The sequence below is a fragment of the Rhamphochromis sp. 'chilingali' genome (assembly GCF_963969265.1).
Source record: "Rhamphochromis sp. 'chilingali' genome assembly, chromosome: 8".
NCBI classification, from domain to species: Eukaryota; Metazoa; Chordata; class Actinopteri; order Cichliformes; family Cichlidae; genus Rhamphochromis; species Rhamphochromis sp. 'chilingali'.
Genome location: NC_137935.1, coordinates 19,963,029 through 20,032,015, shown reverse-complemented (window position 1 = coordinate 20,032,015; position 68,987 = coordinate 19,963,029). Strand labels below are relative to the sequence as shown.

Sequence of the window (68,987 nt, the reverse complement as noted above, 5' to 3'; positions counted from 1 at the left end):
TTTTGAACATAACAATGAAGCTGAAAAAATGTAGTTGTTCACCAGCATCGCAATTCCATTACTTTTTATCATGGCTTACCTTGGTGTGGTTTGCAAAGTGCTTCAGAAAGATGAGGAAATCTGTTTCTTGCACCCATCCTGACTTATTTCCACTACCAATACTTCCTACTGGTCCATCTCTGACACAGTGGTCTGCATAATGTATGTGTGGGAACACAAACAGTGGAGGAATTGTGTTGCCAATGGCATTAACCACATATACAAAAGCGACCAGTGAACCTCTCTCTGCTGATGTCGTTCACAAACTTGTTTAATATAAGTTAAAGTAATAGTGTGGTAAGTTGTAACATCTGCATTATTGTTACAACTAACCCAGACTGTTGCTGTTACAACTGACCCAGACTCCTATAGCCATGAACTAGCTAACATTACAGCCAACAGCTAAAACATTAGCACTAAAGACCTACACAGAATATATCCCCATAGACATACAAATAACATAATTTAGGTTTGATGAGTTTAACTGCAAAGCAGATAATGCTATTAGAAATTGAAATAAAGCAGAAAAACTTACTTTTTGGCATACAAATTACTTTTTTTCATGTTAAATTGTCTGTGTTTGACAAAATGTGCTGATTTTTCACATGTGATAGCAGAACTGAATTGGGCATGCACAGGATGAGTCACATCATTTGAAACTTAGCCCTGAATGGAGAAATTGGAAGTGTTACAACTGACCCACGTTACAACTATCCCCAGTCTCCCCTATTGTCATTAATCCTTATTCTGACATAATAGCAGTCAATGATGAAAGTGAAACTGAGCTGTGGCCTTACATTAAGCCAAAATGTGCTGCTTCGCTATGGTTTTATTGTTTAACAACTACAGATATGGCTTCAGTAATAACACTGATTAGTGCAGGGATGACAAGCTCTTTTTATAGCCATATCTTTAGTGGGACGGACCAGTGAAACTGCCCTTCAGTGTCAACTAGTTTAATCCTTGAGATATCCTAATTTAAAAAACCAAGTGAAGTTTCAACAGTATTTCTCAGTTTTTCCCGCATGATGAAGAAACCTTGCAACAAGAGTCTTTGGGCTTAAATTTTATGTGTAAACAAATGTGTAAAATTCTGGTAACATCACAAAAATGTCCAGTGAACCCACTATAAAAAACAACAAAACAACATATATTTCTATAGTGAAAAAAGCGGGAGGTTTTCTGCCACTTGATTATTTATCTACTACTTAATTACTTTAGTGTAGTATGAATCACCATGGGGAAGCTGTGAAACATGTAAATGCAGTAAAAAGTCCAAAATGTATGCCCTCCTTCATGACCAGTGGGCCAAACTTGAGTTGTTGGCAGTCTGATTGTGACCCCTGAGCCTTATGTTTCACAGGGGTTAAAGAGTGGAAGTAATCTTTAGATGTAGGAACCAATCATAGTATAGAAACACTTACACATGAACAGAAATGTAAAAGTAAAATGAAGACATTATACAGACAGACAGGATTATATTATTTATGTACACAGAGGTGTTATGATGCAACTGTTGGAACTAGCACTTGCAGTTATTAGATGCAGGGCTCAGTCTACCCCGTGACTGCTTGGTTTTTTGCTTGGTTTTTACTTTTAAAGTGCCCGTACGCCTGATGCACGCTCGTAAACTCCCAGCATGTGACCCTGACGTGCCAAACAAAGCACGCCGACTGTTCTCCGCGCTGATTGGCTGGTGGACACAGCGCCAATAAGATGTAAATTTACCGCAGTCAAGCAAACTGTCGACCTTTCGTTCACACAGAACAACTACGCGGTGACAACTTGTAGTCATCGGTTAGTCAAACATCAAGCCGCGAGAGGGCGGCACGTGAGACACTTAACAGAACAAGCCGCCGTTATAAGCGGCAACATTTTTGATACATTTTCTGCGTGTGGCGGACGTGACTCGTGAAGAGAGCTCCACGAGACCGAAATCACCCGAACCCCGCTCCGTGTTTTCCCGTCGCTTCCCTCGTATGCACGCGGTGAGGGAGGGCGTTTGTCTGTGGGCGGTTACAAACGCTGCGTGATTCACAAACCTTATTTGTTCGTACTACTTTGAGCGCCATCTTGTTTGTAACTCTTCTACGTAAGTGGTAGAGTTTCTACTGAGGGGGGTATCGGATTACCCTCTTTTTTTTCTCCTTCCTCCCCCCTACCCCACCCTCAGCTTCAGACCGGGAACCTCTCCCTGTGGCAGGCTATACGCACAGGCGCGTCTGCTTTACAGCCTTTTCTCCGAAAAAAAGTATTTTCAAGCGGACAGAAATGAGCATCGAAACGCTTCTGGAAGCGGCCAAGTTTTTGGAATTTCAAGCCCAGCAACAACAGAAAGCACGTGGTAAGTTTGTCTTTTATTGGGGGAAAAAAGATAAAATAAATAAAAGCTCGCTCGTTTTTCACACTCTGACAGTCAGGAGTGGGAACCAGTCCACCCATTCAGTGAAAGGTTTAGTCTCCGAGGTAAGAGGAAACCCTGCCTGTGGCTCATTTACCAGCACAGTGTCTGAACTGATTCCGTTTGTCACGTATGCATTTAAAGACCGTTTCAGTCTTCCTAGTTTTACTTTCATTCCGGTTTTAGAGTGGCTGCTGTGGATCTGCTCTCTTCATGTCAAGATTGAGGTCAGGTCTCAGACAGGCAGACAGAGACGGGCTTCTGCTGCAGTGTCAGGGGTTACTGCATCGAAACCTGCTGCATAGACACTTAACGTGCTGCTCGGCCGCGTCACCGCGCGCCTTCCTGTATTTCTGAGTATCTGCACGCGCTGCTGCGGAACATTAAAAATAAAAACAAAACACGGTCCGATGAAGGGCGGTGGCGCGCGGAGTGCCAGGCTCGTTTTACATAATGACCTGACATCGTCCGCTGGGGATCAAGTGACTCTGGCATTCAGGTTCCCCCTCCTCTTCCCTCCCACCCCAGCAGTCTGCGCCCCCTCAGTCCCTCCGCGCGCCTTCCGGATATCAGGTGTTGTAGTGACTCTGCGTACCTGTGTGTTTCGGTGTTACTGTCGATTCTTAATACATAAAAAAGCAAAATCACAAACTCCCCTGGCTCTCCAGACTCTCGTGGAGGGCTTTGAGTGTCAGTCGATGACGTGAACAACAAACCACGCCCCTGTAGTTTAAAAAGCATAGATGGTTACGCCCCTTCCACCACGTGCGTGCCGGGCAACCCCTCCCAAAGATCGTTAATAAAGCAGATGGCTCACTCCGGTATTCCATCCGTGTAAACTACATCCGGAGAGAATTAACAAGCGTTACGTTTTTATATTTACAACTTCATTCAGCTCTGGAGTCAACAAACTCTTCATGTGAGATTACTATTCAGGTTTCTTGTGATGTCATGCTGCACATCGCTTAATGACTGGATTATGCGTCAGTGAGAAATCTACTGCATAACTTACTACGTAACCAGAAACTCCTCTAAACCCTACGCCGTAACCTGACGTGCACTTCCTGAGAAATGTGACGACATATAGGGTCAACGCAGCCTGCAAAAAGTCGAGTGGCGTGGGAGGTTGGGATGTAGGGTCGAACAATGTTACGTTGTTACGACGTAAATTTCCTGCAGTAGTCTAAATCACGTGTAACTGTCCATCGTATTGGATGTGATATAACCACTGGTTGCTAAGGCAAGCCATATATTCCCTGACAGGTTGGCAGTGGCTAAAGGAGGCTCAGTTCCAAAGGTGGTGAAAACCTAGTAGAAATTGCTTCAGGTGCACGAAATCACTTGGAATCACTGACCAGTTCATGACCCTTTGTGACTGGGGCTCTTTTAAAAAATAATTTTCCTCTGGACCAGTGGTTGACAGATGGTCACACTGGTCTCTAGCCTTATGTGTCTGTGGCCTTATTTACTTGACTGTCACCATGATTGTCACACATCCAAATGGCAGACGAGTTAATGTCACATGTCTGCAACTCTTTACATGCAGTTACACTCCAATAAATCAATGTATCTTGCATGGATCGCTATAGCTGTCAACATATTGTGTTTGCACTGCATATTAAAAGGAAACAAACCTATCAGAGTTGTTTACGTTTGCATAGCTGTGAGGTGTAGTTACAGTTTGGGGAAGGTGCAGGTTGAGCTACCTCAGACAGCCCTAACGTTAACATCAGACCTGCTGAAAAAGTGCATTACACTTCCTGCGCCGTTTAAGCTTGGCCGCCAACAGATCAGCCCTTTGGTTGAATGCTGATTTTTACATATTCTGTAGCTCTTTACATATTCGTGAATGAAAAGTAGCCTTTTGGCTAATTCTGGCATATTTACATTGATATGTTCATGAATAGTTAAATTCATCATTACGGAGAGAGTCCACGCAGGCTCGGAGTGAGAGATCCTGTTTTTTTTCCTGTCTCAGCTGCTCCTGCCTGGTGCATTCTAAGCAGGCGCCTTCTCCTCCTCCTCCTCCCTCTCTGCTACTGTAGAGCAGGTCACTGTGTGCAGGAAACTAGGCCAGTGTTCCTCTATGTACTGCTGCAGTTATATAATGCATATAGAAAACCTGCTTGTTTTTTGTAAGTGTTTCATGGGTTTCCTTTCAGAAAAGACCCCTCTATGTGTTTATGTCAACAAAACAACATTAAATTGTCAGAACTCATAACTGTGCATGCAACAGCTTATGAAAGCTGTCCACTGCAACTGGAACATCTTGTTCTTTCGTATGTTTTTACCGCTGAAGAAAATACTTTTCAGTGTAACAGGACATGTTCATACACTGGAAAAAATACACTGAAATGCTTAAAGTAACACTGTTAAAATTTCTCTAGAGCTTTTTAGAGCTGGATAGAATATCTCCTTCCTCCATCACATTATTTTATTTTATTTTTTTACAGTCACAGTCATTGATAAAGTGACATTAGTGTTTTAAAATGTAAAATCATAACAGTATGTGCTGCTTTTTCTTAGATCTAAATAGACTACCAGATCTGTGAAAGATCTGTTTTAAAGCAGGGCTATAATGTTCTGAACTTTGAACCCTCAAAATGTGAGCATGTATATTTTAAACTGATTATACATGCATAACAAGTAGTATCTGTCACATTATTTATTTATTTATTTTAAACAAACAAAATTTGAAGTTAATTTAAAGACTGACCGATAAAAGGTTGTGATTTTGAGAAATATTAGAGAAACCTGCTCTTAATCCTAACTGATTAAACAAGCTGACCTCATACGTCATGCTCTGGTGCCAGGCGGTTAGATCCATTAATTCCTGCTTTTATCAATGTTGGTGTTTTAGAGATGTGTTCATTCAGCTTCAAATAGTCTTTGATGTTAACAGGTGAGAATATTCCTAGTATTTTGTACACTCTATTTGAAGGCGAGCTTACATTATGATGCAACAAACTACATTATCTAAACCCGGATTTTTTTTTTTGTCGCTTCATACAATCTTATTGTGCGTAGCTATGTAGAATTTTACATACAATGTAGCTATTGTATGTAAATGTATAATAAAAACAGACTGTAAACTTGTAAATCATTGAAACCCCCCTTTTGTGTATTTAAAAGGTACAAAGACAACATTTCACATTTTGAAACTTAAGAACTTACTGGGGTTGTTTTTTTTTTTGTCTTTAGTGGGAAGGTTTCAGTGACTTTTTTGGATGTTGTGTATCTAATAAACATTTGTTATTTTATTTTTTAGAGTGACTTAGCACCTAATTTCTGGGAGACAGCTGTGTTGTTGTCGCTCACTGTCGTCATCATTTATGTGAACTTGTTTTCAGTGGTTTGGGGTGAAGTCTGTGGTGCCGCTGTAGCTTCAGCTCTGCAGTGAACGGATGAGTGTGTACTGCTGCAGCGTCCTGATCGCATTTATAACGATGTTGATGACAGCTACTTGTATCTGACATTTTCTAACTGTGAACATGAGCTGCCATAGCAACTAGAGTCCCTTTCCACAGCATCTATACAGTGTGGAGGGGGTGTGCTTTAGATGACTGGACAGCCCCGTAAGACGCATTTAGACTGACTCGTGTTTTACAAAAATACTGAAGCTGATCACTTTTCAGTTAGATTTATCTGTACGAATCTTTCACATGGCTGTAATCACAGTTTATTTAATAGTAATCAAAACGTGCAATCATTTTAAAGCTGGCTCAATGAGATCTGCAGTGTATTAACTGTTATAAACATGCCTTTACAGATAAACCTAACCTGGACATGCGTCTTGGTAATAAAGAGACCCTCGGGCTTTGTTAGTAGAGATCTAGAGTGTACTTGCACTCACTTCCCCAGCACAACTCAGTCAGTGGACTGTGACCAGGATTACATTACAGCGAAATGTACCTCCATTAAAGCAAAAAACTTCTTTTGTGAAGACATGCTCAAAGCTAGGCAACATTTTTATGGATGTGAAAATGCATGTACAGATAAAACACAAAGTAGGAACAGCAAGAGAGAAGAGCCTGAAACCTGAAAGCTCAGACTTTCATTTCTGCTTGTTGTAATTACATAACAACAAAGATTCTTCTGTAGAGCCACTTTGACTTACAACTGGATGTTTCAATAATATTAATAATATTAACAATAATACTTCATCACTTTACGTGTAACAGGCGTCACCGTTATGGAATATGTTTGTGCTCTTTCTGTTGTGGCACAGATGAAATGAAACTTGCTACTGTCATGGTTTTACACAAGTTTTAGGTTTAGTTAAAAAAAACATCTGTTGGTGTCATGTACAAATATACCTGCAGCTTTGAGTGTCAAACACTTCTTGTTTCGCTGATTTACTATAATTAAGATGAGCAGGACTAATGTCACTGAGCTGGTACAGCATAACATGCCAAACAAGGCCTTCTACCAGACCTTTCTAGAAATGACCCTGGCTTATTTCCTTTCACATACTCCCAAAATCTATCAGTACTGTTAGTGCTAACAGATTTAGAAAGCTCAAAGGGTTGTTGCTGCATTTTTGTGTATGTGTGTATAGATGGGATTGGTTGTATTAACGGCTGTGTTTTTCCCACAGAGGATGAAAAGGAGAAGCTGCGTCTGCAGCACCTGAAAGAGCAGAGCCACCCTAATGTGAACTCCACAATCCACATCAACAATGTTTCTAAAGCAGAGGAGCTCCACATGGAGTCCCGTCCCTCACCCATACCATCAGCTCTGTCCCCTCCCTCTGTCCCCATTACAGTCATCCCGATACCTGTGGTCACCCCCAACCTTACAGGCTCACCTACTCTACCTGTTACCACGCTCTCCCCTCCTGCTGCTCCTCCACTGGCCTCCCCAAAAACAGACTCTCATCCCCCTCTGGAGCAAAGTGCAGCAGCTCTACTCTGGTCTCCACAGCCCAAACCTGACACCCAAACCATGGTGACTGCCAACCACAAGCAGCCGATACAAAACCACCACCTTCAGCCGCAGCTCGTCACCCAAACCAACAACACTAAACTACACCAGCAGCTGGTTCAGCGCTATCCGGGTACCATCGTCTCGCCCATACAGCAGCAAGCCTTACTGCCCCATTCAGGCCCCTTGCTTCAGCAGGCCCCTCTGCACAATGGCCCCGTCAGCCGGGGAAGTCCTCCTGATGACAGTCGCCACCTAGACAGCAAGAAGAGGCCTGGAGGGTAAGTCTGACCTTTTAACTCAGTATTGTTTTACTGAGGATCAATTTAAATCAGTCCTTAAAATGCAGAAAAAATAATAACTAGGAGTCCAGATTACAGACGTACTGAAACGGTGTCATCAGTAATCTTCTGTGGTCCACTCAGATAATTATAAGATTAGATTAGATTCCACTTTGCACGGTTGCTATTACGATAATTTGGATGAGATGATAAATTCACTCACTTACTGTCATTGATCTGCCTGCTCCCAAAACTAAGAAACAGGTTCTTTGATTCATTTTTTGGGGGGTTAATTTTTTTATTATTTCAATTTTGTTGCCCTTTTAAACATCACAATTTTACTGTGCTCTTGCAGGGCTGGTACAAGAGAGGTGCATAACAAACTTGAGAAAAACAGGTAGGGTCACCCCTTTCCCCAAAAGCATTTGCCAATAGATTCTTTTTTTTTTCCTGAAAACTTTACTTATTGGTAGAGCTTCAATTTTGAAATGTGCTTCATATTTTAATCAGAGGACTCCCAAATAGAGATGTTGTTTTATTAAAGTGAGCTTTACCATTAGCGCTGTCTAAAGTACCTTCTATTTGTCTTGGGTCTGTCAGACGAGCACACCTGAAGGAGTGCTTCGAGACGCTGAAAAAGAACATCCCGAACATTGATGAGAAGAAAACCTCCAACCTGAGTGTCTTAAGAAGTGCACTGAGATACATTCAGGTGAGCTTGTGATGTCTCCAAAGTTCAAAGTTTTATTACCTTCAAATTCCACGTTGGCGTATCTGGTATTGGTAATCATTAGTATCAGATTGGTGTTGGTAGATTTTAAAATCTTCTTGAATTTCATTAGTTAGATTTTTATTGGCTGTTTTGTTACTCAATGTTAATATTTATTTTACCCTTTTCTGTACAGTGGGTTGTGACCACCTGTCTGTGAAAAGCACTTATTAAATAAACTCTCTTATTATATTGTTTTAACAGCTAGATAAATACAACCACAAACCAAAAAAATTAAATCACAATTACAGAAATTACAGATTTAAAAAGCAACAATCGAAGCGCCACCAGTAACAAGTGGCCTGAACCTCCTATCACCTGTTTTTGTTTAGCAATGTTTCACTGGAATGCACAAAACATCCACAAAGGCGATGCCTTGTACTTTATTCCCCATGAATGCAACTCGTATAGGGAGGCTGTAACACGTCACTGATGATTGCTCGCTCTTTCCTCACTGCTAACAAAGCTGTTACACTGTGGTGTTATTGACCCCCAGTCTTACTGGATACATTTATAATCTTACTGCGTTTAAGATCCTTAGTTGCAGAGAAAAACATCAGACAGCAGCAAGTTTAAACACAGTGATGTATTTAGATCCTTCCTGAGTCTCTAAGACTTCCTCATTTATACCTTTTTTTCTTAAGTGTGCGAGTGTTTCAACGAGTGACTCGCCATTTCTATGAGTCAAGCTCTCCCGGTTAGAGTATGCTGGTTGTAAACAGCTGGCGCAAAGGTCTGCCACTGGTCTAGTGTAACTTTCAGACTGACTGTGCTGCTGAGTGTGTCCGTTTTTATTGTAGGTCATTTTTCCAATACACTAATCCAGGAGGCGATAAAACAATATCTCTGTTGCGTTGCTTTTATAGATTTGCGTTTTACAATTACAGTTGCATGATCTGTGTGTTTGAGTGTGCCCAAATGTGGTTAGCGGTTTGCTGTTTAATTTGCATAATAATAAAACACTTACACGGTTTTAGACATTTGGTTGTCATGCGTTGTTGTTTATGAGCCTGCAGTTGCTCATTAACCGACCGTGGTGCAGGTTTACTGATGTGTACACCGAGGAGGACGGCATGCTGCTGCTTGACTGTGAGATGCAGCAGGCTGGTTATTCCTCTGTGCGCGTGGATGCTGAGGGAAACTAGGACAGCGTGGGTGCACAGCTCGTCACCCAGTCTCCCTCCCTGTGCCCCTCTCTGTGATTAAGCAACATGCTGTGCGTGTTGTGTTCGACAGGCTTGTGCGTCTTTTCCTCCAATCAGCAGCTGAGCTAGACATGCTTGACACAAACAGAGCAAGGGAAACTTACATAATTGATGATGCTTATATGTGGAAGTGAAGAGTATAATAAAGAGTAGTACGAAGCAGTTAACCCAGTACTGGAATAGTGTTGTCACGAGGGTCTTTTTCATTGGCCAGGCTGGTGGTGTTTTGTTTTGGAGGGGTGGAGTAAAAGATGTGAGTGCTGGGTGATAGGATGCCTAAAAAAAAAAAAAAAAAAAAAAAAAGGCAGAACACGTGCGAGCACTGGCATCTTGACATGGGAGGTACAGACGCATGTCCTGCCTGCATGCACCTCATTCCCGAAACTCTGCACACTCCTCCCTCCCCGTCCCTGTCCTTGTCCTCCTCTGGGCTGGCAGCAATGAAGCAGCCTGCACAGAAAAACACTGAGCTTAGAGGTCTGAATAAGAGGCTTTCAGCTCAGCACTCTGCCGCTTTTATTTTTACATCTTATTGTAAGTTTGTAAATGAGCAAAGTTTCTATGAAAATAAGTGGTAACTGGAACAGTTTTAGTGGTTTTCCAGTGAAAGGCGCAAACTTGGCTAACAGCTACATAGGTCAACTTCCACTTCCTTATTACATTTCAAATGAAGATGACTCAACATCTGTGACCAGAAAATCTTACATGTGAACCAATTGTTTTCCTTTTTAATTATAGCAGTCGCGCTAATAGAGCTGTAAGAGGGTTTTTTGCTTTACTTTAGAGACAACATGTAGCAGGCTTTCCTCTGAGCCCGTAGTGGTGTCGCGAAAGCCGAGGCTGTAAAATAAGCCCTGATGCATTAGCGCTCCTCCTCTCCACTCCCCCTCCTTCCCTCCAGCCTGCCTCTCTGAGCTTTTAAGGCCACATGAGCAGCAAGCACATGGCTAGCCTGAGCCGCGTGACGTCACCCCCCCTGTGCTGGGCCCCCACCCAGCACTGCAACATGCAGGACTTGCTGTACCACCAGGCTTAGCCGCCCGCAGCAGGGAGGGAGCATGGAGCAGTAAACATAAGGCTCAGCTTACTCCACACGCGCTTCACTTCCTCATGAAAGCTGACTGAACTTGTTCCTCCACTGCTTGTCCGCAAATGCCAGCATGAAAAGTGCTGTACTCTCTGCTAGATGAAGATAAGCTAAAAATTTATTTATCTTTTGATATTTTTAGCATAGTCACTGTGGACTTCATGGCATATTTCCTTTGAAAGGTTGCCTGACAAGATAACTGTACTAGTTCTTTTGACATTTTCATTTTTGTTCATCCTTAACATTAAAAAAAAGCTGGCCCCCTTCAGCTTTCTGACGACTCGGCTCTTAACCGCAATGAGGTAAATAGGCCAGCTATGACCAACACAAGCTTACACACAAAGGATTGGTGTGCAAAAGTAGGCATTTTATTTCCACAGACAGACTTTTTATTGTTAAAGTCGGGCACCACGTGAAACCCTCTGCTCCAGCTTGAAGGCAGACTAAGACAAGGGTTTATGGTTACCACAGTGTCATAAGACCTGTGTGCAGGAACCCGATCAGTGGAGCAGCATGTCTGCAACGTGGCCTCCTGTGCTCCTGGCCCTTTAAGACAACCCAGCCTTGTGCTGTCTGTTCATGGCTGCTGCAAAAGTGAGTCAGTGAGTACAGCTTGTATTGCTCTCTTTCAATCCCCTGTTATCTGTGGCCCTCCCTCTCCCTTTTTCTGCGGGGCCATGTGCTCAGCCCTCGCATTTCTTGTGACAATAATGCTTCAGCAGTGTTTACCTCCCATGCGCACGCACACACAGTTCTGTGGTAAGAACTCTTCCCTGGAAAAAGGAGGAGGTCTGAATGCAGTCATGTGCAAAGAATCCAAGCATACCTGGCACATTGTGTCCTACCAATCTGGTGACATGTTTAACATGGTGATGAAGTCACGTGGGGCCCATCTGCTGCTGGCTTGTTTATCAGGTGTATGCGGTTAATCTCAGGCTAGCTGTGTCTAAAAAGGCGAATGTGGCGTTGGCTCTCAGCAGTTCAGTGGGTCTCTGTGTCTGTGGAGCATTTCTCCACTCTCTCATTCTCTCTTTATGAGTCATCACTTAAAGCTGTAAGCTTGTAGCGCTACTCGCGTAAGGCTGTCAGCTACATGAGGGTAAAAAAGAAGGCGGCCAGACCTTTTTGGACATCACGTTAAATTTTCCTCACCAGAGTAGGTTTTGACAGAAATGTTTACACACTAAGAGGCTGTTAGAAACCTAAATCGCACCTCTCGCACATGAAGGTGTGTGCCATCTTTTAGGATTTCAGACAAAATGTTGACATTTTTTCAGGAGTTTCCCTGACAACCAGAGATGGGGGGCATTTTAGCACATCTTGTGTAGAGACGAAGGATGTTTTTAATCCGTACAGTGAGGCGGTGCTCTTTATGGCTGGTTACAAGTTGCACATCTGTGTCCAGATGTTTAACAGTGCATGCTAAGGAGCACCTTACTCAGTGAACAGTAGTGTACATGTCTGTCCTGCTATTTAAAATCTGCATGTCCAAACTATATCTCCATTAATCAATAATATTAAAATACAAAGTTGGGATCCCTGTCCTTGTGAATGAGATGGTGCAATACCTGAATTCTTGGAGTTTTCATTAAAATAAGAGGTGTAGTTGTGATTCACATTAAGAGTTGTTCCATGTAACAATTATTTTAAAACAGAACTAGGCTACTAACCCTGATCCTAGATAACTTTAGGTCTATTTGGGAGCAAGGACACAGATTTTCCAACTGTAAAAAAACCTGCTCTGGTCACAATAAAAGCAGTTTAACTTAAAGATAAGAAACAGCTTGTTTATGTGGATTTGAGCTAAACTGAAATATGAACGGGACTTCTTCTGAGCTTCTATTTGTGTTTAAGTTACTGAGAAGCAGCCAAAGCACAGACCACTTGGCCCATGCATGTCTAATCCTGGATCAGGATTTGAGACAGGTGCTGAATCACACAAGGCCCGCCTTTTGTCCCCTTTTGCTATTTATGTACATGTGCATTGTGCTGTAGGCGCACACGCTCATAATGCACATGCAGGAATGCACTTAAACCGAAGTAGGCCAGAAGCCACCTACACACGACTTAAATCATACACATGATTACTTGCACATTTACTGTATCGCCACACTGTACACGGTAGGATGAACACTAACAGGAAGTCCACCCTTTATGATAGCAAGTCATCAGGTTGCTGGTAAAGGGTTTCAGACTGTGTCATTTCCCTGAGCCTCTCCCACAGAGAGCGTGCTGAATACTTTGACCAGGCTGCATGTGACATGCAATAAATTATATATAATTAAAGACTTCTGAAGTACTTTAAAACGGGAATACTTAAAAACAAGTCTGCTGATCATGTACCGGTTGCCATAATTTCACTTTTCCTCCTGATGTTGCACGCTAAACATAAAAAACATAAAACCAGTCACTGTCAATAGTAAAATTCATGTATTCACATTTTATAAATGTGTATTTATAAACGCAGACACAAATGCTAAATACCAAAAGTATAAGAACATAATGCAGGACGGCCCCTTTCTGAGTAATATGCTTCATTGCTAGTTGGAACCTTTGATGAATTGCTTTAAACTATGTTTTAAATGTTGTTGCTGGAAATGTGGCTTTCATTGTAACAAATTTATATTTTTTTCTGATAGAAGTAATCAGTTATAATGTATAACAGTTTTCTTTCATTAATCTCTTCTTCTTATTATTTTGAATTTGGAAAATTGGCTATTAAATAAACCATTTCTCCACTTTATTAGAGAAGTACGAGTTCAAATAGACCCAGTAGAGTCAAAGTTCATTCCACTGGTGCACTTTGACGTTTTCCTCAAATAAGTAGTGCTGCAGATTTTCTCTCCTCCACCCTCTGTGCACACGAGTGATATCTAATTTCATATCAACATCTTTGACAAAATCAGAAACGGGTCATTTTAACTCCTCGCTAATTTTAGAGGTTGAAGTGGTGAAATCTGTTAAATACTATTAAGACTAATATAAAATCAATGTGAATCTTTACAGTATTGCTTCAAGCATGACCTTGGACTTGAGTAAAAACCTCTCTGACAGCTTCACAAAGAAAATTCCTGTGGTTCTCTTCTATTGGATGAATTTATTACACAGTAAATATGACCTTAACGTTTACCCTGCGGACTTTTTCCTGTGTAATTCATAAACCAGTTCTGAGTTTTACCATTGTTTTCTTTTCCTCCTTGCAGACATTAAAGCGCAAAGAGAAGGAGTATGAGCACGACATGGAGCGTCTGGCCAGAGAAAAGATCGCTACCCAACAGCGACTAGCAGAGCTGAAGAATGATCTTAGCCAGTGGATGGATGTGATCGAGATCGACCGCATCCTCCGACAGACAGTGCAGCCGGAGGAGGACCAAGCTTCAACCTCCACAGCCTCGGGTAGGCAGACTGGAGGGATTGGTGGGATTATGTTCACTCTCAACTGCATGTCTGTAAATCTCCCTAATACACAACCAAACACTGTTTCAGATTAAGTCATGTAATTATATATGTAATTAATGAATTCCATAATTTGTTGGTGTTGCAGAAGGTGAAGACATCATGGATGACGATCTGGACGAAGAGCCTGCGCCAAGAGCACCCACTGCCTTACCCACCGTGCCTCAAATCATGAAACCTGAGCTGCGCACAACTGCAACACCTACTCAAGTCCTAACTGTGATGCCCACCACCACTACCTCCTTCACCCCACACAACCAGCGCAAAGCCCCTCAGCACCAGCCTCAGTCGCTACTAGTGACCCCTCCACAGCCACTGTCTAAACCTGCAGCTCCACCAACGCTCACTGCCACTACATCCAGCACACCTTGTCAGCTGTCAAATCCCACCCAGACACAGATGGTGACCACACCCAGTCTGCACCCCACAGTTATTGCTCATGCACCAGTGTCCCACCCTTCGGTCATCCAAGTGATCCCAAGTCAGAGCTCCAAAAACATCGCCCAGCTGGGTCCCTCCACCACCACCAGCTCTGTGCAGTTAGCCCCCGGCCACCAGCCCATCAGTCACATAACCGTGCACCCAGTGGCTCACCTGAGCCAGCATTTACCCACTCTCTACTCTCAGCCGGTGGCTGTCACACAGCCGGCCGTGGTCGGTCACATCACTCAAACAATAAACCATGCTCATGTGAACGGCAGTGCGCCTGCACAGCCAGCTGCCACCATTGTTGGTAAGCAGACAGCAGTGAGCACCCAAATGATGGCTCACCACCCGCAGCTAGTGGGTCAGACGGTGCTCAACCCTGTGACCATGGTAACCATGCCCTCCTTTCCCATCAGCACTCTGAAGCTGGCCTGAACACTGCCAACAGGACCACTGAGCTCCAGACTGTGATCCCCATAACAGGGGTAACGTGATGGAGGGATGTTATTCCCCCATGTTAACAAAGTGACCAAAAACAAGTCCCTGTTCTTAACCTTCCACCTTCTTGTGTGTTGGTTAGTGTTGTGGGAGCACTCAATGGGCCACCTCCCTGCTGTGAACCACGGGCTTCATACCAGGCCATTGACAAGCCAACCGTGTGTGCAGGAGAGCTGCTGGAGACCCTTCTGCTCTGTTTAATTCTCACTTAAAAGCATTAAAGTGGACACAAAGCTGGGAACAATCCTAAAACTCCTTCTAGACCAGACTACCACATCTTCTAAGATATAAAAGGCTGCATGTGACTGACGGTCATAATGTCGTGTTTGTGTTGTACACAGTGGGCTGATGTGCAGTTTTTGACCTTCACCTGCCTTCCTTTGTTGTTTTAAAGTGAGGCAGTGCGTATTTTCACAGAAGCTAGAAAGAAACGGCCTCACATGGGAAAATGTCGATCTGCTATTATAGAGTCCAGACAGTGTAGGAGCAGAGTGCTGGCCCGCCAAACCCAGCGCAGGGAGAATGTGGTTCACAGGAGCCCCTCCTCCTCAGCAGCAGCACATGCTGTAAGGTTGGAGCCAAATCATGGACTGCACTTAGCCGCCTGAGCAGGAGCTGCAGTCCTCGGTGATGGTGCACACAGCAACAGCTCCCCCTGGTGGCTGTTTGTGTTCATAGTCAAACTACCACCTCTGCAACAATGACACAATTCTTCCAGTGAAGAAAAATGATATCACCACATCAGAGTGGCTGAAAAAAAAAATATACAGCTTTGTCAGTTCTAGGCCTAGCCAGGGTGTCTTAGGAGCTTGTCTCTGCCTTTAGCGAGTAATGTTCTGTTGACAGATTGCAGCCAAGATGACAATCAGCACCTTGAATTTTAAGGCTCAAGTGCTCAATCAGAAAAGGGTGGATTTCTCATTTCTGCCTCAAGTGAATGAGTTTAAGTATCTCAGGGTCTTGTTCACAAGTGACAGACTGACTGGTCCAGGCACCGCACCAATCAGTGGTCTGCTGTGGCAAAGAGACAGCTGAGCGCTAAGGCAAAGCTATTCATTTACTGGTTGATCCACTGTTCTACCCACAAACTGTGGTTAGCAACTGAAAGAAATATGAGATCACTGATACAGGTGGCGTAAATGGGCTTCTTTCTAGGCTGTCTTGCTTAGCCTAGACAAGATGAGGAACTCATCATTCAAGAGGAGCTGAGTCAGATGAGGTGGTTTGGGCATCTGAGTAGGATGCCTCTAAGGTGAACAGTTTCAGGCATGCACAACCAAGAAGACACCCGATGGCAAATCCAGGACATGATATCTCTCAGCTTGCATGGGAAAGCCTTGTTGTCTCCCACACTAGAGGAGTGAGGTCTGGATAGCTCTGCTTAAAGTGCTACCTGTGTCCAGATAAGCAGAAGATTGGGTGGATGGCTGGATTTAGTTTTTAGTGTTTAAAGGACAATCAAATTGTTACTTATTTCTAGTATCTGTCCTTCAAACATACTGGTGATTGTACACTGAGCACAAATACAAGTTAGTGTTTTAGGATAAAACAGTTTGTGTCACAGCTGCTAATGTATTTTAAATATTTTTCATTTTGCAGAGTAGGATTTGTATCTACATCTATATGACCCCCAACCCCAGCAGAGGCGAGTTTATATGCGCTGTGAGACTTAAATACCATGAGGTAAAGGATGTGAATCTGAATACAGAAAGGTCCATAAAATATAGTGAAGTGTGTCTATGCTGTCTTGTAGTGCATATGGTAGTAGGGTGTGTGTTTGCATGCCATTAATGCATGCCATGACTGTACTAATGTAGTGATCACTATGAAAGCAAGGACCTATAGCAGTGCTCTCCGATGAGCTTATGAACTTCATTACGTTACTATAGGCGTGTGAAGGATTTCTGACACATTTAAGATTCTGTCATCCATAAAACTGGGGACAAGTATCTGTACAAAGCAACAACAACAGATGACTTTAATGTGTTTATTCGAGGCACTCTCTTTCCAAAGCTGGCACTGTGAACATTTAAAAAGTAGTCTCAATGAACAGCCAACCTGCAGTTTAACGCACTGTGCTCTCTGAATTTAATCTGAATGTACTGATCTGTGAAAACATTTGGAGTGTCGAAACAGGAGTCGAGCCCTTTTTAGAAATGCAGTTACTTTATTAAAGTCTATGTAAAGTGTAACATTACAAACCTGATTTTGTATTTTAAGATTTACTGTCGCTTGTGTCATCACCCCTCGTTTGTTAATTTTATCAAATAGCTTATTTTCTGGGACCATGTACAGTGCTGTATGTGAAGGGGCGATCACTACATTCAATCACATTTGGCCACTTGTTTAAATTATTCACCCCTTCCATATTTTTGTATTTTGCTCTGATGCAATACGTTGTTTCCTTGCCATCTCTTAGATTTCACACAAACATCTGGGATAAATGGCATTTTGAAATAGTTTTGCAGAGAAACAAAATGCATAAACGTTTCCAGATACAGATGCTTGAAGAAGCAAAAATATACCTGTGTTTTCCCTATGGAGAAAGTTTACATTGTATATAGCCTGTAAATGTTGGGCTTCATTTAGATCTATCTGTATTAAGGTAAAAGCTTGGGAAAATATGTAAAAGTTGAAATTTATAAAAAAGATACTTAATAAATTGTATTATGTTTACAAAGGTCTGAAGTGGCTTCTTTAAACAAAGTGTAGAGAAACAAAGATGGTTTTATATTCAGAGCGCAGTCAAACATTAAACACTGCCTTATCCTTATCCAGTGATGGATACACTGAGGTCATCAGGACTTGTTGACATGTCAGACTGGATGAGCTAAGAACTGAGCCGCTGACTTTCCAGTTGGAGCGACTTTGCCTGCTGAGCCACATTGACTCAGAGAAATAAAGTGGAAAGTTATACTGATATTTGAACGCAGAATTTTTTTCTAATTATTATTAGTTATTTAGCATTAACACTTCTTTAAGTGTTGTTTTGTTCATGCAGTGGTTTGAAACACCAAAGACGATCAGATTAGAGAAATTGCTCTGGTACTTTTACTCCAGAAATATCAGGTTAGGCTAATACTGAAAACAGTAGATAAACTGCAGATATAACGTGGACAAAGAGATCAAGTTACCTCTGTATAATGTGATGCCACTTAGTAGCACACGCTAGCTACATTTTTAACACCTTTTCAAAACCTCTAAAATAAAAGCTGAACATAAGCATTCAAGAGGAGCGGAGTCAGATGAGGTGGTTTGGGCATCTGAGTAGTCCTTTTATACAAGCCTCCTGTAGGAGTTTCATCATTCCAGGATAACTAGATAACAAAGGCTAGTCTAGTCAGGATGTTATGTCACAATTCCCGCAAAAGCCAGGTTAGTCATCATAGCAACTAGACATACAAGTTATACCTATGATTAAAGTTATCTGTATATCTGTTTAGTCAGCTTAAAAGTAAAATAATTTTAATGTTTCAAAACTATTTTCTGATACCTTCAAATTAACGTTTCTACAAGTGGAGGTTGACACAAAAACCTTAACAATGAAAGAGCTTGTCAAAGACAGACAATGCAACTATTAAAAATTACACTTGCTTGACACTTCACACAGTTGTTGGTGCCAGACAGGCTGCTCTGAGTATTTCAGAAAAAGCTGATGTACTGGGATCTTCCCCACACACCCATGTCTACAGTTTACAGAAAGAAAAGATCTTCTGTGTGTGTTGTTAATGCTAGAGGTTAGAAAAGAAAGGCCACACTGCAACAGTAACTGCATACCTTGGTTGTAACAACTAGGGTATGCAGAAGAGCAACTCCAAATACCCAACACGCTGACCATGGAAGCAGATGGCTTACAACAGCAGAAGGCCACTCTTGCCAGCTATATAATAATTTGCACACTCACCAAAATTAGATGATAAAAGATTGGAAAAATGTCACCTGACCCGAGTCTTGATCTCCACTGCAACAGCCAGACGGAAGTGTCATAAATGGCATAAAATCTTCCTGCCTTGTATTGATGCCTTATGCTGGTGTAATGGTGAGAGTAATTTTCTTGGTCCACTCTGGGCCCCACAGTACCAACTGAGCATCGTTTAAAGCATACCTGAATATTGTTGCTGGCTATGTCGATCCTTGTATGACCACAGTAGAACAATCTTCTAATGGCTACTTCCAGAAGGATAACACACCACGTCACAAAGTTAAAATCATCTCAAAACATGAACATGACACCAAGTTCACGGTTCTCAGACGACCTCCACAGTTACCAGATCTCAATCCAGTAGCGTGCCTTTTTTGATTTGTCAGCTTCACACAAATTTGCAACAACTGTGTGATGCCATCATATCAACGTGGACCAAAATTGCTGAGGAACACTTCTAACATCTTCTTGGATCCATGAAGCAATAAGACAGCTCTGAAGACAAAAGTAGGTCCACGGTACTAGAAAGGTGTACCTAATGAAGTGGCCAGTGATTCCATCTTTCACACTAGCAACAAATTTAATTGAGATATCATTATTAAACAAAAAAATCAAAAACAATTTACCGAGGTAAAGTGACTGGTAATACAGGGTGGGCCATTTATATGGATACACTGTAATAACATGGGAATGGTTGGTGATATTAAAGTCCTGTTTGTGGCACATTAGTATATGTGAGGGGGCAAACTCCTCAAGATGGGTGGTGACCATGGTGGCCATTTAGAAGTCGGCCATATTGTTTTTTTCAATAGGAAGAGGGCCATGTGACACATCAAACTTATTGGTAATGTCACAAGAAAAACAATGGTGTGCTTGGTTTCAACGTAACTTTATTCTTTCACGAGTTATTTACAAGTTTCTGACCACTTATAAAATGTGTTCAATGTGCTGTCCATTGTGTTGGATTGTCAATGCAACCCTCTTCTCCCACTCTTCACACACTGATAGCAACACCGCAGGAGAAATGCCAGCACAGGCATCCAGTATGTGTAGTTTCAGGTGCTGCACATCTCGTATCTTCACACCATAGACAATTGCCTTCAGATGACCCCAAAGAAAAAAGTCTAAGGGGGTCAGATCGGGAGACCTTGGGGGCCGTTCAACTGGCCCACGACGACCAATCCACTTTCCAGGAAACTGTTCATCTAGGAATGCTCGGACCTGCACCCATAATGTGGTGGTGCACCATCTTGCTGGAAAAACTCAGGGAACGTGCCAGCTTCAGTGCGTAAAGAGGGAAACACATCATCATGTAGCAATTTCAAATATCCAGTGACCTTGAGGTTTCCATTGATGAAGAATGGACCCACTATCGTTGTACCCCATATACCACACCAAACCATCACTTTTGTTGTTCCAACAGTCTTGGAGGGATCCATCCAATGTGGGTTAGTGTCAGACCAGTAGCGGTGGTTTTATTTAACTTCACCGTTCACATAAAAGTTTGCCTCATCACTGAACAAAATCTTCTGCATGAACTGAGGGTCCTGTTCCAATTTTTGTTTTGCCCATTCTGCAAATTCTGTGCGCTGATCTGGGTCATCCTCGTTGACACGCTGCAGCAGCTGGAGTTTGTAAGGGTGCCATTTGTGAGTAGCTAATATCCGCCAAAGGGATGTTCGACTAATGCCACTCTCCAGTGACATGCGGCGAGTGCTACGCTGTGGGCTCTTGCTGAATGAAGCTAGGACAGCCACTGATGTTTCTTCATTAGTGACAGTTTTATTGCATCCACATTTTGGCAAATCCAACACTGAACCAGTTTCACGAAACCTAGCAAGCAGTTTGCTGACTGTAGCATGGGAGATGGGTGGTCTCGTAGGGTGTCTTGCATTGAAATCTGCTGCAATGACCCGGTTACTGCGTTCACCAGATATCAACACAATTTCGATCCACTCCTCACGTGTTAACCTCTTCGACATGTCAATGGCTGTGAACAAAGAGAAACTTGTAAATAACTCGTGAAAGACTAAAATTACCTTGAAACCAAGCACACCATTGTTTTTCTTGTGACATTACCAATAAGTTTGATGTGTCACATGGCCCTCTTCCTATTGGAAAAACTAAAGTTTTATCCAAGATGGCCGACTTCTAAATGGCCACCATGGTCACCACCCATCTTGAGGAGTTTGCCCCTCACATATACTAATGTGCCACAAACAGGACTTTAATATCACCAACCATTCCCATGTTATTACAGTGTATCCATATAAATGGCCCACCCTGTACTATAACATGTATATACACACTTCCGAAACTTACATCAGAAAATCACTATCAATCCACCCATCTTAGATGACACACAAAACCATTTAATCCCACTTCCATTTGCAGCCATAAAAAACCCATTGTCTTATTCAACTTGAAATTATAGTCATATTTTATTACAATATTAGAATTTGTACACATTGCCCTCTCCAACCTCTTTCATTTATAAATTTATTACATAAATATAATCAAAAAATGCAAAATAACGAAGGCAAATTTAACATGAATTCAAAAACAAAAAGTGTCACCTGACTCTGCGATAGAAACTCGAGGAATGTATTTTTCATATATATTTTTTAAACAAAGGTCAAACAAGTCAGAGTAGAGTCATCTAATCTAATTTTTAAAAAAAAAAAGAAGCTCTGCAACATTAAAAAAAAAATGTCAAGAGACTCATTGTTTTTGATCATTACTCATGGGCTGTAATGGTGTTGCTAAGTTATTGCAAAATTAAAAACAATTCTCACTTTTGAAGACCAATCCAAAGAAAAAATATTGGGATTATTAAATTTATCATTGGCTGTAAGATAAACGTAAAGGTTAGTACTCATCCAACATAGGAGCTCCCTTTAAGTGAGAAGATAATTATAACAAACCTATTAAAATCTGAGTAATCTTCACAAAACTCATGCAAAAATAAAAATCACTGCATGACCTTTAATGCAACCCTGCCCTTTGATGCTCATCTCATGCAAATCTAGGGTCTTGTATTTTTCAACAACCTTTTGGGACTTTGCTACTTTTGGGAATTCTCCACACGGTTTTTAAAGACTTCTCTACCAGATTTAAAGATGCATCGCATCTCGAATGTTGACAATGACAATCAGTGAGTTTGCTTGTGAGCTAACACTGGTCAACCCTGTGACGTCAGGCATCAGATGTGACAACTATAATTGTGAACATGCAGACACTGAACAAACCAAATGAACAAAAACCAAAAAAACCCTTAAACCAAATTAACCAACAGGAACCTCCGTCATCCACATAGTCGAGCAGTGTAACATTAAATACAGCATGTAAAAAACAAAAACAGTAGGAAAAAAAGGTGTATTATAGAAAATTATATTATTACAGTATATATATATATATATATATATATATATATATATATATATATATGTGTGTGTGTGTGTCTGTTGACCTGTAAAGATTTTTATAAAATAAACCAGAAAACACCCAGAAAAGTGTAAGCTTTGATGTGGCTAAAGAAAAAGCTCTGATATGTGAATTAACCCCCAACCTTTCATTCATTCAAGCGAACATCACGAGAGCCGTTTTAAACAGCAGACGGGGAGAGTTGGGTGTTTCTCAGCAGTGCTGCCGTAAATGTCAGAGATTCTGGAGAGGATAAAGGGAGTCGCTAAGCTGCAAACGTCTTACCACCTCCTTGCCGGGTCCTTGATCCACGTATAACATGCTGCTGATGAGGCTGAGAGGTGGCTTGGGATGTCAATATCCAAGAGTGGAATAAAGGTTTGTTTGGGGTGGAGTGGGGAGTTTTTCTTTTTTTCTTATTAAATCCCAGTGAGAGCAACACATGTACACAGTGTGACTGGGTTCTTGTTTCTCAATAGCCGTCCTTCTGAGTGATCATATGATCCTGGATCCTCTGCAGCATCTCCTGCATCCGCCGCAGCTGGAAGAAGAGAGCAGAGAGAGGAGACGGGTGTTAGTGTGATACGTTTGAATGCGACGCATCCACTTTCATAGCGGTGTGAAGTGTAAGGGGGATTTCATGGAAGCTATTCATTTACGCACGGCTGCACAGGCAACAAATCAATAAACGCCCGGGAGATGGGCCTGTTCTCCCCAAACCACGTGACATGTGCTGAATGGCAGCAGGGAAACAAGGCTCCCTCCATCTGCTGCTTCACTCTGGACTACAGAGTATCTGTTATCACAGAAGCAGCACTTTAGGATATTAAAATCACTAGTATCAGTCAGCTACTCAATCACCTAATCATGTTGAGTGAGTCCCCCCCCCTATCAGATTTGTTTGAAATAAGCAGGTAACACAGGTGTTATACAGCTCCTGTTCACCTGGAGATGTTTGTCCAGCTGCTGCTGTGTGTGGGTTGGCTATAACACCCGTGGGCAAAGATGTATATTGAGCTAATTTGGTGTTACTGCGTTGCTTCATGTTGATCAGACAGAAAATGTAAAATAAACAAATGAGGGGAAAAAATAAGACTCTTTATTTAATGAAATAAATAGATTTTGCACGGTCTGGTGTTGCAGAGGGAAGGGGGCTGGTATTGACATAGCTTATTTAACTCATTATGATTGCAGAACAACATTAAAACCATATACAACCGTCTATTCCTGAGACTCAAAACAGTCATTAACAAGGCAACAGTCTAGCATCTACAAACCCAAAATAAAAAGGAATCTATAAGGAAGGTTTCTTTTCACAACAGTAATATTTATAACTTAACTTTGCAAAAAAAAGTAAGGAAATTTGGGTTTGGTTGATTATTTCTGTGTTGCAACGATGCTGCTTGGTAATAAATCTTACACTGAGGGAATGCCTGTTTATTTCCTGTTAAATGGTGTCACATTTGTAATGAAAATACATCTGTGGGTTGAGCAGCGGATTTAAGCATGTGGGTTATGTGCATTAAAAACATTCTCTGCCACAGAGATGATTAATTCTGCTATTGACTCTTGTTTTGAGCTTCTGACACCATGACTGGCCTTCCCCATCAGGCTCCTTTGCACCAGTGTCTGCAACATGTGCAGACACTGGTGCAGACACTATTCTCTAAGATGACAATCCCCCCACCCCCAGAGAGAAGACTTTATCAGAGACTACCTCCAGATTTTGGGAGTGGAGAGGATGAAATGGCCCACCTTCCGTCCTGACCTTACCCCTGATCCCAAAAACCTGTAAGTGGCATGTTTGCGGGATCAGCTTGGGCCATAATGACCAACATAACATTGGCTGATTTGGGACAAATGCTGATTGAAGAACAGGATGTGACCAAACTGGAGACTAGCATGAGGAGGAGGGTGCCAGGTCATTGGGGTTGTATTAAACAATTAAAGTATGTTTTGTTTCTTCAGACTTAAATAATCTAATCCATTAAATTACACCAAACAAGAGTCAATATCATAGCTGTTTGGCATTGGCAGGGAAGTTTTTCATGGGCTCAACTCTGCTGCTTGACTGACAAATGCATAAGATATAAGGATACAAGGTTTACTATCTGGAAGCATTGTTACAACAAAGAAGCAATCAACCAAACACAAATTTCCCTACTTTTTTTATGCTACTTTACTTCCACTAAACATCACAGTATTGCACAGCATGTAGCCCTTTAAATACCCACTAACAAGGTTTTTTCTGTCAGTCTTAACACTTTCCCATCATTATCCTTCCCACCTTCTCTGACCTGCCATGCACAGATGTTATGAGCTCAGGTGCAGGAACACATGTTACATTCAGCTTTTCTTTCTTTAATCCTGAGAAGGTTCATCCTGAAACTCTGGATGATGGCGTGGTTATAAACATCCTGGTGCTTCCAGAGAGTGTAAGGGGCAATCTCTTTTCCTAGTCACAGTTTAAAGCTCCAAAAGGCTACAGGTTTACTCTATAATTAAACCAGTTCCTGTTTATGAGACTGTTTTCTTGTGAGTTTCACAAAACGTGATCTGACTGGACTTAAAAAAAAATGTTTTTGGGTAAACACATCATCTGTGAGCTAAAGATACTCAGAGAGCTTCATCGCCTTTGTGATCTGAGTGCCTCTCTGGGCTGGGCTGACGGTCTGAGTGCTCGTGGTGATCAAAATTGTGGGCAGAGTCATGCTCGTGGTCGTGATGCGACTCCAGTTCGTGGTCGGCGTGCCGTACCTCCTCATCTTTCTCTCTGATGAGCTTTTCCGTCTCGGTCTCGGCCACTCCGGGCACCACTGGGATGGGGAAGTCTGTGCCGCTCTCCCGGGTTAGCTTACTGCAGAGAGACACACGTTTTGGGAAAGTTCACAGAGTTTACTACAAAGTGAGAACACAGACCAATGTAAATAAGCCTGTGATGTCTAATCAGCTGCCGACAAACATTGTTAAGACACTACACCAGACACGTCAGAGCAAACCCATCAAATACCTCAAGAATATATGAAGGTCACACATTTTTTTAATCACATTCTCCTTCTCAAAACAACAATATTCTAACACTGTTATAATTCATCTTGATTTTTCTTGTGCCATATTTCTTTCATCTCACTAAAACTTATTTCTCCCGTCCTTCAGCGTGAGCATACTTGCGGTTGCGCTCCTTGACGACCATGCGGGTCATGCTCTGGATGCACTGAGCTCTGTAGTTCTCGTAGTGAGTCTCTCGGGTCACGTCCTTGAGATCTTGCATGTGCGTGCGAACGAGCATGTTCCTCAGCTTCACGAAATCGCAGTGTGCTGGGTTTTCCACTGCAGACCACAGAGTGAGGATCAACTACACACTCAATACTTATACACGTTCACTGTCAACTTTTTTAATGGTACATCTATACAGAAAGCATTTTAGTATGTATGATTTTGAGGTCTTTGTTTAGGGGAACATGTGAGGTCAAGGTTACCTTCTACAATACCCCAGGGGTACAGACGGCCTCGCACCCTCTTCCCTTTGGCCTCCACCACGGTGTTGCTGCCTATTACTGCAAAGGGGATGCTTTCCTAAAGGGGTCAAGATAAAGATCGTAATATTAAAAGCATGTTATGGTCATAAAGATCACATCTGGCTGGGCAGGGTGTGAACACATCTGTATTAAAAAAACAACAACAGACCAGTTATATCCCTTTCCTCTTAAATGTCTTCGTCCTTTCTTGTGCAAGACCTTTTTTTCCCCCTTTTTAAACCTGATCTTTACGTAATCCAACAAGAGGTAGAATTCCATAAACCTCAAAGTTATTGATTTGATTGTAATCATACTGACATGACCGTAGCATATGTAGTCGACTGGACCATGAACTTAAGATAAAGCTTCGCATTAACTTTGCCTAGAGCACTGTGAGTGTATAGGGCAGTATAGGGCATAGATAAATATGATATCAATAAATATATTATATGTTTTTAAGATTTTCCTCATGTCACATACTTACATTGTTCAAAATGTGACATCTAACAAATTTGTTACATTATTGCAATTATTGCTGTTCCAGTAAATAAACCAGTATTTAGATCTTTATCATAGCGTTAGAATGAAACGCTGTGTTGATATGATAAATTAAATTACACGTAGTAATAAAATTATTAAAGACGTGTCACATGGTCAAACAAGCGCTGCAGGCCTGGCAAAACCAGCCTGTATGACACAGAAAATATATCCTATACTTACTAAAATTAAAATATATGAAATGCATCATAATTAAGAAGTAATTCTGATTTTCTTGATAGTTATTGTTTATTGACCAAAGTAAAGACCTGTGTGTTGAGCAGGGGTTTTGCTAGTAGTGATAACTTTTGCTTTTATTTCCACCGACTGTGTGCTTAGTACCACCTTACAATACGGGAAGTGTAGAGGAGGCTGATTCATCAACACTTAAATCCACCAGGTCTGACTATATAGTCTGTTCATTCATTTTAATGTCAATTCTTATTAATATTAAATTTGTTTGCAGCACAATTTGTTTTGAATGACAATGATTTGACTCTCAGCATTCTGCTTTCAGCTGAGTTTAGTGTACTAAACACAAATACTTGGATGAAGAAAAGAAAGAAAGGAGATCACTGATCACCTTCAGCTCATGGTCTTGTTGCTTGAAATCTTCATCTTCATCAGAGTCGCAGTCGGGGAACTGGTATATCTTTATACCGTACTGCTCAATCTCCTCTCTGATCTGCAAAGAAAAACAGTGGAAAAACATGTCTGATGTCAAAGTGTGAATAACGTCCTCTGTGAGGATACAAGTAAAACACTCTGCGGCGTATACACAGATTGATTCGTGGGATGAAACATGCAGTCGCCTTGCCTTAATTTTCTTTTTCTTCACTTCACCAGGGGTGAGTGTGTCTGCTTTAGCCAAGACTGGGACAATGTTGACCTTCTCATGGAGAGCCTTCATAAATTCCACATCCAGAGGTCGGAGGCTGGAAGAGATGAGGCAAAACATACCAAGAAAGGATAATGAGACACTTATTATTTATTAGGATAGTGTAGAGTAGACAAGAGAGTGGGCATTTTCAAAAAAGGTGAGTCACCTGAAAGCAGGCCACTGCAATAAGGACTACAGCTTTCAGCACATGAGGAACACAAACTTTATTTTAGGGGTTCTCTGAGTTTTTATGGCCGGGTCGGTGTTTGTAGAGTGTAGTTTCTTCAGAGAATGATGGTTTGCGCACGTTTATCGCTAACCATTAGTGAGGTTGGAGTTACATTCCTGGGCAAAAAGTTATCAATCATTGTCAGGAAGGTTTAGTTTGCTAATGATGACTAATTGAAGAAAAATACTTCCCGAGTCACATTCTGGGCTTCCCTATCATGGTTTAACATAAACTGTGGCTGAATGAAATATACAAGCCATGCGCTTTTTCCAGAAAACTTCAAAAAGGGCCACCACTGATGATTTACTGTTAGACAAGTTTAAACTGGGGTTGATAATCATTAACTGTTAGATCATTTTGTGCCAATAAACTCCATTTAGATTTGAAAGCGTTTCATAAATGCTCATGAATTGCTGGCAATCAGGATCAGGCAACAACAGACTTACCTGCCGATCCACATCTAGATTTCTCCACTCTAAGCTTTCCTGCATCAAGTCTTATCTGTAGTTCAAAATTAAAGGTGCTAGTTTATCTCAGAGATTTAGCATGTGACCACATGCCATACAGCTGAAATGCATCAGTCTGGGTTGGAGTCCTTCCCCTCCTCTCTCTCTCTCTCTCTCTCCCCCTCCCCCCCATCTAATGCTGCACTATCAAATGACAGCAAAAATGTACAACCCCCTCCCCCCGAAAAAAACTTGAAGCATAAGATGATGTCTCTGGCTGCATGGCACACTGGCCGACCAATCGGTGGCAGCAGACACTTGCTCACCAACAGAGGGAGCCGTTTCTCCATGGCTGTCACGCTGAAAATGCTCTGCAGCATTACTTGAATTTTATGGTATTCTGGCTCCTTGATGAACACAGATCTGGATGCGCACAAATGTGCTGAGAGGTACCACAGCAGCACAAACAATTGATTAGTGTAAAATCACTGCAGCAGATGTAAAGTTATCCAAGGGCAGCTGAGAGGTGCTTTATCTCTGGGAAAGATGCTGGGCATCAACAATTTAAGAGGCTGTGTGTTTACTCACACTGTGAGTAAACACCGATCCACTAGATACGTGTGGAAGATATCACGTGTGCGCTCAGGACGATGGCTGCGATAAACATGTGATCAGAGATCACGAGGAAAAGTGTAGTTAATGGTCCCATTATCACTTCTGAACATTGCACGTGATAATGTGCTGCAGCAGAAACAACTTAATCTTCCATATTTTTAGAACTAATAATAAAGAGAGGACGAGCAGGCTGAGTTAGCTGTAGCTTTGTCATACCCGTGACCGAAGGGTGAGATGAAATAGAGGCAGCAGTGTACGCGGTTGTCCTGGATGTTCTTGCGATTGAGGCCACTCTCATCCCTGAAGTACTGCTCGAACTGCTGGTCAATGTAGTCAGCCACTGACTTCCAGCTAAAGCAGAAACACACAGGGGCGTTCAGTCTCTGAGGCAAAGTGTAACAGCTGACCGTGTAACTCAGATTCACTCAGGGTTATCTGATGCGTTAAACGTGTCTGTACCATTCAGTGTTGTTCACAGCGTCCCCAAACCCAGGGGTATCCACAATGGTGAGTTTCAATTTGACACCTTTCTCCTCTATATCCACCGTGTGTTTGGTGATTTCTACCGTTTGTGTGATTCTCTCTAGGATAGAAAAAAAGAAGTAAACAGCCCTCAGCCATTACATAATGTAGTACAGCAAATTTTAAAACAAATAATCACACGCACCTTCTGCATTGAGCAGCTTCCTATCTTTGTACAGATCTGTGAGAAACAGACTGTTGACCAGGGTGGACTTTCCCAGGCCAGATTCACCTTCAAACAAAGAACAACAAAGAAGAAAAGACAGTCTTTTTAAAACAAACACGGTCTTAAGCTCAAATAGCAGCTAATGCTAAAACGAGGATTTACCTGCTACCATGAGCGTGAAGTCAAATCCTTTCTTGACAGACTTGCGGTGCACCTGGTTTGGCAGTGTTGCGAAACCCACGTACTCCTTGTCCTGGTCCTACAAATGCACAAAAAGATAAAAATGGAATAAGGAAACAGAGGCTGTGTACACCATGGTTTCTTTTTTCAAACCTGATATCGGCTTTTTGAAATATTTTGGCATTGTTGTTCCATTTGCAGTATTTCGACAGCAATAACGGCAACAGCACAAAACCAAAAAAAAAACCAAACCCAAACAACAGTAAAACAAGGTATGAAATGTATCAGCATGTTACAGCACACGGGCTGTGCTGACCCCTCTTTGGGGCTTCCTGACGCCTTGTATTACCTCGCTACTGTCGTATGGGTCAAATCGAACCCAGGGGCTCTTTGGCCTGGAGGGACTGACGGGGGACGGCAAGTCAAACTCCACGCTTCGGCTTTGTGGCAAACCGAAGTCTGAACCCGAATCTGACTGGGCCCTGCCGGCCACGGGGGGCCGCAAATATGACGGGGTGTGGGGGCGGTCATTGCCCTCGGCCTGCCTGTCCGCATCATGAGCCTCGGGGTCATGATGGTGGTGATGCTTGTGATGGCGGAGACCGTGCCCACCATGATGCTGAGGGTCCTGCATAATGTTTTCCACTTCTGAGTCATCTGAATGGCTTGAGGGCTGGAGAGAAGCGAAGGTCGTGGGGGGGCGGGAGGGATGACGAGGCGAACAGGAAAAAAAGAAATACGGTGGAGGGAAAAGAGGAACGTTAGAGCACCAATGTAGAGGGGGAGGTATGGAGATCCAGAGGGTAGAAAGTTTTAGAAAATCAACTTAAAGTTTTATGGTGAGGGATTTAAGACACAGCAACAAAGAGATCTTTCATATCTGACAACTCAAAACTGTTAGTATACCTAGCTGAAGGCCAGTGGGTAACACATGAGATTTGTACATTAATGTGGATGAGCCTTTAACTATTCATTGGAAACAGTATACATGTTAGGGACTTTACAGCTGGTGGATCACCTTCTATTATAAATGAGGAGAAGTCATGTTAGAGCTGAACACTGCAGCCAAGTTGTTTTATGAAACTAACAATGAATGAACTCCAATACTGTGTTTACATTTACTCTCCTTTAAGAGTGATCGGTAACATTAAAGACAAGGACTGTTTTAGACATCAGGTATTTTACTCTTCATTATTAATGCAATCTTTAAAAGTGTAAATTTTCTGTAAGAGGACACGCAGCTATGGACTCTAGTTACAGTTACTAAAGTCTCCCTGATAGATAAATAATGGAGTGGAATTCAGCAAGCAACACGGCCACTCAAATTCAGCTGTGAGCACACACTGTGACACAGTTTTAAATTTAAATTTAGACCCTAAAGAGATAAATTCATGTCTAATCCTTAGCTTAAGCGCATAAAAACTACAGACTTTGACGGCAGAAATCAGCTGAAGATGGGCAGTAACAGAAAAATATATATATATTTGGGGGGGGGGGGGGTCACCGGTACCTGTTCATGGTGATCATGATCATGGTGTCTGCTCTGATTAGGGGAAGCTGGACAGGAGTCTTGTTCATCTGATGAAGAGGAATGCTCGTGGTCACTGTCCTCCATTGCAACTGGGGCTAAAGCGCACTCTGTGATCTTGAATCCGAAGGGCGCACGCGTGTGGTGAGGTTTATCGGGGAATAGAACAACAGGGAGGTTGAAGAAGAGGATGGAGAAGGGCCAACAAAGAGCCTCGCAGATCCACGCATGAACCACAAGGAGGACATGAGGAGTACAGGTAAGATGGATAAAGACGAGGAAGAAGACGACAAAAAAATTAAAAAAGCTAATGAATAAAAGAACATACCATTTACAGCAGAAATGGTATGATGCATGTAATAATATAACAAGGGACTGAACATTAGATATATGCTATAAATTAATATGCGTCTGTATACATTTGATTGCAAAATCAAAACATATATAGGATGAGCTCAACAGGGACAGGAATTAATAAGCATTTGCTTCCTTATTTTTTTTTTTTCCCCAAACAGGAATTGCTCAATATTTTCAACATGATATCTTTCTTTGATATCATGTTCATTCATTTTAAAAAAAAAAAAAAATGTATTAACTCTCGTTATGCGTTTCAAAATAAAGATTTGATACAGATCAGGTTATGTTCACTCCTCTTGTTCTGGTGCCATTTTCCTATTCATGCTCCCAGCTACAGTTACTATTGCAAAAGCTAACTACAAGTTTGACAGCAAGTAAAGTCTGTGCCAATTTCTTTCCAGTTTAATTTTGATTAAAAAAAGCTTAGCATGTAATCTTTTTGGTGTTTCCACATGGTTAGGTGCTCCACCTGTGACCTACAGCTCTAATATGATTGGGATTTAGAGCTTAAGGGCAGAGGAAACAGTGATAGTTTCACCGATTGGGAAATCGGTGACCTGCTTTCCTGATGCACAACCAAAGCCCTAAGATCAATGTCCAGCATGGTGGGTTCTGTGTCCTACATAAAATAAAGTGTCAATCACCGACATTTTGCTTTGGATTACAAATCCACAGAAGTGCATCAAACAGACTCCCACTACTTTTTTTTTTGCTTAAATATGAAAAAAGCTTCAAAGCGACTTTTAGATGTATCATCTGGAATATCACACTAAAACAACTCAAGGGACTACAGGAATAAAAATCAAAGAACAAACTAATTATCAAACATATTCTCAGTAAAGTGGATAAAAGCACGTTCACCCGTTCTCACCTCCTTTCTTTCGATGCCTCACCTGTGTCTAAAACCCTCTTCTTTTTACTTCTTAAAAACTGCTCCTCGTACAAAGTCCAGCAGGACTCGGAAAGCAAAGAGCAGCGGCTCCAGCATTTATACAACTCCACACTAGAGGACACAGTGCCCTTCAGCTCCATTGAGCTGGTCGGCACCCCGGGGAGCTGATCAGTGGCATTGATGAGGTGCACGTCAGCGCTGGCAGGCATCACCAACCCAGACATAGACTACATCCATCAAATCTACTTAAGTTTGGGGCTGCACAGCTCCATGTCGTGCACAATTATACGCAAACTGTGAGTTTGACGTCTTCTGCTGTTTCACCGTTTTGCCTGACAATTCACATTGACACCAGCAAACAGCCTAATCTGATGAGTTGAACCTGATAACAAAGCAAAAAGATAAGGAAACACTGATAGCAGCATTAGAGCAGAAAACATGATGCTACTTTGTCACTCTGTTGTACAGTATGTGGACTGATGTTATAACATGAAGACAAATACTGTGCATATTTTGCAGGGCCCATTCTTAACCTTTGCCACTCACAGCTAATGTCTGTACTCCATAAGCCTACAATGACAGTTCCTGTGACAATAAAATATGTCAAGAGCAGAAGTATCCTCACAAAAGACTTACAGGAACTGCTCAGGGTTTGCAGTGTGACATCAAATTCAATTCTAATAATGATCGGTTCAGCCAGAGAGGATCTGAGGCCAAATTTCCTCTCATTCTGTTTGGGAGCTCGAGTACTAAAGGAGGTGACCAAAGTCAGATATTTAGGTTACATCATCAGGAACAATCACTGTGATGATAATTAGAGCCTGACAGCTATTGATACCAAAACCAATCTCTACATTTGGTGATTTAAAAACAGGATAAAGTCATATACTGATGTGCAATGCTGATATACTACCCCAAATGTGTATATTGTACAGCTGGTGTTAAAATCGGTCCTAGTGGTGTATTTAGACTAAAACTAAAATGAAAAAGAATAATGACTTTAATAATAATGACTTACAAGTCTCTGTCTAGAGAAAAGGCTCTGCAGAGGACCATCACCACCTGACTGTCAGCTTGGCTATCGCTGACCATTTGAGTTGTCTACTTAGAGGTAGGACTGTAGAACTATACAACATCCACAGACACACATATACTCTGCACATATTCAAAAGAGACATCAGGGCCTCAAATGCTCTTCTTTCTCTCCCTTAAAAATTTCAGAATGCAGAAAATGACTGACTTAAAGAACAGCTTAGAATAAAGAGTATCACAAAGGTAACCACCAAATGTTTCCACCAGATCACACGAGGTGAAGCCGAGCTGCTTACTGCCTCATTATAAACATAACTGCCGGCAATGCTGATGAATTCACTAATTAAGCTAACAAATGAATTAATTATAAACTATTTATCTGCCAAGGCACTTGTCTTCACGTACCACATTAAGCATTTAGGAGAACTCCTCATTTATAAGCAAATTTATTCAGCTCCCAGTTTCAAACTCTGCAGTTTGCATCGTCTTTACGGGAGACATCATCGTGTCTGGGAATCACACAGTTACTGTACACATTTCCTATTCCTTTTCTGTTGTATGCACATATTTCAGAAACTTACATGTTACCTTTTTGTGTAGTGTGTCTGTGTCTTCATTCCTTTCTACTTTTGTAGCATTCCTGAAGTTGACCCCAACTTCAGAGCTTGGTTACAGATTTCTTCTCTAAGCCAAACATACTCTCAGTTTACCCCTTCTTTAAAAGCAGCCGAGATAGCAGGCATTACTGAATGCAGGTAGGGGATTTGTCTTCCTCTAAGCACTAAAGCAGCTTTGTACAGCAAACTGATGAGGTTCAAACAGGTTCAAATTCTTCCTCTCACACCAAAGCAGCCATCAGGCCATTCCTCCGCTGTGTTCTCGGCCCTGATATTTAAGAATTTAGAGCCGAAAAGGTCTTAAGAAAGGAATGCCACAGGAAATTGTGTTTGGGTTTTGTTTTTTTCATTTTTTAATATACCTAAGGAAACATTAATTTTCTCTTTTATTCAGCTGGAAGAAAAAACAGCAGACTATAAGTCAAGAACAATTACAACTATTCTGTGTTCCTAGTATGCATAAAGTAGGAAAAGGGATATTGGGGAATTATTAAGGCAGAGTTCAACATAGGCGAGACATTTAGGCTGATTTTACTGGAGTTCCATTTTCCACATGCAAACATTTCCACTAACTTTAAAAAACCATTCAAGTATCTCCTGACACATTAATCTTGGGCTTAAATGCATTCCCACTAAAATGCACTTCAGCACAACTTGCTCAGCGCCATCTTTCCAATTCAGTTTGGGTGGAAAGCAAAGCCTGTAAACCTGCACTTTAATGGTTACTGTGAACAGGCTGAACAATTCAAATATGAGCAAATGTTCTGAGATCAGCAAAAGCTCCTTTTAACAAGATTTACCATCATATATTTCTTAAAGTTGGCTTCTCCAAGCCAAAAGAAAGGCAATTTCCAGTCCCGAGCCAATAAAAAATGAAAGTCAGGCTATCGTGTGTCATGCAGATAAATCAATATGCTAATGAAACACATGATTGACTACGGATAGAAAGATTAGTGCTGCTCTCATGAGCAATACAAACACAGAAAAGCCATACAACTTACACAGCTCTAGATTTAAAGTTTAGAAAGAGACCCCAACAAAAGTTTAAAAAAGAAAAAGAAAAAAAAAGCCCCCAATCTTGTGTAAGATTTACAGAAGTGTCCCCTAATCCCGATTTCTCCTATATTAACTGATGACGTGAAAACAATCTTCTTTAACTAGAATGAAACCTGATGGGCTTTGACATCTATGTCACATTTTTCCATTTTGGTCCCACACAGTCTCCCACTGGAATGAGTCTCCACTGAGACCTGAACCAATTATAATTTCCATAACTGGCTCAGGGTGAGTTCATCGAGAAAATAAGCAACCAATCGCTAGAGAATCCACGCAGAGTTTGACGAGAGATAAAACAGAACAGATAAACTGCCAACTGGGTGAAACCATGGTGTAGCTGGTTCTGATCCAAAGTGGTACTGTGAGGATCGGAAGCACAAAGCCCCAGCTGGAAATCAGGAACACCAATGCCCAAGAAGTAGTGCCAAACAGGCCTTCATAACACAACAGTCCATATGGCTTTTGAGACTTCCTCACATTATTCAAAAATGCTTTAAAGACTTCCTCATATTACTCAAAAACATTAATCTACATTTTCTACATAGCAAAACAAAGGAGGGAGGGAAAATTAATCACTGGTATGTGGACACAAACATTTTGCCTCTGGAACGGACATATTTTACTTTGTCAACAGCTGCGTCTTTGTCATTTCCTGCAACACTGATAAAAATGCACTTATGATGTTCGCCTGAAGCGTTTTGTTTGCCATGTGAAATTAGTAAGAAGTGGGGTTAAAGTAACAATTTTAGGTCTTTGTTGCATATACAGTCCACAAAGATGGATTAAATAATCTTAATGATATTTAATAAGCAGTCTAAGAGGCAAGTGGTAGGTTTCTGCACAGCTACTGAGATGAATAATACTAGCCTTTGAAGTTCTTTCCAGTCCTTTATCAAGAAGACCACTGTTGGAAAAAACAACCTCTCAAGTATGTGTGGCATTTATTACGATGGGAGTAAAATCTTTATGCTAAGCGGTGCAGTCCCTGAGAAACAATTGGAGGACATGAAACCTAGCCAAACACAAACAAGTTGTGCGGCTGACTGTGCTGCTTTGTTACTTTTGGATCAAGATGGTGGGTTTGGCTGGCACAGCGCTGATGGACGGTGATATGTTGCATTAAATGCTGCTCTCAGGGGAAAAGCCCTCTTCAAATGTACGACATGGGAAATGCAATCAGAAGCTGCCAAAAGTCATAAAGAAGCCGGGCAGCGTGTTGTTATTCACAGTCCGTGATGAAAGCACATTTCAGCTCGGTAGGAAATGCAGTTGACAGAGTCGTATATAATCCAGCTACAATAATTACTGCACTATTATTCACTTCATGCTAAATAATTTTTGCTTGACATAAGGTGCCACGGTTGGCACGAATTCTCTCTCTACTGTATGCCGGCAGACGGAGCATGATTATTATTATTTCATACACACTGTATTGATATTATGCTCCTCCTAGATTTTAGTGTTTCCACTCACAACAAAAGTCACCTCAAGGTGCTTTATGCTGTCAGATGAGAGAAAAAACCCAACAGTAAGACAATCCACTTTGAGCAACCACTTGACAACAGTGGGGAGGAAGAACTCCCTCTTATCAGGAAAACAAAAACCTCTGAGAGAACCAGATTCTGTGAGGGGTAGCCATCTATTCTGATGAGTTGGGGTGGAGAAAAAGAGTAGACAGCAAAGGAAAGCATAGAGAGCTATTACAGACAAACAGAAACTATGTGAGAGAGTAGAAAAAATTTATGACAAACAGCAGTAAAACAAGAGAGTGGAGTGGGTCTCCTACCAATCGGAATCAGTGGATTGCCTCCCCAGCTACTCTCCCATGTGAGAGTATCCTTGAGTAGTGAGAGTTCGAATGTTAGATACAGCACATGCATGAATGGTTGTTTGATTCGGCAAATGAGGCTTATAGTCAGGGGTGCACATAAGTGGTCCACGGGTGTGCATTTGCTGTCAAAAATAAAAGACGCGCACCAGATAAGAAGTTGCAACGCGCGTTTGCGTACATATAAAAAGGCACTGTTTTTGTCCGCTAGAGTGGGATTTTCACGGCATATTCCGCACCACATCTCTGTGCGTTCATCATTTGTTTGAAGCCAACTCACATCCTGCAACCACTTTTCCGAGAATACGTGCTTCTTTTGCGGTTCGGACTCCTTCTGACATTTGTTTGGAGGTGGAGGAACACCAAAGTAATTGCTTAAAGGAGCTTGCTTCTTTGACATCTTTAAGAGTTCTAAACAAATGTCTGTCCTCCTCCAGAAAATCTTATGTACGCAAACGCGCGTTGCAACTTCTTATCTGGTGCGCGTCTTTTATTTTGACAGCGAATGCGCACCTGCGGACCACTTACGTGCACCCCTGACTATAGTAAAGAGTTCTTGGAGTTCAGCTGCAGCAGAAAAGTTGAACATAAGTACCACAACATTTCACATGTTAGAGTGGAGAAGAAGTGCTCACTGCCATCATGGGAAGTTCCATCCACTGCCTAGGCCTTAATAGTTGTTATTACAAGAAGCAATCCACTAGTCGCACATTGCTTTGTCACGGACACCTCAGTTACCTAGGTATCAAAAAGGAAAATTTAAAGTCTAACATTAAAAATAGAGAGAGTATCTGTCTCCAAAAGCCAAACTGGGAGAGCGACAGTTGAAGGCTGTGTCTCCCAGTCTACTTTTAGAAACTCTAGGAACAACAAATAAGCCTGCAGTGTGAGAGTGAAGTGCTCTACTGGGACAATATGATAGTTTGTGATACCCAAAAGATCTCACAGAGCCTGATCCTTCAGGACCATCCCTGTGAGATGAAGGATTTATATTCAGTGAAAATCAGCCAGTACGAGAAAACTATTACTTCTATTTTGGATGAGTTGAAGGCTTTTCAGGGAGCTTTTAGCTGTTCATTAGGTAAAATACTACCGCCTAGAAGTAACAAACTTGTGGACTAGCTTTTCAGCATCACTCAGGAGACAGGATGTTTATAGTTTTAGCAGTATTGTGCAGATAAAAGGAGGCAGTTAGACATTTGTTTAAGGTGCCGGTTGAAGGAGATATCCAAGACTCCAAGAAAAATGAGATGTCATGAATATAAAAGCTGCATTTATACTAATAAAGCATGATTATATATGCTTTCACAGCATTAACAACACTGTGTGTATTCCTCTTTACAATCTTAATGTTGTGGAATAGAGAGGCTGAATCCCAGTAAGGTTTCCCCTTGTGATGAGGCCAGTAGCAGGTGGTGAAGGGAGCCATGTGTGTGCCGTGTGAATACTGTGGTTGTTTGGATAGTTATAGCGGCGCTCTGTGTGAAGCTGGCTCAGTTCAGAGAGAGAGAGAGACAGAAATAGTCCAACTCACCACACTCTCCCACAGCTATAGAGCCCATACAAATATTCACACGACCACAAATATTCACTGCTACACACAAAAAATTATGTTTTTATCATTTCCTACTCCAAGTCAAAAGAATACAAAAAGATAGCAGCACCCTAATCAGGTGTTTCCTCTTCCTCAAATGTATTTCTGTCACAGTAAAGCACCAGGAAACGACGTCTTCCTCCATCTGAGACTCGCTTACAAACGCGCTCAGTGCATTAAGCCATCACATCTGATCAATGCATGTGTCAATCAGGGTTAGCGTTTTAACTTCTTAGAGATGTGCACAAAGGAAAAGCGAAAACCAAACAGATACTCCAGCAGCTTAGCATAAAACCACCATTAGCTGAGAAAAAGAACAAGCCTGGTCACATGCATTCATGTGAACGGTCCAGCTCCCACAAGGTTTCATGAGGATAATCTGAATGCGGCCAAAATCAAACACATGTACAGAGAGAACCTGCAACCACATGTAGGAAACTCAAAAGAAAAAACAAAACACCAAGAGTGAGTCACAAGCAGCCGCTAAATGCTGGGTCAGCAAGAAGAAAAGCAGCAAACACATACCCCTCCATCACTGTTTGCTTCTGAATTTGCTGCCATATTATATCTTCAGTACCAGTGGTATTCCTTGAGGCTCACAGCTTAAATTGCACAGAAACCAGTGAAGAGATGTCACTTAGCTTCTGGGCCCCCACTCGCGTTACATAAGTGCATCAACTTTCCCTGCAATCAAGTGGCATACAAAGTTCCTCCTGCACATGTCCAACATCTTTATCAAACAGGTAAACCTTCAATCTATGCCTTCTCTGCATCTGGAGCTTTTTCCAGAGCTCCACCCAGCTCTCCCCTTTCTGACCAATCTGCAGCTGTTATGCAGATAAGCAGCAGCAATTGAGCTTGTGTGTGCGCGCACCTCTGTTCTGCCTTCAGAAGAAACACTTGTTCTGCAGGGAGACCAAAGACGCTGGCCCTGCAAGCCATGCAACAAGCAACTCATGCCCTCATTCCTAAACCCACAACACGCGTGCGATTAACACATAACACAAACACACACACACGAAATATCTGCCGCCAACAGAAAACACATGTGAGAAATAATTCTGTGAATAATTCAAACTATCACTGGGAGAATCTGGTTTTGCAAGAACCTGGGATGAAGCATCAGAAGATAACAGCACTGTGCAGTTAAACTCTTACAATGGCCTTTACATCCAGTCCAGACCTCCCAGCTGGCAGTACCAGGACCAGAGCGGCACGAGGAGAAAGAGAGAGAAAGTGTGTCTATGAGGGGGAGGAGAGGTAGTGTGTGGCCTACATGCTACAAATAATCTTTTTTTTATCTAATACACACTTCGTCTGCCCCCCCCGCCCCCCCACACACACTCTTACTTAAGTGGACCACAGCTCAAAGCTTTTCCATTAATCTCAGAGGTTCCCTGTGTTTTGCACAGTCTTACAATATTCACTCATTCTTAAAGGATTTTGTGATTACCATGTTGGGTTCTGAACAAGGGTGAATGAACTCAAGTGTTCTGTGGTTTGTTTGTTTTTTAAATTTAAATCATAAAGCTAAAAACCAGTTTAAAAAAACCCCCACAATATGATGGTGATTCTGTGATCTACCAGCATGTGACAGTAACGAAACATAACCGGAAACAAAAAAAAAAGAAAAAGAAAAATATAAAAGCTCAGCTTGCGTCTGGGCTGAGATCTAATCTTCAGCTTTTTAGGGGAGAACAAAAACAGGAGCAGAATTCAGCTGAGAGTTCATTTTCTGCCTATGGGAGGAAGAGCTAAATGTAACACGATCCCAATCTTAATAGCTTTTGATGCAAGTGTGCCAACTTATACAGCCGTAATAACTACCATAAGCAGAAGCAATGCAAATAGAATCAGGTCAACAGACGTGCCAGTCTAAGAAACCACACAGTAGGCAAATCTCACTTAAACATCTATTAAATGTGACACATGTTCAGGACTGGCCTGGATGAGAAACACAGGCTTATAGACAGGAGATATTACTTCCTGTAAGGAAAGATAGTGTCTGGGGAGACAACTGCTGCCTTGCTTTAATCCTCTCTGGCTGCATCACATCATGAGGGTGATTATCGTGGACTGTCTGAAAGGGCTGACTGTGCCCAAGGGACCGTCAGCTTTAGATATAGTGCAAACACATGCACATACCTGTATGATGGACTACACACACACACACACCCACGCTCGAGTCAAACAGTAGAGTCTACAGTGCTGTGAGGATCACACTGCCCCTCATAATTAAAATGTCTCCCCGTACATGTTTACACTGCAGGGTTGGCTTGGGGCCAGCAGGGCTGGAATGAGTTTCTTGATAAAACTATTTGGTCCAGTAAGCTACACCATATTTTATTATCTCAAAATGTCAAAGACAGAGCCAATTCATCAGTCTGCTCAACAAATTATCATCTCTATGACTTTGTGTTGCATGTATGTGCTGAATTTCTCTCACACAGAGGACGCACTGTGGGACGGTGGAGGGAGGGCAGTGCCACCTGCTGCTCATGACTGGAAACGGCTTGATAGGAGTTAATGGGTGTCACGGATGGTACTGTAAGTGTAGTATGTGCATGGGTCATGGGGCTTTTCCACAGCAGAAAGTGTGACTTTCGAAAGCAGGTAAGGCGCCGAGGTTAAAAAGGTCTATTCAAAGTACCAGAGGCATTTAAATAAAGTAGATTAACCAAATAAAGCCAGCTGTGAGGCATGGAAAGAGGTTTTTTTGGTTTTAATAGAAAATATAATGGAATTAAAAACAAAAAACTTAAAAACAGGCCCGTAATATCAACATTAGCAGTCTTTCAGCAGGTCATCTCATGGCCAAACGTCAGAAAGTCCCAAAAAAGCAATCTGCATGCTCGTGCTCATGAACGCAGACTGTTGTTTGTTAGCGGGGACCTACAGTGGGGCAAAAAAGTATTTAGTCAGCCACCGATTGTGCAAGTTCCCCCACCTAAAATGATGACAGAGGTCAGTAATTTGCACCAGAGGTACACTTCAACTGTGAGAGACAGAATGTGAAAAAAAAAATCCATGAATCCACATGGTAGGATTTGTAAAGAATTTATTCGTAAATCAGGGTGGAAAATAAGTATTTGGTCAATAACAAAAATACAACTCAATACTTTGTAACCTTTGTTGGCAATAACAGAGGTCAAACGTTTACTATAGGTCTTTACCAGGTTTGCACACACAGTAGCTGGTATTTTGGCCCATTCCTCCATGCAGATCTTCTCGAGAGCAGTGATGTTTTGGGGCTGTCGCCGAGCAACACGGACTTTCAACTCCCGCCACAGATTTTCTATGGGGTTGAGGTCTGGAGACTGGCTAGGCCACTCCAGGACTTTCAAATGCTTCTTACGGAGCCACTCCTTTGTTGCCCGGGCGGTGTGTTTTGGATCATTGTCATGTTGGAAGACCCAGCCTCGTTTCATCTTCAAAGTTCTCACTGATGGAAGGAGGTTTTGGCTCAAAATCTCACGATACATGGCCCCATTCATTCTGTCCTTAACACGGATCAGTCGTCCTGTCCCCTTGGCAGAAAAACAGCCCCATAGCATGATGTTTCCACCCCCATGCTTCACAGTAGGTATGGTGTTCTTGGGATGCAACTCAGTATTCTTCTTCCTCCAAACACGACGAGTTGACTTTATACCAAAAAGTTCTACTTTGGTTTCATCTGACCACATGACATTCTCCCAATCCTCTGCTGTATCATCCATGTGCTCTCTGGCAAACTTCAGACGGGCCTGGACATGCACTGGCTTCAGCAGCGGAACACGTCTGGCACTGCGGGATTTGATTCCCTGCCGTTGTAGTGTGTTACTGATGGTGACCTTTGTTACTTTGGTCCCAGCTCTCTCAGGTCATTCACCAGGTCCCCCCGTGTGGTTCTGGGATCTCTTTTCTCACCGTTCTCATGATCATTTTGACCCCACGGGATGAGATCTTGCGTGGAGCCCCAGATCGAGGGAGATTATCAGTGGTCTTGTATGTCTTCCATTTTCTGATGATTGCTCCCACAGTTGATTTTTTCACACCAAGCTGCTTGCCTATTGTAGATTCACTCTTCCCAGTCTGGTGCAGGTCTACAATACTTTTCCTGGTGTCTTTCGAAAGCTCTTTGGTCTTGGCCATGGTGGAGTTTGGAGTGTGACTGTTTGAGGCTGTGGACAGGTGTCTTTTATACAGATGATGAGTTCAAACAGGTGCCATTCATACAGGTAACGAGTGGGGGACAGAAAAGCTTCTTACAGAAGACGTTACAGGTCTGTGAGAGCCAGAGATTTTCCTTGTTTGAGGTGACCAAATACTTTTTTTCCACCCTAATTTACGAATAAATTCTTTACAAATCCTACCATGTGAATTCATGGATTTTTTTTTCACATTCTGTCTCTCACAGTTGAAGTGTACCTCTGGTGCAAATTACTGACCTCTGTCATCATTTTAAGTGGGGGAACTTGCACAATCGGTGGCTGACTAAATACTTTTTTGCCCCACTGTAGCTGTCATACACTCCCTGGACAGGTTGCAATCTGTTGCAGGACTAACTCACAGAGACAGACAACCATTCACGCTCATGATAATTCATGGCATATTTTAAAATAGCGCAATAAAAATGAGAGAAATAATCCAGGTATGACCAACTGTGGTCTTTTTCATAAGCGGTGACATGATCCATGACACCACTGACCTGCAAACGTTTTGTCTATTAAAACAAGAAAATATATACATTTCATCGCCATGGACACAAATCAGTGCACACTTGAGTGGACAGATGAAAATGATGAGAATAATGAAATACTGTTGCCAAGAAACACAAATCACTGGATTTAAAGACTGTGTAGCAGCTTCATTTAATGGCATTTGGGCAAGACTTTGTAAACATATACTGCACAAACGAGCCCCGAACTTGAGACAAACAGTCCTGCCTTTGGCTGCAGCAGAGTACTTCGTGCATGCAAAGCAAGGAAAGAATGGAAACCTGTGTTTTTAGACGCAGACAGGAAACATGCAGCACAAAACTTGTAACTTGATATAGAAGTTCGCCTGAGCTTCCCTAAAAGAAACTGGATAAAAAGCCCTAGAAGGTAGCACAGTAACACGAAATACACTCTGACACCCTTTGAAGCAGATATCCAGCATCTATGCAGGAACCTAAATATTGTTCCACAACAGGCATCAACAAGGAAACGCTAGATTTGCTGAACTTAGACTTCCTACACTTCCTCCTCCATTCAGTTAAGGATCTTTATCTGACACAGAGACATTCCTGTTGGAAAAAGAGCTAAAGCATTTTTCTCACTTTGTTTTTTTCACCCTTCCTTAAAAGAGGCAAGGTGCAACAAAGGCTCATGAAGGGGGGAGGGAGGTGGAGATTTCTCTTGGGTGACATTACAGGAATTCCATTGTTACATTCAATCTAAATCGCAGCATTCATCTGAAGGGTTACACCACTTCGGGATGGACTCAGCCGGCATCTCTGCTCGCTCACAGCAGCTCGGCCTGCAGAGAGTGCGATTTCCAGCTGGTGCAAAATCTGTCTCAGGATCAAGATGTCTCAATATCTCAGTTTTATTCTTTTCCCCCATTTCGCTTATTTCCCAGGAGAGAGCTACAAAACAACTGCAGAAAGAACCAGAGGGAGGAAAACAGCATTAAATAAGAGCAATTACAGTCATATAAAATGTAGTCTCAATTGCAGGGTATTTGACCAGGTCTGTTTGTAATCTTTTCTAACAGCTTGAAGAGACTGAACTGCATCATTACCATCAGTGTAGATGCTACAGTATAATGTAATCTGGTTAAACGGAGAAAGAATCGGTACAAATATCAAGCAGATTTACAGCTTATCAAAATTAGCTACATACAAAAAGGCTAAAGCTACACTTCAAAGAACAACAAAAGGGTCTGCTTTCCCCTCAACTGAGTAATTATACTTTTTTTTTAACTACCTTTGGCAGAAAACTGTACATTTTAATGAGCTGCACTGTTTATTCTTAGTATTATTTCAAATGAGGGCATGGAAAGGAGAAGTCGCAATGCAAACTGCATGACTTGAGTCCAGCATGTTGTTTATTTTAACTGGTGTGGAGAAAAACACCTGTGAAATAAAAGGCGGCAATAAACAAAAACAAACAAAAAAAAGGGCCAACATCTGCCGGGTGGTGAACTCTGTGTGCCCTGGAGAAAGGAAGCTGGTGGGTTTGTTGTGTGGCCTCGCTTGTGCTGCACTGAATTCCAGCCCGTCTAGCTCCCACATTACACGAACACAAAAACCACCTTGTGTGATTTTTGGCTCCTGCTGGGTCTTATCACAACGCTACTGGAGTCTGGAGTCGGAGCCACAGATCTGCTGAAACACTGTTGGCATTGTGTCTAGGACAGATTCAATAAGAGAAATTGCATCAGTGTCTGGACTGGGTTCCCAACCTTCCCAAAGGTGGAAATCAAATGGAAACACCAAGTAGCTTAACTATTCCCAGATTCATTACTATTTTAGTAAAAACCCTGGAGCAGGCAGCGCTGGAGGTTGATTATTCATTACATCATGTGCAGTATGAATAAAACAGTTAAGAGACTGAAGTGTAACTGTGCACTACAGGCAAAATGCTTTCCCAGGAAATAATCTGTGGTTCACTTTAACAGCCTGCTCTTTTACTGCTAAGTTAAATTATGCTTATAGTTTGTAGAATTTGAGCTTGTTTTCCCAAAGTTTTGTTGAAAGTCAAAACGTATAACTCAAACCAGCAGCCACTGGTGGATAGTAAACACTGAGGTAGGAGCAAATTTTATTTTCGAGTCCCAAGAAAGTAAAGTGGAATTGATTTGAAACGATCATTTGCTGTAACTGACCTTTATGAAGATACATTACTGTGGAAAAGTCTCAGGCCACAGGTCAAATGGTCTTGAGCAATAGTTCTACAGACTTTCCGAAATTCTTAACATTTTACTTTGAACGCTGACTGTGCTTCCACTAGTTTTCAGTCCGGTCCTTGTGCCTGACCCTTTTCAGAGGATCAAAGGAAATGTTGTTGTTCCCACATGCAAAGATCAAATTTGAAATTTGTAACTTTAGACACTTTGTTACTAGCAGCCTGTCACACAATCACATATGAAATAAATGGGAACACGTTATCAAAATCTCGAACGATAGCAGTTTGCCTGGCATAAAATAGTATTTTTGCACCAACAAGGTGATTCCCAAAGAGCTATTAGCCAAAACCTTAGCATGTCTCAGCAGATGTGCAATGTTAAAAAAAAAGAGAAAAAAGAGAGGAAACTAGACAGCTGTCTAGAACAGATGAACAGAAAAATGATCCATCAGCTGTTCAGCAAGGCCTCATCAGAAATGAACTTGGTGGAAATATGGCGATCAAGAACTCATTCATAAGGAATTGAAACAGACAGAAAAAGCTAAGGTTTGCCAAATTCCAGAAGAAGGCGGCCTTAAAAATCAGTGACAACAAGTCTGATGGAGTCACGAGTCCAAATGTTTTTGCTTAAATTGTTTTCAATAGGTACAGAGGAGGTCAGGTGGAAGCTCTGTTATGGTTTCGAGCTGCATTTCAGTCACTGGTGTTGGGAATCTTGTCAGAATTGATGAAATTATGAATGCTGAAACATGCATGCCTGCACACATGTATACATGCGGTTATATACTATGGTCTAAGGTCTGCTATTGGGGAATTTATGGTGAGGTGACGAGTAAAAGTTTGTTGGTCAGCAAATAACAATATTGCAAAAAACTTTCAAACTACAGTGCCAATGTCACAAATTCAGCTTTGCAGTAGTACAGTACTCATACATTCACACCAACACTATACAGAACCACAGTGCTTTGTTGAAGTGAGAAAACTTTTAAAAGTGTTATCAAGCAGACGCAGTCTGGGTATGTGAGAGAATCAAAGAAAGCGCTACTTTAGAAATCCTATCCTGGAAATATCCTTTGGTTTGTAGACCTTTTTGGACTTACTCAGGAGATAAATATACTATAACTTAATAGTTTTTATCTCAAAATAGAGCAGCTCAAATAGGTGCTCAACAGTGCAAAGTTACCTTGATTTTCTTCCCAGATGTTCTGAGCTTCCTGAGGTCTTCTCCCTGCTGACTGAGCTGTTTATCTTATACAGCAAAGATCGTTATGCTCCTATAACAGGACTGATTGACAAGCTGAACCTGTGACTGATACTCCAGACACTCCACATGAGGCATGATAGGATTAAGAAGCTGCCAGCATATAAAATAGCTCAACTCTGTCTTCTGATTGATCTTTAAGTTTTAAGATAAAAATGACCTCCTCATTCAAGCTAAAAGCTGTTATAAAACTGCAGAGTCATGCTGGAAATCACAGTGGTTACGTCTGAGCCTTTAAAACAGCCAATCAGATGGAACTGATTTCTAATAATCTAAAGAGTCTAATAAGCAGTGTGTCTGTAAAAACAGATTTATGTTTAGACAAGGTCAGAATAACAGTAAGTTAAGATGATTCTGCTAATTTGCACTATGAACTCACATGTGTGTCAATCCACAACTTGTATCCTCACCAGATGGCATCGGTGGCTCGGGTGGTGCCTGACTTGCCTGGGCTCCAACATGAACTACACATAATTGTCCCCTTCCTCCTTCTCTTTCCATCTGTTCTCATTCTCACGGATGTAATCCGCTTCTCTAATCTTGATGCCCAAACACACCAAGAACCACAAAAAACACGCAAACCTCAACACAAACGGGTCAACTTGCCAACTGACTCATCTGTGACGCCAGAGATGGAGCTCAAACATACGTTGTGCTGACTAACGAGCATTCAAACCTTCACAGGAAACTCACACTCCACTGGCACGTACTTTTTTAACCTCTTGTTTACAGATGTCGGTCTTGCCAGCAGCACGGCTGGCAGCCAGGAGCACACAGATAAAAAGAGCCACTACTGTACGTCCACGTGACCTCAGTATCAACACTACAGTGAACACATCAATCTGAAGACATGCACATTATTAAAAGCACAGTTCTCACAGTAAAAGCTCCTGACTGGGTTCAGAGGACACTGTCAATGTCAACAACAGATTACCAGGAGCTCTGAGACAGAGGGGATGTGCTGTCTAACGGAGCTTATTTCACTTCTCATCACAATGCAGATGACGGATGACACGCTACACTTACCATTCTGCAGATGGCCAAGTCGTGCGCGCACACACGTAAAACGGACCCAGCAGAGAACAGCGATCAGCCACGAGTGGCTCCAGAACCTGCACGTACAAACCTTTTTTTGCTTCCAGTTTCTGCAGAGCTACACAGTCTTAGAGCCAGACATTATTAACGTGAGGGTGCACACAGACGCTTGCCGTACCACGGGCTTGGCTGTCGGTGACAATGCAAAACGAGCAGCAGCAGTGGGACAGATCTGCTGTGAGTGTGAGTGTCCGGCAGAAAGAAAGCACAGTGGGAGCTGGGTTAAAAAACACCAGTCTGCAAAGCATTAAACATTAAGAGCTTTTGATGTAAGTGTGTTGGACATTCATTTAACCCACATGTTCCATTTCAGGTGCAGGATGGAGAGGTTGCATGTGGCATGCAGACATAACCAACTAGATTTTAACATGTTTCAGTAGCCTGCAGTGTCTGCTTTTCTTTTTGTGACCAAGATGTAAAATATGATTACATATAAAGGATGTTCTTACTGTGTTAGGTGATCATTATTAAACAACTAATACAATTATTAATAATAAACACAACAAATAACAAACCACTTATCATATTTCTCCTGTCTAATATTTGATCCCCATATTAAACATGGCTAAAGTTAAAAAAACAACAACAACATCAATGTACATTCAAATAATCCCTGCGAGTCAAGGTTGAGGCTTCAGATTGCTTCAAACACCAGGTTTCAAACAGATTTTTTTATTCTCTTGGCTCTGGATGATGTCATAGAGAGGGGATTTTGCTAATATGGCACTTCTGTTAATATTCAGTCCTTCTGTTTGTGGAGGGCAGCCAATGAGAAGAAAGTTAGCTTAACAGAGGAGGAACTAAATGACTTGTTTCAGACAAATTATGAACTGATGGGCTGCAGCAAGGCCCAGTATAACAAAGAAGAATTATTTTGAACTGTGGATCATGCAAAGCTACTTTAGCAGACTCAAACAAAGTAAATATGGAGTTGGAGATTAGCATAACAAGTCCACTTTATGTACTGAGGTGCAGAGGATTCGGAGCGTTTGCCTCCAATTTGTTTATTATTGGCACCTGGTGCTCAGGGCAGTGTGTTCGGGCCCATTCAAAATGGCATGATGAGACTTATTTAGGGTGTAGCCTGCTCCTTCACTTACACAAAATCATCGCTTGGCCCATAATCTGGTTTTTCTTTAGCAGGGAAAAAAAAAAAGAAAAAAAAAAAGGATTACTATACATTTTACTTGTTCCTGAATGAGCTAACGATTTAATGGTTGAACAACAACACCATATTGTGGGCACTTGTGTGTTGTGATTTTTGTCTTGGTTTTAGAATTGTTACAGTTCTAATGAGCACAGTAGTTCATTAGGGCTCATAGGATGAGTTAAACAGACTGATGTTGCTGTGTCAATGTTACCCTTCTGTCTTGGCCATATTTTCATTTCTACAAACTCAGCATTGCTTAAATATTCGATGAATATTTCCCAGAGCTTTACTGTTCAATTATCTATGAAGCACTAAAACAGCACACCAACTGCAGAAGAGCACTGCTTAGGCTTTCTGGAGAGTGCTGCACCACTCTTGCACACTGAAGGTTGTGTGGCACATGGTGTATGTCACAAGTGCTCACACCTAAAATAAATGAGGTGTCAAAAGGAAATGGCACAAACTCAGCAACACCCTGCCGGGTATCAGTGTGAAGTTTAACGAAGAACCCGCGTCCAACGGATTTAAATGAATAATATCATTGTGATAATGATATGTTGGTGTGACGACTTTTGAATTAAACTGCAGCATTTAAAAACTAAAGGGCACATCTACTCTCTGAAACAAGCTGAGTAAAGATTTTAACACCAGGTGCGTCTGCTGTGGTCACAGCTGGAGCTGTGTGTTTCAGATGACCACATTAAGATTATGGTCACTGATAAACTGACTGGTTCTTACAGAGCATATTTCTGCTAGTTGAGCACCTAAAGAGCTTTCTTACTACAAGTATCATTCCGCCACTCATGCACACACTCAGAGCTTTTATCTATACCTAAGTGCTTTGAAACATTCACAAACTCACACTCTGATTAATGCATCAGTACCTCGCCCAAGGATACTTGGGATTACTGGAGGAGTCAGGGATCAATTATCAGGGATTGTCTAACACAAAGTGTTTAGAGCAGTCTGGAGCCTGAACTTTAGATTAACAGGGATTGCTTATACATAGGATAACCTCGGTATTTGAAACCTTTGGCATGAACACTTTGATTTGAACAGATGGGGTAAGACAAGAGTTTTATATTAGGATTGCTGTAGGTGTGAAAACACTTGAGCCATAAACGTCAAACAGGAGTTTGACATATATTACGAGCTTCTTGCCTGCCAATCATAACTCAGTAACTGTCACAGCCATGTTTCTGTGGAAAAACAGTAAAAAGCAGAAAAGAATTTTCTAAGGCCTCCTTGTGTTTATGTTTTTATGATTTTCACACCATCAGAAAGTTCCTTTGTACAGTTGAGCAAAGCCAGAATCGAGTGTACTAAAAGAAAGAAAACATGTGAGTGCACATAGTGAGAGTGGCACTAACACAGCTGTGGAAAAAAAAAATAAATCTGGTCCCTTTTCATACACATGTATTTAGGATTTTGTCAATAAGAATAAGAAGAATGGGGAAGAAGAAAAATGGGGTAGAAGGAGAAGAAGAATGAGGTAGAAGAAGAAGAATGAGGAAGAAGAATGAGGTAGGAGAAGAATGAGGTAGGAGAAGAGAAATGAGGTAGGAGAAGAATGAGGTAGAAAAAGAATGAGGTAGAAGAAGAAGCAGGAAGAAAAAGAAGCACTATAAAAAAATTTCATTAACATCTGATTAATTTAGTTGGGGAAGGAAAATTTTCCTTTTAATCACCAAATGCTTTTATTTGTAGCAGTCAAAACTAAATACATGAGCCTGGCACGGCAGTGGCAAAGTTTTGAGATAAAGTGAATTCTGACCTGGATGAATAATTTCTCAACTGGCACAGGCACAATGCTAAATACTAGTACAGAGCTGATTTTCCCCACTTACCCTGACTCATCTGTGGCTGTGAGAATGCATTCTGGGAGCTGCAGTCTGAAACGCTCAGCTCCGTGAGTCCCAGTTGAACTCACTGACTGCCTAACAGCCCTGGGTCTTAATGGATGATGACTGGCTCAATGGTGACTGAGCGACTGTGGGACAACGTGACAGTGATGTGGAGCGAAGGATGTGGGTGAAGGGCAAGTTAGAAGAAATTAATAACAGTAACATGAAGATGGGAAGAGAGGAGGGGGAGAAAAAAAGCTTTGAGCAATGCAGAGGTTCATAATGAAAAAAACATCTCAAAATTGTCCACAGGGGTTGTTGTTATTTTATTCCCCCTTTGGCTCTGTTCACTCCATCGTTCACAGGCATGACCCCAAAAGGACAAAAATGATCAGCTTGCATAAGAAATACAGTCATTCACATTCCTGCAGTTCATTCAACTCAGCCAGGAAAAGTTTAATATGTCCATAATGAAGAAAAAAAAATGCACGCACACTCACTATAGTCATCTAAAAAACAAACAAAAAAAAAAAAACAAAAAAAACCTCATAAACCAAAAAGATTTCTGTTATTACAAAAAGCTGCCAAATCAAAGATAGTTAATAATGATCATACTGATTTCGGGTCAATTGTAATGTGTACATCACTGGGTGTTAGTGTGTCAGTGTGGGCATTAATCTGGTAGGGGCATCATGGTTAGATACAGCCATATGTGGGGGAGGAATAAGTGGTCCTCTGTTTATATTTGTTTAAGGGACAGCGGCTCTGAGTTAAGCTGGAAGCTCCAGATGTGTGTGATTGTGTGCTCGTGTTAGCAGAGCCTTGTGTGTCTGTTTATCCGTCTGTACGAGCGGACAGATTGCTGACAAAGCTGCCATCATCTAGTCAGCAGCTGTGCTCTAGTAATAGCAATAATCCAGTCAACCACATCTGTAAAATGGAGCAAACTGAGTATTTAGACAAGAAACAATTGAAACGCAATGCCACAGTTCGGGTAACTATGGTTGCCTGTTTTTATATAAATTGTTAAAGGAAATGTAAATAGTAAAAAAAAAAAACCAACAACAAAAAAACTCCAACTTACTCTCATTATTTTATTTATTTAATGATAATGAAAATGTACTAAAAAACAAAAGCACAGTTCCATCACATTTAATGAAAATCGTTAGCTTACCTACGAACATGTAATGAGACATCACATGTATGCAAGTGTTTCCACAACTACAAACACTGAAGACAGTCTCAAACACATCTGACCAGACACATGGCCGCTACTGAGCATCCTTATACAGACTATATTGGGGGTAGACGTACTTAACACAAAGTCCTAAAAATGTATGATATACTGATGAAGTCTTCAGCTCTGTCCTCAATTTATCCCACGTTGAAACGACTGCAAAGCATAAGAACTTTAGGCACCCGTGAGTCATATTTGTCCATATAATGCCTCTGAAAGGGAGTAAAGTGCAGGCTAATGACTCTGACGAGGCTAACACTCATGGAAACATGCTGGAAGATATCAGCAAAGTTGTAAAGGGAGTGATCCAGCCGGAGGTTTCCTCCCTAAAGACAGAAATACAGCAGGCCATCGCACCAGTAAAGGCTGAAATAGACGCATGTAAGGCACAACTGGCTGACCACAAAGAGGATTTAAATACACTGGTGGCATGAATTGATTCATTGGAAGCCAGTTTGTGATAATGCCAGGCTAATGATAATGCAACGCTACCAGTGCAGACTGTATATTTAAAACAAACAACAACAACAACATAACAAAACAAAATAAACTCATGAATGTAGCATATTATATGATGATATATGATATTATATAATATTATTTGAATGGAATTAGTGAAATCTGTAGCCTATCATACATACATGTTACTTGACTGTGGAGTAGCTAAAGGGAACCCAAGGAGGGGAGAGCATGCGCAGAAAGGTACAAGCTGACCTCTTGTGCCTTCTAATAACTAGTGTAAATTCATCATGGTCTCACAGCATCGGCCCTGTCGATCATTTGAACTTTACACTATACAGGTGGTGGGCTGTGCATAGCTATGGGATTTGTGAACATTATGGCCGCCACCCCCACAACACCAGCATCCAAGTGGATGCTTATAAGACTGTCTTTGGTCAATCTCAAGTTGCCACTTCAAGAACTGCAGTTTCTCTTTTTAAACTTCTATGTTGGCTTTATTTTTCCAAGAGGTTGCTGCTTGGTCTTCACTCCTGAATGCTTAGCTGATGGTCAAACACCCTAGGTGGTGTCTGTGCCTCACTCTGGTCGTTTTCCAAACAATTATTAAAGTTGTTCTGATTTAAAACTGATCTGCAGTGCACTGACAAAAGTAGCATCATGAATTACAAAGACAGAAAAGAAGCTGAGATTTTCAGGTTGCATCCTGCAGCACGTTCCACTCTGAATCACTTGAAAAGCTTAAAGCACTCAGCAAATCGAGACAGCAGGACAACAGTTGGCACTTTGGGCGGGGAAATCTGCAGAAGTGTGGCTTCCCTCTACCCCACAGTGAGGCCATCCTGTATGAGTGGAAGTGAAAAATGAATAATTTCAAGGAGGGACTTTTCCCTCTTGTTCCCTTGGATTAGTTGGGAGCAGGAATCTGTTGCTGACCTTAGACTGAATTCTCAGGCTAGCTCTATTAATAGCCCAGACACCAGCAAGCACAAGACTCCTAAGTCAGCAGCCTGAGCTTGCTCGATAGGCCCTCCTTTAGTCTGGCTCTAGATGGACCAGGCAGTTGATTAGAAAGGAAAACAGGCCTCTCGCCCCACATTCTCCACTCATTCAAGTGAGTCAAAGTACAATACAGCACAGGATCTTAAACTTCAGCATATCCTGCACATTTATGAGAAAACAACATCTGTGACTACCATGAATATCTTTCTAAACAGGGTAGTCACGTCACTGCACAAAGCTTCAACATTAGCGTCAGATGATAACACTGCAGAGAAGGGGGCACCCCCTTTGGCATGACTCCCAGTCAATCTGGGCAGTGATGCAAAAGAGAAAGAGAGAGACACTGCTATGCCATAACCAAAGAGCTCAATTAGGGTGAGGAAACTGGGCTTCAGTCTCCACAGAGTCTGAAAAACAGAACGTTATTCAGAGATCATTGGTGTGCTGCAGCTCGAGAGCCAACAGGAGCAAGCTGGTAAATCACTCAAAAAAAAACAAAAAAAACAAAAAAAAAAACAAAACTTGCTTAAACTCCACAAATGATTCACAGCCTTTGACAAGCCAAACTTCCATCATGCTATGAACTGTGGTTTATGATGACAGAAATTTACTGTTTAAACTTCTTTTGTGTCACCAAGGAATTCTTGAGTTCAGTTTGGGTTTTTTTGCTTTTCTTTTAAAAGCACAAGGGATTGGTCCACATTGCCTTGGGATGTTACGAAATCCCGAGACATCTTTATTTTTCCCTGGACAACTTGTGCTGTAGTCTTCCCAGTAAAAACAATGTCATAACCAAAGTGGCTGAGAGGGAAAGGCCACAACTGTCATTTTACATAAACATGGACTCAGAATTACATCTTACTGTCCGCCTCCAAAGTTCTTCCTTATTGTTTTAGAAACCAACCGAGAAGAAAATCACACTACTTAAGAGGGATGTATGCTCTGTCATAATGGCATGTTGCAACCCAAGAAAATATCCAGCAGGGGTTTATGGGAGGGAGAGAGTGAGGGCTGGGGGGCTGGGGGGGCTCTGCAACTGACAATCAGACTTTCACACCTACTTTACGCCATGACTCGTTTTTTCCGCTCGCTACACATCTGCACTTTAAATGTGGTCCAGTGCAACCCTATGAACACCTCCCTGGAGAGATTTGCAACACTCGACTTCCAACGTGGTCAGACAGTAAGGGCTCTGAGACACCGCAAACCAACTCTTACAGTGCTACTTAATGTTGACAATGCCTGAAATACACACTCGTGGTGCATTCATTACCCAGAAACATATAATAACTTTGCAAAATGCATCAAAGACTGAAACAACTGCATTATACTGCTAACACAGCACTGGCTCTTTGCAAGCACCTGTGTGCACAGCTAACAAAGAACCCATAAGTGTTTTGCACTTTGTGACAGCAGCTGACTCACAGTCATATTAACAATAAAGACTCAATAAATAAATGCATTAAACCCTCATCAGGCAGGTTCGGCTGATGCTACATTTAACAGTTAGTAGCCCTGTCCAAAGCGTACCCTGCCTTTCACCCTATTACAGCAGGTGACCATGAACTAGATAGGAGGTTAATGTGGATACATGAATAGACTAAATACTAAAAATAAAGCCACTTCCTGTATATTTTTGTTATATATAAAGTTAGTTATGAGTAAAGAATCTCGTGTCAGTTCTCATTCGGTCCGAATTTTTATTTCAGCTAACGGGCCCTGGTTCTGCCGGAGGTTTCTTCCTGTTAAAAGGGAGTTTTTCCTTCCCACTGTTGCCAAAGTACTTGCTTATAGGTGGTCGTCTGATTATTGGGGCTGCACCTTGAGGTGACTGTTGTGGTGATTTAGCGCTATAGAAATAAAACTGAATTGAACGAACTGAAACATTTTTAGCACACAATTTTAGTCAACTGTAAAAACCTTGCTCAACCGTGACTCATTATAAATGCTTGCTTTCTGCCCCCTCTGCGGTTTAAAAGTTCACATAGTTTTCAGTGTGTTTTGTAATTCGATCTCACACACATTCACAAGTTAAACACAGAGTGCTACTGAAATACGCAGCACTTCTCACAAACGTAAATATCACAAACAGCGTCAAAAAGGGGGAGGCTCGTTAACAGGTGGACTGGAAGTGCAAGGACACTGAGGGCATCTATTTACTGCCCTGTGAGATAGCTGAATACAGGAGAACGAATGTCTCATGCTGTAAAAAAGACAAAAAATAAATAAATAAAAACTAAAATAAAATAGCAGGAAAGATAGCTATAAGCTTCTGTGTTATATCCCATTTTCCTCCAGCCTCACTGCCAGTAACAGGCCTGTCTGGTTTCTGTCATTTCCTCTGGTACCTCCGGATCAAATTATTTTCTGGTCTTTTTAAAAAGTGTGTATAAATATACACTGAGATCTGCTATAATGATATCATCATGCCTGACTGACACACAGGAGGGCACTGCTAACACACAGTGCTATTGCTCAAAAGCAGCTCAACAAAATGACACAGAGGTTTTCCACTGAAGGATGGTAGGACCATTTTTAATTTTCATGTGGTCAACAAAGGACCACAGACTGAGTTATAGGAAGGGAGATAATTCACTTAAATAAATGAATAGGATTGTGAATAGTGGATCGAGTACTTTCTAACAGCACTGACAATTACACGTTGTATATTAAAACCCACTTTAGGTTTGTATTTCAAAGTTCTCAGTTTGGCCACAAACAGAAATATAAGCTGGAGATTACAGCCATGATAGAGCAGCTTCTTTGTTTTCCTCTGCTGAGCTCATTTTAACTCACTGACTGAAATGAATAAAAACTGGGCAAAGCTTGTAAGAGGAAACTGATTGTATTAATTTAGCTGTAAAAAGGACAGAGATATATAACAGCTATTCTGAGATTTTTAAAAAAGCCTTTTGGTTATCCAGCCTTTACTCTCCCTCCAGTTTGACTATTAGTGATATTTAAAAAGTATCCATACACTGAGCACGATCCTCATTTTTAAAACAGGCATATTATAGAAACAAACGTGTGGTCTTTACTGCTGTAAAGTGTACGTCTACAGTATATTTGTCAAAATGTTTCATAAAAAAACACACACAAAAAAAAAACCAATGAAATAAGTGCTACAGTTACTGAAAAAAGGAGCTGAATAAACTTGTACTACACCCTGTTACGAGCTGCCTTGGGCAACCTGTTAATCTGTCTAAAGCACCGGATGTTTTTCTTTTTTATTTTCAGTTACCAGGAGCCTAAAAAAGGAGACTGAAAGAGGGTTTTTTTAACAGTGAAAATAAGGAAGTCATTAGCTGCTCATAGGGTTTAAATACTAAGGGCCGCTCCATAAAGCAATCCATAATGGATGTCCTGAGGGTGCTGTTAACTTTTGAAGATCATAGAGGCGCACGCAGACACACACACAAAATAAGATAGACACTTGTAATTAAAACTACCTCACAGAGAGGATTAGTAAATGGGTGTCTGGTTTCCTGCTGGGCCACACTGCCTTTCAGAGGGTTTTTTTAAACACTGTATTTTATTTGTTACAGTTAAAACTCAGGCAGCGTCTGTAAATCAATGCGAGGCCTCTTAAATTAAGATATAACATTTATTACACATGCTTTTGTTAAAGTATAGTTAGACCCTACTACGCCTATATAAACCTGAATGATAATTTAGTGTCAGAACTACAGTCATCATGACTGATGACCAAAAGATGCTCATTTCTAAAATCCCAGGTTCAGAAACCTTCTTGGCCCCGATGGTGGAGACACATGGAGAGAGATCCTGGTGTGGTTGGAGTTCTTGAATAGCAGGGAGGTCAACATGCCGCAGTTATGCAAGTATGTTTATGTAAAGGTTAAATAGAGAAAGTCTAAAGCCCAAGGGAGTGAGTCCTTTAAGTGAGAGGGGCTATTTTGGATGCTGGAGATCGAGAGCAGAAACTCTGAAATGAAGGGAGGATAGAAAAGGGGTAAAATGGGGGGAAAAAAGAGGGGCGCAGGCTCAAGAGAGGGCCACGTGTCAACACTTTGATCCCTCAATGAGACGCACATGTTGTGGCGTTTACCCAGTTCACACAGAAGCAGACACTTCAGCCCCAAAATCCCTGAGCTCACATCACTACTGCTCTCAACTGACCCCCAAATACACTACACAGAACACATAAAACACAACCAACTCCAAATTACAGTTACAATTAGGGCTGCTCAATTAATCGAATTTTAATCACGATTACGATCTGGGCTTTCAACGATCATTAAAAATGACTGAGCCGATTATTAGACCCTCCCTCATGCTTTACTCTCGCGCTGCTCCGTGTGGTAAGTCAAGCGCACCGCTCTCCATTTCGAACACGCGTCACAACAATTAAGAGGACCCGAGGGAAGCTCGGAAAGCTAAGCAGAAGTTATTTGGAGAGGAGAGTGACTGCCGTTGGTTGAAAAGAGGTAAAAAAAAAAAAACTTCAGTGGTGTGGAAACATTATGGGTTGGCGGAGTTAGACGTGGATCAAGTAGACAGTGTGTAAACTTTGCTACAATGTAGTAGCTGCACCACAGAGCAACACTGCAAAGTTGACTAAACATAGATGTTTACATTTTTCATTTATTTCTTATATTGCAAACATTTGCACTGTTATCAGTATTTGCACACTATTTTATATTATTTTTTAAAGTCATTATTCAATACATTGTTATTGTTAACCCTTTAAAGCCGGTCAGAGCAGCACACTCCGTTTTGCGTAACTATTTTTAAATCCCTGTAGAACCTGAACCGCTAAGCTAGCGCAATAATTTGTTTTGCATATGAAACCGGAGGAGTTGTACTTACATCTTATGCCATCAGCTTGTCCTCGGTCACGGTTTCCTTCCACATAAAGCTTTGCAAAAATTGCATAAAAAGCGCTTGCAGGAACAAAAACATAATATTCCAGAAACACGCTTTGCCGATCCATCAGCTGTTCCTAACACTTCCCACTTTGAAAAAGACGTCGGAAGTGATGTCATTTTTGCGGAAAATGTAGTTTTTTACTTGTAGGCCTTAAGTAAAAAACTATACTATACTATACTTATACTAGTGTTTTTATAAGTCATGTTTGACTCTATACTTTTCTGAATAGTTTCTGGGATGCTTAGAACTCGAATTGCACAGCTGGAAATAGTTTATTTTGATGCACGTGCTGTTTTCTTTGCAAATTTGCATCATAGGATTGTTTTTTTTGTTTTTCCTGCAGTATATAAAAATTGCTGTATCTCCAAAATAAAACTATGAAGACACTCAAAATAAATTTCCTGTTGTTGTAAACTATTTTTGCAACTTTTTTGTATTTAAAGTTTTGAGGGATAAACCTCTTAAATTTCTCCAAGTAGAAATATATGTAAACAAAACAAAAACGATTTTCAGTTTTTTTGTAGTTTATTGCACTTGTTTGCAATTAATGTAGTTACTATGGACTTAATGCATACATATTATTAAAATATGGGCTATAACAGTTGTATTGATGTATAGCAACTTGAAATGCTCCCACAAATGGCACTACAGCATGTACAAAAAAAATAATATAAGCTCTGGCGGACTTGGTTCTATGGTAGGTCTTAAAGGGTTAAATAAATATCGTCAAATAATCGTGATCTCAATTTCAGTGAAAATAATCGTGATTATCATTTTTGCCATAATCGAGCAGCCCTAGTTACAATGATATGTTTTTGTTTAGCACCTTTCAAAAACAATGTTGCAAAGTGTTAGTCAGACAAAAACACTAAGAATCGAATCACATCAGGCCACAAAGAGCAACCCAAATATAAAAAGACGCATCCTGAGCCTCAGGGGCGTCAAACAAACTGCAGGGGTAGCAACAGCAACAGTGTTTTTAAAAAGTCATAAGAAAAAAAGGATGTTAATGTACACAGTCATTCCAAGAAAGATGAAAAAGATTTTATCACATGTAATAACGTGGATGAAACGGATCAAATCACAGGTCCACCCCCCACAGATCCTCATCATGATGCTCTCGGCTCAAACACCAGTGAATAAAACATACTTAATCTGATAGGAGAGCATAAAATGTGAATCAGGTTTGACCTGTTGAACTCCAGACACTGTTCTCATAAACTACTCTAAGACTTTACTGAACAGTAGGGTGCCAGTGCCGTGGTTATAGTTTCAGTTAGGGCTGGGCCATATTATATATAATAAAATAATATAATAATCCAAGAATAAAGTTACGTTGAAACCAAGCACACCATTGTTTTTCTTGTGACATTACCAATAAGTTTGAATCACCTTGTTTTTGAATTGTGCTATACAAATAAACTTGCCTTGATGTGTCACATGGCCCTCTTCCTATTGAAAAAACAAACATTGTATCCAAGATGGCCGACTTCTAAATGGCCACCATGGTCACCACCCATCTTGAGGAGTTTGCCCCCTCACATATACTAATGTGACACAAACAGGACTTTAATATCACCAACCATTCCCATGTTATTGCGGTGTATCCATATAAATGGCCCACCCTGTAGTACAGAAAATATTTTAAAGTTTTTAAGCCTGGCATCTAAAGGCCTTCTCTCTTCCACTAAACCACGTCCTAAATTCCAGTTACACTTATATCCACCAAACTGCATTGTGGCGATGTTTTAAACTTCCATCCTCTCCACGCTTATCCGTCTATCATCATGTTTCAACATGCTGAAACATTATGTGCTTAAATCTGATACCTGCATCTGCCTAAGTATCTGTTTTGTCTGTGTGTCTGATGCTGATGGTGCGAGGCAAAGAAATACAGTAAATCCACCTGGTTTCTTTATCGTCTGGATTCATGAGCAGCAGCTCCTCCTGCAAACTAACATCTGATAACATCCCATCCATGACTGCAACCCTATGAGCCTTCTGTAACTTTCCTTATCATTTACAGTGGGGCAAAAAAGTATTTAGTCAGCCACCGATTGTGCAAGTTCCCCCACTTAAAATGATGACAGCGGTCAGTAATTTGCACCAGAGGTACACTTCAACTGTGAGAGACAGAATGTGAAAAAAAATCCATGAATTCACATGATAGGATTTGTAAAGAATTTATTCGTAAATTACGGTGGAAAATAAGTATTTGGTCACCTCAAACAAGGAAAATCTCTGGCTCTCACAGACCTGTAACGTCTTCTGTAAGAAGCTTTTCTGTCCCCCACTCGTTACCTGTATGAATGGCACCTGTTTGAACTCATCATCTGTATAAAAGACACCTGTCCACAGCCTCAAACAGTCAGACTCCAAACTCCGCCATGGCCAAGACCAAAGAGCTTTCGAAGGACACCAGGAAAAGTATTGTAGACCTGCACCAGACTGGGAAGAGTGAATCTACTATAGGCAAGCAGCTTGGTGTGAAAAAATCAACTGTGGGAGCAATCATCAGAAAATGGAAGACATACAAGACCACTGATAATCTCCCTCGATCTGGGGCTCCACGCAAGATCTCATCCCGTGGGGTCAAAATGATCATGAGAACGGTGAGCAAAGATCCCAGAACCACACGGGGGGACCTGGTGAATGACCTGCAGAGAGCTGGGACCAAAGTAACAAAGGTCACCATCAGTAACACACTACAACGGCAGGGAATCAAATCCCACAGTGCCAGACGTGTTCCGCTGCTGAAGCCAGTGCATGTCCAGGCCCGTCTGAAGTTTGCCAGAGAGCACATGGATGATGCAGCAGAGGATTGGGAGAATGTCATGTGGTCAGATGAAACCAAAGTAGAACTTTTTGGTATAAACTCAACTCGTCGTGTTTGGAGGAAGAAGAATACTGAGTTGCATCCCAAGAACACCATACCTACTGTGAAGCATGGGGGTGGAAACATCATGCTATGGGGCTGTTTTTCTGCCAAGGGGACAGGACGACTGATCCGTGTTAAGGACAGAATGAATGGGGCCATGTATCGTGAGATTTTGAGCCAAAACCTCCTTCCATCAGTGAGAACTTTGAAGATGAAACGAGGCTGGGTCTTCCAACATGACAACGATCCAAAACACACCGCCCGGGCAACAAAGGAGTGGCTCCGTAAGAAGCATTTGAAAGTCCTGGAGTGGCCTAGCCAGTCTCCAGACCTCAACCCCATAGAAAATCTGTGGCGGGAGTTGAAAGTCCGTGTTGCTCGGCAACAGCCCCAAAACATCACTGCTCTCGAGAAGATCTGCATGGAGGAATGGGCCAAAATACCAGCTACTGTGTGTGCAAACCTGGTAAAGACCTATAGTAAACGTTTGACCTCTGTTATTGCCAACAAAGGTTATGTTACAAAGTATTGAGTTGTATTTTTGTTATTGACCAAATACTTATTTTCCACCCTGATTTACGAATAAATTCTTTACAAATCCTACCATGTGGATTCATGGATTTTTTTTTCACATTCTGTCTCTCACAGTTGAAGTGTACCTCTGGTGCAAATTACTGACCTCTGTCATCATTTTAGGTGGGGGAACTTGCACAATCGGTGGCTGACTAAATACTTTTTTGCCCCACTGTACAGGCGTCTAGCAAACTAGTAACTAGGGCTGCTCATGACTCACATCATCCCCTTTGTAGTCATTTCTTATAATTTACCTGTTGTTCTAACCAGCACATTTTCCCACGTTACATGAAATTCATCTGATATCTATTCCTTTTTCATACTTTTACTACACAATACTTATTTTCCTACAAATCAGATCAAGACACACACACACACACACACACACACACACACACACACACCCTTTACTGAATCCCCTGCCCTCAACATCTCTACCATCTCTCCTGCTCTTCCTTTTGGCTTGCCTGGAATTTCCTCTCGCTGTCCAGCAGCATGGTGGGAGCATCTGGAAGTGTTTGCTTAAGGCGAGCAAAGGGTGCTGCAGCTGAGGCCCATGCTGGTCTTATTTCTATGCATTAGTGCACAGTCGCATATTCTCATGCAACAATAAGCAGATTTCAATGTCTAACAAATGTCAGACGTATAAAATGTAATCCTAAACAGCGAAAAAGCAAAGACCGTTGTCAGCATTCACCGGGGTGCCAATGCCATTGTTGACAAATGAAGAAATAATGCTCTTAAGTGTTCAAGACATAACCTGTAAGGGATAATTTATTTATTTTTTAACCTTTATTTAACCTTGGAGTGAAGCGGTTTTGTGTGTCCTGGAAAGACACAGGCAGCATTAATCTGATGTCTTCTTGATGGCATGAAAACATGGATACCAGAGGGACCCTGCCTGGGATTGAAACCTTCTCTAGAAGGGGGGAAAAATTTACCTACTGAGCCTCCATCCTGCAATCGCTCCACAGCAAAATAAATAAATAAAAATTCCCACATGTTGGCAGTGGTCACTCCAGAGCCTTTTCTGCATATTTCTCATCACATCAGACGTTTCCCCTCCCACTGTGAGGTCTGATAATGACATTTAAAAGATAGCCTTAATTGTTATCTGCTTTAGTCGCGCATCCACTTAGAGTAAACTCCCTGACTTTACTCCCAGATGTACAGAGATTAGATCAAGGCATTTTGACTCTCAGCCCAGACAGCTGCCCATCCTTACAAACATCACGCTGGTTGATATGCTGCTTGTGCTGCATGAAATTCCTCTGCAGGTTCCTTTGTAATGCAACTACCACAGGGAAGAGAAGAAGCTACAGTGCAGAGCAACCACACTGAAATCAGGCCCAGGTCTTGGGGATGCTGCTGTGGGGGATAATTGTTGGTAAATAGACAAAAGCTCTGTTGTGTACAGAGCCCTTCCTTTATTTAGCTCCACAGTAGCTGCAAAGGAAATATGCTTTTTCCCCCTCTATGAACAAATGAAATAAATCACGAAACAATGCTTGAAGACCCAAAAATGCTAACATTTGTTTGAATGTTTTGCATGAGCTACAGTATGTGTGGGTGACTTTTCCTTCTATGGTATTTATTCACTCCAGATGAATACTGTTTTGTATTTTAATGACAGTATGAACTATATGCACACATGCTGAAACATAAGCAAAATGTATTTTCACTGGGCTGACTCCAGATGAATTGGAGATGACTGCACTCCAAACCACAGGGTGAAAAGCTAGAAGAATATGAGAGCTGTCCCACAGGGGTTAGAGGTTAGGACTGGATGCTTTAAATACTATAACTGTGCAATGAGAACATGGAATCTGGGTATGCCAAAAAATGAGAGCCACTCTGCAGATGTAAATTTCAGTTTGATTACAAACCAGTCTGAGCATAGTGGAAAAAAATGTGGCATATTTTCTGAAGATGGTTCTTAAACGAACAATTCCAAGTCTCCTAAACAAGAAACAGCTGGAGCACGGCACAGAATATGTTTATATGAAATGGTCTTTTTATTCCCCTTAAACCACAGTGGCCTGACCATACTGGCAACACCTGCCACTGTCTCATCGCCTGCCTCAGGTTCTCCCTGAAAGATAATCTCAGTCAGAAAAGCTGGTAATCTCATTGGTTTAAGCATATCACACATTGTTAGCTGAGTGCTGGGACCTTAGTGGGGGCCATGGGAACTGGGCTGAGATTATTTATAGCAAGTGGGAGGATTGGCAGGGGCCACTTCAGTGAGGCTTTAGAGGAATGTTTAAGGTCGCCCTCTGACCAAAACTTCTGCAGAGTGCTCAGAGTGGAGGTTGGAAAGCAAGCTCAGGCTGACGTGGGACATCTGCAGATATGAAGCCGGTTAGCTTGAGGGCTGGGTGAGCAAGCCCAGCAGGGATAGGAAGGAAGCAGTGAGCGCAGGAAGTTGGGATTTCAAAGTAGGAATGAACAGGGTGATTCACAAAGGCATTTCCAACATTAGTCTTCAAGCAGCTACTCCAGAAAGATTAGCAAAGGAATGCATACATAAAGAGGCAATAGATAAGCCTAAAATCATGAAGTAACTTAGACAGGAAGTCATATCAGCATGAAGAATCATGTTAGTGCTAAATTTCAGGCTGTTGCTGGAGGTAGAGTACAGCTGTTGGATAAACATCAACATTAACAGTAGTTCTATCTTATTCCAGTGTCCCAGCAAACTTTGACAAGACCTAAGCTGAAGCAGCTAAATGAACATTTTCCTGGAAACCTGATGGCCAAAGGCTTGTGGTCCATACCAAAAGGGTTAAAAAGCTCTCAGCAGCTGCAGAGTCACTGCTCCACACTATTTACTGTGTCAGTCCTTCACTTTTTATTTTCTAACTTTACTGCATGAATAAAGATAAAAAAGTCCAGAGAAAAAGGATAAGGCCTACTGGACTGCATTATTTTATACTGTTCTAGGGATGGACCGATATACAGTATTGGTCCGATCCTTACTTAAATTACTGGATCGGATATCAGGGAGAAATAAAAAATTTTTTTTTTTAAAAATTTGATCTATTAAATATCACAAAAGCAACTCACAAAACTTGCGACATGGCGTAGCCCAGGAAATGACCTTAGCACGTTGGAGCAGTATGAGTCACATGAAAGAGCGGCTGTTGCGTCCGAGACCTGTCGGCGGTCTTGAGTTACTTCACACTGAAAGCATCTGGAACCTCGCTACGTGCTGCCAAATCGGCTTTTCATCTCCAAGCAAGCTATTCCAGTTAAGTAAAGCAAGTGTGTAAGTTCATCTCTGAATGTTTGTAAAGCATTCCTACGTTTAGCTTAACAACCGATATATGGGACACGGATGTCTGTGCATTGTCATTGACCGTGCAATGGATAGACTCAAGTTTTACTTTAAAAAAGCCTAAACAAAACTGACTGTGTTGCAGGCTAAATAGTTCCGTGGTTCGAAAAAACAAACAAACTATAAAAAACACGTTTTTTTTTTTTCCATACCTGTGTTAAGTTTCGTATAGAATTGACACAAAATTCAGTCTCAGGTTAAATGTGATACAAAACAGCTTACACTGACTTCAATCATGATAAAAGATGAGTGTCATGAAGCCGTGTTTGCATTTATTTGCACTTCTTTCCACTCTGGATGTCTATTTATCAACATAAATAGCTTTAAGTACAAATGGGTCCATTTGTTGTTGTTTTTTCGTTGTTGAATATAAACATTATTTTGTGCTGATATTGCACTTTTTCCAGAACCAGAGTTTTTGAAATCTGCAAAAAATGGCATTTTAAATTACTTTTGGAATCTTACTTTAAATACTTAGATTTAAAGTTCTGCTAAAAGTTTAAATTAAAAGATTGGGGTGCAGAGTATTTTTTTGCATACAAGTGTAACAGAAGAGTTTTAGTGTTTTTTCTTTTTAATAATAAAATTAAAAAAAAAAAAAAAGCTGTACAGTATAGATCACACGATACCACTTTTTTATGTCCGATACCGATATCATAAATTTGGATATCTGCCGATACCGACATGAATCCGATATATTCTATTTTATAATCAATAAAGCATTTTTTAAATATCCTGCAGCATTTTGTATAAGTTCATAGTCAAATTTAAATGCCTGTGTATCCCCCTTATATTATATTCTTATATTTCACTTTCATAATGGCAGAAAAGCATATTTGTAGCCTGTCTTTCAGTGGAAAAACTTCAACATCAATATTAAACAAAAGATGGCGTCTAATGCTGACAAAAAAATCCCTCCATTATCTCTTCTCTTTCACCACCCTTTTACTGCCGCGTTACCGCAGCCTTGTGTTCAGTGAAGTGTTGCGTGCCTGCTCCCTAACACGACTGTTTGCCATCGAATGAAGCTGAAAAAAGCCCAGCAGGCTGCCTGTCAAAGCCACACCCACGGGCAAAAACAGTGTCTGCATTACACAGGGAATCTCACTACACGCTCAGAGAATGAAGCCCACACACTTTGCACAGATACACAGAACGATGGGTCAGCTTTCACTGATGAGTCGTACATCATAGTCTCAATAAAACAGCTTACAGAAGAGAGATGTGCTACTGCCAAGGGATTCATTGAGAAAATGTAACTGAGGAGAGAATATAATGTTCATATTTGACACTGTATGTTAGCTGAGATTCATACGATAACACACATCATGTAAAGTAAACCAGGTGTGCAAAATTTTTTATCTCCCGTTTCCCTTTCTCAAATACTGAGTGAGTAAAGCAGCAATGAAGACTGAAAAACTACTCATCTGTTGTTTGGTCCTCATTATAAATTTGTGGTTTTATACACTTTATTAGTTTTTGCCTTAATTATAATCATTTAAGTTTTGCACAGGGAAGAATAATGACTTTAAGGGGAATAGTACATGCAGGCCTCACAGTTAATTCTCTATGGATGCATCTTGTGGAAACTCAAGAAACCACAGCTGAAATAAGTTAACAGTTCTGATAATTACTAGATCAGAGAGGACAGTGGGGAAATAAAGATACTTTATATGTGTCATACACATGCTAAATATCAAACCTGTAACATAATCTGCGGTTTTAGCGTGTTTAAGTCAGAAAAGCAACATTTTCTCAGCACAACCGGACACACCGGCTGACACTCCCCGAGCAAGATTCTATTGGAGGTTTCTTCCTGTTAAAAGGGAGTTCTTCCTTCCCACTGTCACAAAACAGTTACCATTCATTTATTTGATTTACTTGCTTGTTTTCAATTGGACTTTCTTAACGCCTACTGATGTCGTTTTACAATATTCACACAGCACCAGGCCCTTGGTGCAATTTTCAAACTCTTCACTCTCTAATTTGTGGCGACTCAAGCAAATTTCCATCACAGCGCCAATGATGATTGGATGATGAAATGGACATAATATATTAGGAAATTAAAAAAAAAAGAAAAAAAGAAAAAAAGGGATTCATAAGAAATCCTTTTCAAAAACATAAAGCTGTTAATAACCGCTGTATGTGTGACGAAGTCCGAGCGAAGTCTCATTCAGATTGATCAACCCATTAAGGTGGAAATGGGTTACATACAGACATATATACATAAATATGCTATGATCATTATAGTAAGAAGACAGCTATGGAACTATCTATGTTAAAGTTTTGCTTGCTAAAGAGAGAGAAGTTTTTAAGACATTTAAGTAATGGTAAGGCTTGATTCAATTTTCATTTGTACTTATTTAACACCCCACTGGAAAAACAAGACAAACAGAATGTAATCATTCAACATTCCCTGAGCTTAATTGCTTGCTATTTTTACTTCACAATGACAACAAGTAGTGCAAGTGTGTCTTTAACAAAGAAATGGCTGTTAATTGACAAACAGGCGTGGTGCAGCATAAACTAGACATTCTGCATTTCCAGTTTCTAAGTTAACCCAAAGAGAGCGTGCACAGTTGCAGCAACAGCAGATGAGAAAAACAGACGCAGCCAAAGGAGAATCAGAGGAGAGAGGGAAACCGGCATCCGCTGCAGTCGCTAGCGAGCTAATGGGCTAATAAACTCCAACTATAGAGCGCCTGCATGTTGGCTGCAGTGGCAAGCAGCAGCTGAAGCCTCAGAAAGCTAATGGCTAGTTGAGTAAAAGCCACAGAGGAATGCACCATGCTGATGTGTGTGTGGAGAAGTTCTCTCAAGAGAAGCAACCGTCCTTTTCTACATGCTTTCCACAGCTGGTACTGCCCATCTGACGTCTCTGTGTCTGTGTGCGTGTGTGCATGTGGCATTTTTAGGGTAACAAAAGGAAGCCACAGCCACCCTCTTGAACCACCACACCCCACAGTCCTGCGTGGTTTTACAGCCACTGGGTGTGGGTGCAGGGGAAGGGTGCTTTATTTATGTCAATCTGGACCTAATGATGGCTTTCAGATGTGTAGATACAGTAGACTGTGTTTAATGAGAATAGCAACAATGGGTGTGGTTTGAAGAGCGAGAATTAAGATTATGCAGACTCGGACCATCTGCTTATTTAATCACATACCCAACGAAAGATGTGCCAAACCGTCAGGAGAGTAACGAGCGAATGCTGTCATCCAGCCAGGAGCTACAGCAGCAGCAGCCGCCACTTCTCGGCCTTGGACAGATGCTAGAAGTTTCCTCCCTAGGTGTTGTTCCCTCTGTCAACACACCCTGCAGCTCTGTCACACAGGCCAGGAATGCAGCTGAGAAAGAAACCGGGGTTTGTCACACCCACGCAAATCCAACCCCTCTCCACTCGTCTGTGAACTGCTCGGGCTGGAAAACAAACACCCCGTCGTCCTCCTCCTCTTTCATCCCCAGTCAGTGGGGCCAAACACAGCTGTGGGGTTTTGGACAGTGACATCAAAGGAGTAAAGCAAAAGCATTGGTGGGTTTTGACACTAAGGTGACAGTCATCTGGTTGCTGGAAAGCTGATCACACTTGACTGCAGTCACTCAAACTGCAGCACAGGTTCAGGAGAGCTGCTGACTCCAAGTTTCACTTTACATATTTGAGTGTCTACAGTCGCCCTTTCATCATCCAACAGACAAAAGAAAAAAAAGAAAGCTGGAACGTAGCAGATTCTCAGCTGTCACTCTGCAGAACATGTGGAACAAGAAAATCTGGGCTCTGTGAACACACCCATTCACATGAAGCCAGGTGAAAAGCCCAGACCATTTCACACTCAAAGTATTCACAGCAAAAAAAACAAAAACAAAAACAAACACAAGATGAGGGAGAGCAATTTGTGAAAAGAAAAGTGACTTCTGATCTGAAACTGAACAACAACTCCGGCTAGCAGGGATAAAATGCCCTGACATCCACA

The 68,987-nt window shown here is 41.4% G+C and overlaps 2 protein-coding genes across 4 annotated transcripts; one reads left to right on the top strand and one right to left on the bottom strand.

The window, feature by feature from the left end:
- The first annotated feature begins 1,927 nt into the window (after positions 1-1,927).
- LOC308401386 (max-binding protein MNT-like) lies at positions 1,928-17,791 on the top strand. 2 transcript variants are annotated; one of them, XM_080889588.1, is made up of 6 exons: positions 1,933-2,383; positions 7,038-7,644; positions 8,000-8,041; positions 8,245-8,356; positions 13,909-14,101; positions 14,250-17,789. In XM_080889588.1, exons 1-6 carry the CDS (start codon positions 2,311-2,313, stop codon positions 15,020-15,022), a joined length of 1,800 nt encoding a protein of 599 aa, XP_080745714.1. In that variant the 5' UTR covers positions 1,933-2,310; the 3' UTR covers positions 15,023-17,789. The 2 variants fall into 2 exon arrangements, with proteins under 2 accessions (XP_080745715.1, XP_080745714.1); XM_080889589.1 differs by lacking the exon at positions 8,000-8,041 and having other exon boundaries at positions 1,928-2,383; positions 14,250-17,791.
- Positions 17,792-21,684: 3,893 nt separating this feature from the next.
- On the bottom strand, positions 21,685-68,203 carry septin4b (septin 4b). Of its 2 annotated transcripts, XM_080889771.1 has the most exons (12): positions 31,034-31,153; positions 29,873-30,196; positions 29,506-29,602; positions 29,323-29,409; positions 29,115-29,238; positions 28,872-29,006; positions 27,303-27,420; positions 27,069-27,170; positions 25,910-26,006; positions 25,598-25,760; positions 25,188-25,287; positions 21,685-22,971 (listed from the first exon to the last, which is right to left on the bottom strand). In XM_080889771.1, exons 1-12 carry the CDS (start codon positions 31,136-31,138, stop codon positions 22,903-22,905), a joined length of 1,521 nt encoding a protein of 506 aa, XP_080745897.1. In that variant the 5' UTR covers positions 31,139-31,153; the 3' UTR covers positions 21,685-22,902. The 2 variants fall into 2 exon arrangements, with proteins under 2 accessions (XP_080745897.1, XP_080745898.1); XM_080889772.1 differs by lacking the exons at positions 29,873-30,196; positions 31,034-31,153 and adding an exon at positions 68,183-68,203.
- Between the last annotated feature and the right edge of the window lie 784 nt (positions 68,204-68,987).

What these genes read in the sequence shown, in the direction of transcription:
- LOC308401386 (XM_080889588.1), top strand. Translation starts at nt 2,311, where the DNA reads ATGAGCATCGAAACGCTTCTGGAAGCGGCCAAGTTTTTGGAATTTCAA. An exon ending in GCAACAACAGAAAGCACGTG is followed by an intron (nt 2,384 to 7,037) that starts GTAAGTTTGTCT and finishes TTTTTCCCACAG; the next exon opens with AGGATGAAAAGGAGAAGCTG. An exon ending in AGCAAGAAGAGGCCTGGAGG is followed by an intron (nt 7,645 to 7,999) that starts GTAAGTCTGACC and finishes GTGCTCTTGCAG; the next exon opens with GGCTGGTACAAGAGAGGTGC.
- septin4b (XM_080889771.1), bottom strand. Translation starts at nt 31,138, where the DNA reads ATGGAGGACAGTGACCACGAGCATTCCTCTTCATCAGATGAACAAGAC. An exon ending in CTTCACGCTCATGGTAGCAG is followed by an intron (nt 29,410 to 29,505) that starts GTAAATCCTCGT and finishes CTTTGTTTGAAG; the next exon opens with GTGAATCTGGCCTGGGAAAG. An exon ending in GAAGCTGCTCAATGCAGAAG is followed by an intron (nt 29,239 to 29,322) that starts GTGCGTGTGATT and finishes TTTCTATCCTAG; the next exon opens with AGAGAATCACACAAACGGTA.